This window comes from Notothenia rossii (assembly GCF_949606895.1).
Source record: "Notothenia rossii genome assembly, chromosome: 7".
Classification (NCBI taxonomy): domain Eukaryota; kingdom Metazoa; phylum Chordata; class Actinopteri; order Perciformes; family Nototheniidae; genus Notothenia; species Notothenia rossii.
In genome coordinates, this window is record NC_136905.1 from 50,179,322 (window position 1) to 50,251,031 (window position 71,710).

At 41.5% G+C, this 71,710-nt stretch overlaps 3 protein-coding genes and 1 long non-coding RNA gene across 11 annotated transcripts; 2 read left to right on the forward strand and 2 right to left on the reverse strand.

The window, feature by feature from the left end:
* Nucleotides 1-2,975: 2,975 nt before the first annotated feature.
* On the reverse strand, nucleotides 2,976-5,083 carry LOC307013161. Its single transcript, XR_013800879.1, has 3 exons — nucleotides 4,930-5,083; nucleotides 4,134-4,213; nucleotides 2,976-3,557 (listed from the first exon to the last, which is right to left on the reverse strand). It is a non-coding gene; the product is annotated as an uncharacterized lncRNA (long non-coding RNA).
* Nucleotides 5,084-11,532: 6,449 nt separating this feature from the next.
* galcb (galactosylceramidase b) lies at nucleotides 11,533-39,163 on the reverse strand. Of its 3 annotated transcripts, XM_079693547.1 has the most exons (18): nucleotides 38,928-39,163; nucleotides 38,172-38,240; nucleotides 38,026-38,089; nucleotides 34,190-34,303; nucleotides 25,067-25,206; nucleotides 24,597-24,635; nucleotides 24,295-24,422; nucleotides 23,023-23,190; nucleotides 17,773-17,928; nucleotides 17,115-17,239; nucleotides 15,105-15,232; nucleotides 14,747-14,836; nucleotides 14,573-14,662; nucleotides 14,329-14,473; nucleotides 13,698-13,878; nucleotides 13,433-13,596; nucleotides 12,617-12,693; nucleotides 11,533-11,936 (listed from the first exon to the last, which is right to left on the reverse strand). In XM_079693547.1, the coding sequence occupies exons 1-18, from the start codon at nucleotides 39,057-39,059 to the stop codon at nucleotides 11,793-11,795; spliced, it is 2,154 nt and encodes a 717-aa protein (XP_079549673.1). In that variant the 5' UTR covers nucleotides 39,060-39,163; the 3' UTR covers nucleotides 11,533-11,792. The 3 variants fall into 3 exon arrangements, with proteins under 3 accessions (XP_079549673.1, XP_079549674.1, XP_079549675.1); XM_079693548.1 differs by lacking the exon at nucleotides 24,295-24,422 and having other exon boundaries at nucleotides 23,023-23,153; nucleotides 38,928-39,161; XM_079693549.1 differs by lacking the exon at nucleotides 23,023-23,190 and having other exon boundaries at nucleotides 38,928-39,161.
* Nucleotides 39,164-41,637: 2,474 nt separating this feature from the next.
* LOC307046702 (uncharacterized protein) lies at nucleotides 41,638-53,507 on the forward strand. The gene is made up of 5 exons (XM_079693212.1): nucleotides 41,638-47,998; nucleotides 49,911-50,064; nucleotides 50,249-50,398; nucleotides 50,537-50,732; nucleotides 50,863-53,507. The coding sequence occupies exons 1-5, from the start codon at nucleotides 47,735-47,737 to the stop codon at nucleotides 51,008-51,010; spliced, it is 912 nt and encodes a 303-aa protein (XP_079549338.1). The 5' UTR covers nucleotides 41,638-47,734; the 3' UTR covers nucleotides 51,011-53,507.
* A 6,686-nt stretch (nucleotides 53,508-60,193) lies between these two features.
* LOC307046885 (uncharacterized protein) lies at nucleotides 60,194-68,629 on the forward strand. 6 transcript variants are annotated; one of them, XM_079693554.1, is made up of 5 exons: nucleotides 60,365-61,095; nucleotides 61,200-61,341; nucleotides 61,447-61,519; nucleotides 61,864-64,826; nucleotides 68,495-68,629. In XM_079693554.1, the coding sequence occupies exons 1-4, from the start codon at nucleotides 60,717-60,719 to the stop codon at nucleotides 61,867-61,869; spliced, it is 600 nt and encodes a 199-aa protein (XP_079549680.1). In that variant the 5' UTR covers nucleotides 60,365-60,716; the 3' UTR covers nucleotides 61,870-64,826; nucleotides 68,495-68,629. The 6 variants fall into 6 exon arrangements, 5 of the variants coding, with proteins under 5 accessions (XP_079549676.1, XP_079549680.1, XP_079549679.1 ...); XM_079693550.1 differs by adding an exon at nucleotides 60,194-60,334 and having other exon boundaries at nucleotides 60,707-61,519; XM_079693553.1 differs by having other exon boundaries at nucleotides 60,373-61,341.
* Nucleotides 68,630-71,710: the final 3,081 nt, after the last annotated feature.

Consider the following 71,710-nt stretch of genomic DNA (forward strand, 5'->3'; position numbering starts at 1 on the left):
TACGTTTCTAAGGTAAGCGGACATGAAACTATTCAGCAAAACTATAAATAATAATCTAAGTCAGGGATGGGCAACTGGCGGCCCGCGGGCCGCATGTGGTCACTTTGTGCGGCCCGCGAGTCAATTTACAAAAATATATTGGTTTCACAGTTGTAAACAAACAAATCATTTGAACCAGACCCCACTTGTAATTAATAATATTCACCGCTAGAGGGCGCTCCCCCAAAATTCATGAGGCCTGCAGCCAAGTGTATATTGTCTTCTGTTTACCTCGCGGCTTTCCTCCGTTAGCGGGAAAAGAAACATGAGCGCCCAAAAAAGAAAACTGGACCTAGAAAACCGTCTCTTTCAGCCAAAATGGGAAATAGATTATCTGTTTACAGAATTCAAAGGCAAACCTATGTGTTTGGTGTGTCTTGAAACTAAATCGGCAATGAAGGACTACAATTTAAGTCGCCACTACAACAGCACCCATAAAGACAAATATGAAAAGCACACAGGAGCTGCCAGAGTCGCCATCGTTGCTGACCTAAAAGGGAAAATAGGCCAGCAGCAGAACTTTTTTACCAGAGCCACGACTACACAGCAATCGTCTCTCACGGCGTCTTATGCCGTTTCCCTTGAGCTTGCTAAAGCTAAGAAGCCCCTGTCTGACGGCGAAATGGTGAAGAGTTGTGCAGTCCAGATGGCTAAAGCATTCGGAGATGACAACATGGCTAAAAACTTTGAAACCGTCTCTTTGTCCCGTCGGACAGTGACACGAAGAATATTTGATATACAAAATCATGTCGAACAAAAGGTAAAACAAGTCATGCATGACTGTGCATACTTTTCCTTAGCGTTGGATGAGAGCACTGATGTGACTGATGTGAGCCAGCTTCTCATCTACACACGGGCCATTAACAGTTCCTTTGAAGTGCACGAGGAGTTATTGAAACTGGCTTCTTTGCATGGCACTACCAAAGGACAAGATATTTTCGCCGCTGTTGAAAATGTTGTAAGTGCGCACGGAGGATTTCACAAGCTCTCAGCTGTTGTTACCGATGGTGCGCCAGCAATGCAAGGAAAGCGCACTGGATTCGCCGGCCTCCTCCGCCAGAGTGGCGTTGACTGTCCAATACTGCACTGCATCATACATCAGGTGGGTAACATTATTGTTAGCTATTCTAATGGTTTTGAATTTGGGCATTCTTTGTAAAAAAAAAATCAGGCTAAATCAAATTTCGTTTTGATATTGCAGGAGGCTCTGTGTGCCAAATCAATGAACTTTAGCCATGTCATGGATTTAGTTACCAAGACTACGAATCTCATTCGAGGAGGGAACCGGTCTCTCAATCACAGGAAGTTTATAGCCTTTTTGGATGAAGTGAACGCCGCGTACGGTGATTTACAGATGCACACAGAGATAAGGTGGATGAGCCGTGGAAAATGCTTGGAGAGGTTTTTTGCGCTACGCGCAGAAATCCCTGTGTTCTTGGAGAACACCATCCAATGTGATACAAGTGCGTACTGCGCAAAACTCAGGAATACAGATTTTCTTCTCGACATGGCTTTCCTTGCGGACATTACCTCGCATCTTAATCACCTGAATATGCGGTTACAGGGAAGATGCCAAACCGTGTCGGATCTATATGCGCACATGAACGCATTTGTTACTAAACTGACTCTGTTTAAAGACGGATTTTCAGCCGACCATCCTAATCTGGCGCACTTCCCGTCATGTGAAGAGATGCGCAAAGATGCCCCCGAATGTGAGAAAACATTACCCAAGTACAGAGCCGACATAGAAGCACTGCAGCAGCAGTTTAAGAAGCGCTTTCAAGATTTCCACACCATGCAGCCACGCATCGAGTTATTCACTAACCCCCTCTCGGCTACAATCATCGAGCAGCCCCGAGTTGCAGCTTGAAATGTGCGAACTACAGTCAGACCCCTTTCTAGCAAAGCGCCAGGAGAGGGGAATTTCCTTTTGGAGACTGCTACCCGAGTCCCGCTTTCCACTCCTCAGGGATTTTGCGCTCTCAATGGCCAGCATGTTTGGCAGCACTTACATCTGCAAGAGCAACTTCTCTATGATGAAGCACATCAAGTCAAGGGAGAGAAACAGACTGACAGATGAGACACTGTTCCATCTCATGCAAATCGGATGTACAAATGTTGAGATTGACATTCAGTGTATTGTGCAGCAGCAGGAGAGGCCACAAGTATCTCATTAAGAGTATAGCTTACTGATCCAGCTGTGGGTGAAGTTCAAAAAATGCATGTTCTCGGTTTTATGTATCGAATGTGAGGGAAGCATAGAAACACAATACAAAGATGAATATTCGTTGTTAAACTCAGTGTTGGTGTTTGGTACAATAAACATTTATTGCCTATACATATTTAGTTGTTTTCATTAAATTAGTAGCTAAAGTTGGCTATTTAAATGTTGTGGATATAGTATCCTGCCGATGGAAGTGAATGGTCACGAAGTGGCCCTCTGGTAGTGAGGAACATTTTTTTTGGCCCTCACTATCCTCAAAGTTGCCCATCCCTGATCTAAGTTATTGAGTTTTTAGCATAATACTTCAGAATCTTAAAATCCCTTAATGTTTGTATGCAATTGTGCTAAATTCAACACTGGAATCAAGCAACTATTAATGTTTGCATGACATTAGTTATTTATATTTTGATATCACTTAACTATACGTGCAATACATTTAAGTCAAGCTAAGGAACATGTGATGGTAGCTAGTTAGTGCTCTTACCTGTGATGCCTCCTCCAAACAGCATAATAACCAGACTGTATCATTAACACTAAGTACCAGTTCTAGATCCTTGACTTTAGACAAACAATTCAAAAGACAGAATGTGCTTCTTAACCTGATATATTAGTTATACAGTAATAGTATTGACAATCTAAAAAAACTGAGCAACTCAACCGTAAACTTTATATTTCTTATTGTCTAAAGCATTTATTATTTTATTTTCCCCCTCTCATATTCAGTGTGGACGGATTGAGACAGCGTGGTGTCCAGAGAGCTGCAGAGACTTCAGGGAGAAACCTCCGTGTGATGGACGTCCTGTCTGTTGGTTTGGAGAGGACTGAGGGTCTTTCCTCTGCGAGGAGGACCAGGCCTGATGGAGGAGCCCATGCTGGGCAAAGCTGATACCAACTGCGCAGGCCTAGTCTGTCACGTTATTTGACTAAATGTGTTTACTTATACATTTAATAGGTTTAAACCTTCTGTCCATATGTGCTTTTTATTTAAAACATTTTTGATTCACTTTTGGTTCACATTTCAATAAATTGTATTTGCACTCCTTTCGTCAATTATTCTTACTGAAAATGTTAGATTACACCAGTGGTTCTCAAAGTGGGGGGCGCGCCCCCCCAGGGGGGCGCAGAGGCATGACAGGGGTGACTGGCTAACCCAAACATATCCAGGTTAGGTTGAACCAGCTTCGTAGTACAGGCCTCTGGTCTTAAAATCTCATAACATCAGCTTTTCCACTTGGATGTTCTTCTTGGCCCTCAGAGAAGGAGAAAATGTTGTGTCTTTCAGGCATGTCCTTTCCTAACAAAAATTACAGGAAACATAAAACATATTATTGCAGAACAAGTGTGTTATTTATGAAAGCAGTGTGCTTGTGTGTTTAGGGGCTGTAGATATAATTATTTTGTAATTGTAATGTTTTTATTCGATTTCAACTGAGCTACAAAGACAATCAGGTTATGAATGAACAGTAGGAAGTTAATCAACATTGAAATATAGGTTATTATCAAAATAATATGTAACTGTTATCAAAACGTAGTGCAACTGTAGAAGCTTGCTCTGTTGTCTCACTGAAAGAATAACTTTTACCACGTTTTTTACAGACAATATTGAGAGATAAATATTAGCAGTTGTCACTATGTGTTAAATATCTTTGCCTTCAATACATTAAATTAGAAAGCTGACAGTCATATTGCTTATTAACATCTAAATGTAACTTTTTGCATGGAAAAAACCCTCAACTTCACTGATGTGTAGGTGATCTAGTATTTAATATTGTTTAAAAGAATGTATATCAGTTTATAAAAGTCAATACGTCATTCATTTAAACCAATATTCTTGATTCTTTGTACAGTATGAAAAAAAGAGTCTTTGTACCTGTGCTGAATTTCACTGCTGTGAGGAGTCCAGTTCTGTCTCTCACTCTCTGGTCCAGCCTGTCTGCATCACCCGGACACCTTAAACAAACAGTCACAGATTATGTAAAGTACCATGTGTACAAACAATATAACTGATTCTCTTCTGTTGAACATGTTGGATTGTGTATTATCCGAGTCATGGTCCTTTTTATTTTACTGTAACTTTGGAAGTTGTGTTACCAATGCTTACTGTTTATTTGATACCCATTTGGTAATGCAATTAATAAAAACAACAAGGTTTGGGTTCGTTCTTCAGATATGACTGTGACGTTAAAGTGTAATCTCAATAATGAACTCCAGCTCAACCAACCATATTGTAATATCTAAGTAATCATCTTGAAATATGACATTAATAATTGTAATATCCACACATCTTATTGTGAGGTTGATTTCACATACACTACTTCGACATTAGCTTGCCTACATACTTGAGCATAGCCAATTTAAATTAACCTTAGCGATGCATACAGTTCCTACTTACATAATAAAATATCTCTCTAAGTTACAAGGGTGACCTTATTTTATCAACCTCAAACAGAAGCCGTTTGTTCTACAGTATTATCCCACTTAACGCTTAACACTTGTCTATTTCGTTTTAACCTTTATATATACAGTCTATGATTTTAACTTGGAGGCTACGATTAGCATCGTTAGCACCGATGTAGCTACCACTCGCGTACACGCTAAGCCTTAACATTCATTACGTAGCTGATTAAAATCATTAACACACAAATAAGTACTCGATTTTCACTTACCGCAAAACCGCATTCATGCACCGTCTGTTTCAACCGCAGAGCGAGTCACAATAGTCCGATATATAAGCATGGAGAACAAACAAACACGGTCGGGATCAAGTTGTGTTGCCTGGATGAACTAAGAAGGCAGAGTAGCTTCACGGAGCAGCTAGCAGAGAGACAAGAAGCTAACAGCAGCAGTCACTTCACAGAGCCGTCACTCAATGTGACCACGCCCTAATTTATGCAAAAACGTTAAGACCTAATAGAGAGGCGAAGTCACGCCCATCTACTTCCGGTCCATGGGACCCCGGAAGCGAAAAATTATACATTGAATTTAATGGAGAGAGAAAACGTATCTTTTGATCCCGTTTGAATTGTGCCACGAACTACACATATGATGTTTGTCAATCTTAAACAATCATTTCCATGTCAAAAAAGTCACATTTTGTCGTAAAACTGTTGAAATATAAGACTATGAAAAATACACGACTACAAAGACTACAAATCCCAAATCCCATTCTGGGTCGCGCATGTGATGTCACAGGCGATAATGCTCCAAGTGGTTGCGACTCGTAATTAAAGCGAAGAAGAAGATTTCATAACTGATTTATTCCCTCCAATAAATATAAGAGATTGCTCCAATACATTCACTTTTACAAGATGCCCGTGTGCTTTGTACCATGTTGTAATCACAAAAGTGATCATACCACTTGCTCGTTCTATCGCTTCCCGTCTTAAGAAAGGACCAGGAGTCGCTGGATCAGACATATCAGGTAATATCATACATGTTGTGCATGGAACATAGTCAAGTTAGCTACCTAGCTAGTAGCGACGAGTAGCGAGCACGTTAGTTAGCATTACATTACTTAGCCTTGTCATTTTTAGTAGCCTTACCATGAAGTTATTATTTTATTACATGAAGTACACCAAAATGTTAAACAGTAAGAGTAGTCATCATGGTAAGTATTTCGTGAAACATTTGAAGAGTAGCCTACTGCGCCCTCCACCGGGTGCTAAGGAAACAGTTCAGGGAGAGTCAAAGGAAGGCAGGCAGGCAGGGAGCTTTGCATGACATTCTTCTGGACATGTGTCTGTGAATGGATCTGGCCCTTCCTACATCCAGGACATGGTTAAACCGTACACCCCAGCACGTGCACTCCGCTCTGCATCAGCCAAACAGCTCGCTGCACCCGCACTGCGAGGGGGACCCAAGTTCCCGTCAGCAAAAACACGTGGGTTTGCTATCCTGGCTCCAAAATGGTGGAATGAGCTCCCCATTGAAATCAGGACAGCAGATAGCTTACACATCTTCCGACGCAAACTGAAAACTCATCTCTTTAGACTCCACTTCGAGCGATAGAATTACTAACAAAGCACTTATATACTAATAAAGGGCTGGCTTTCTAAATGCCAGTTGAGTAGCACTTGAAATGTTTGGCTCTATGAAACCTGATGTACTTATATGATTCTGTTTTCTTAAAGGTTGTATCTTCCTGGTCGAATGCACTTATTGTAAGTCGCTTTGGATAAAAGCGTCAGCTAAATGCAATGTAATGTAATGTAATGTGTCATTGTGATGACAGTGAGGGTGAGTCAATCTGTTTGTTGGAAAGACAGTAGTTGAGTGATTACTGAGAGAAAATTATTAAAAGAGATAATTATTCAGTGTTTTTACTTTAGAGTGTTGTTACTGACCTTTTTCTCTTATTTTCTTTACCTCACCTGTAACTGCTGAGACCCTGAGGAACATGCACACTGGACTGACCTGCTCTGGCAACCTGATTTCCACTGTACGTAATAGTATTTGGTTATGGTATATTATTTATATACATCAAAGGCACAATGCACCCCCCAGAGACACACATGTATTGAGTGATATTTTGCATAGGTCATGTGAAATCATCTTTACATACTAGAAAACTGTAGGAGCGGCAACTTGTTTTGAAATTGAATTTTTAATATCCGATAATAAAGTTGATCTGTTTTCTTTATTCTTCTCTCTTCCCAGCTCCATCCATCACCGTTCTCTGTTCCTGCAGGTCCTGCTTGCTAATAAATGCTCATATCTTTTTACACAATTACAAATAAAGTCAATGTATTGTATGACATGAAGTTGTGCTTCATTCTGAGTCAATAATAAATTCATTCTGCCTTCAACTGCAAAATGATTGTGGACTGCACCGACATCCATGTAGCTGCCCCCCAGTAAGATGAACCAAGCAAAGCTGACACTCAACATACAGCTGTGCTCTTAAGTTGACATGAAGAATTTGTGAAATATTGGTAATTATTTGGAAAAAATGACTGACGATGCAGAAAACTTTTTTTATTTAGGAACAGTGGTCAGGTGAAGCATTTATCACTACATATGTGTCACACTTAAAAGGCCAAACACACTGGCCAAACACACCTCGTTTACAACTCCCCAGTTGACAGCCATGACTCCGTCTAAATTGTACCCCCCAAGCACCCTCTTCATGAGGGACGCGCATGGAGTGGATGAAAGTCCCGACCTCAGCACAGCACCAAAATTGCTGGCTGTCAACCTGCCCTGCCTGTGTAACTGCCACTGAGGATTTGTCTGCTGTCCTACGGTGGCTGTCTGGATGGCAGCTTGCTGGTCTCTGCTCAGTCGCATTGAGGCAAGAATTGCCTCAAGCCCCCGACCCCCATGCTCCTTCACCAGCTCCGGCACGTTGAAAATGAGCTGATGTTGAGGCTGCAGCTCTGGCTCAGGTGACAAAAGCCATGCCATGCCACGCTGCGCCCCTCAGTGCAGACCTGAACCAGTCTACTTCCTCAGTGGCGATGTCTCTGGCCAGTGGGTTGTATGTCTCCTCTTGCTGTTGGTAGAGTTGATACACCGGCTGGACTACTTTTGAAGTGCCAGGCTTCCTCCACTGGCACTCAACTTCTGTGGAGCTGATCTGCCACATGGCAAATATTGCCAATGCTGCAGCGTGGCTGCATTTGTACATCCCCCGTGCACAACCACAGACAGCGCTCTGCATCGCGCCATCCTCTCCCATGTAGATCTGTACAAATAAAGTAAGTACCATGTTTGTAAACATGCTATAATAGATTGAATGAGCAATACAAGGATGGTCCAGATCTGGGGGTGGGAGGGTTTATTTTTCCATAGTTTTGTCCTCTTGTCTGATTGTTGTTGTTTGTTTTTTCTGAATTTTTTGTAATTTGTGTTGTATTGGTTGTGATTGTACATTGTATTTTTTTAAATGTGTATTACATTTTTGAAAAACATTTGATCAACAAAAAAGGATTTGGTCAGGATCTAGACTCAGTGTGTAGTTTATGAATTAATCAATGCTCTCTACATTAGGAAAACACATAGGCCTACCAGTGTACCAGAGGGAGTCACACACAGCTGTGCCTAGATAACCAAACAAATTGACAAGATAACCAAAATCCTTGAATCTACACACAGCAAATAAACTCAAATGACACAACGAGATGTAAAAAGGAGATCACACATATAGTCCATATAAAACTGGCCGCTTCAATCTGAAGAGCAACTAAAACAAAACACGGGAGTGTACCTTGTTCTTGTGAACACTAATGTTATCCACAGCATACACACCCGTATACAGTACACCCGTTCTAGGTTCTGATTGGCTCTCTATGTTGGCATTCTAGCTTCTGACTGGCTGTCCAGGTTGTCAATCACAGCCGTGGTTCATATTATGCTAGTCGACTCGTAACATCGCTAAACTTTTTTTCTTGACTGTTTTCTCAGTCAACTAATGCTATTGATAACAGTAACATAAATTAACACAGCCCTGCACAATGCAGTCATTATATGCCGGGTCTGTGGTTCATCATCTTCTTTTTCATTCTCCTCCTTATTGACTGACATTAACGTTAAACATTGCACTCATATTACTCACCGAAACCTTGTAAAGCCGGTCCTGCATGCTGGCTCTTACAGAACCGACTAACTCCCCTTTCGTGTATGTACAGCTCTCAACATGCCCAGACTTGTAGTGATTTTCACCTCCTTTTATACTTTTATTCTCATTCTGAAAGAATGAGGTGAAATGTGCCAATGTGACGGCCATCTTTATGTTGGTGACGCGTATTGTGCGGGACCAGAGACATGTAGTTCACTGAGCGGCTTAACACAACAAAATGTGTTACTTCACAGTTTTACGACACATTTTTATTTTTTTGATTTGCAAAATTTTCTTTTAAATTGACAAACATCATATGTGTAGTTCGTGGCACAATTCAAACGGGATCGAAAGATACGTTTTCTCTCTCCATTGAATTCAATGTATAATTTTCCGCTTCCGGGGTCCCATGAGCTCCCCCGGAAAGGGAGGGACTTCGCCTCTCTATATAAATAAAAGGGTCGTGTTAGAAAACAATTCACTCACAGATCCATAATCATGAAGGTGGAATCTAACTATATTCATACTAACATTTATTGCATCCACGTGTAGAAACATGTTTTTTTATGCTGTAAAGTTGGGCATTTTAACATAGGGGTCTATGGAAATTGGTCCTTTCTGCAGTCAGTCCCTATCGGTCAATATATGAACTGCAATGTGTGGCACTTCCCTATTGGCGTCCCGGCTCTTCCCCAGAGTTTGCCACTTGCAATAAATACATAAAGAAATGTCATCTGTGGAACCCGTGGCGCTGTAAAAAGCACGAACAATCATCTGAGCCTGCCCAGCTAAAATAACTGGATGGCATACCTGCCTGTCAGCCTTCCATCTGTGCACAAACTTATCTCGTGCCCTCATTGGTCATGTGCGCGTCCGTGTGTTGGAGGAGGGGCTCTGTAAGGAAGTCTGAAGGAAGGGGCAGATTTTTAACGGTTGTGTATTTTCAAATTCAAGCGCACTCGAGCTGGCTTCTCCATTCTTACCTACCCTACCATTAACTTCCAAATCAAAAATTATTCATCCAAAATGGCAATTTCTTTCGAAATAATATATTTATATAAGTTATTTATAATTAGTGATGCATTCATGTGTCTATCACATAGTCTATCATTATCATTTCTAAGCTGGTAAATGATAAGAAAACATTGATAACTTGTACTGCCAGGTATCTCCATCCATAACAGTACATCATAGTGCAGTAGTTCTCAACGGACCAGTTTCGAGTGGGACGCGGATGTGTGAGTGAAGAACAAAAAAATAAATAAATAATTGGAATTCTTTTTTTTTTTTGGGGGGGGGGGGGAAAGTCAAAGTTTTATTTTGAAGGCCCGATTTTCTAACGCTGTGCATGCAGTCGGCCACAGAACAATGGGAGCTATCTACCCTTACCCACCATTTTTAAAGTAAGTTCACACAGACTATCTCCTCTTTACTCTTCTCGCAGCAAGATGACAGAACAAAGTGAAAAACAAACAATGGCATAAAATATTATTAATATGTCGGGTAGTAATTTATTTATTTATTTTCTTCTCAGAGTGTACCAGAATGCATAGTTTGTTAGTATTTCTAAAAATCTCCTGGGGGAGAATCCACCCAGACCCCCCTGCTGGGGTTGGGTTTTCAGCATGTGTGCCTTTTTATATAGTTCAGCTTTGATTCCATCATCTCATTAAACCTTTTTTAAAAGCATACTTTAGTTCTGTGAAGGGATATATGCACTGTACTTCACTTGTATTAATATTGTATGCTGAAAAGCGTATATATTACAGCACGTTTTTTTGTTGAATAGATTTGAGTGCTTCAAAATGTTGGTTCGCGATGTATTGACCAAGTAAAAAGTGGGTCCCGAGCCCTGACCAGTTGAGAACCACTGTCATAGTGTATTACTAGATTACATTTTTGTAGTAATGATATAAACCTCCAAATGTAACTGTTACTGAATGTGGTCAAATACATGTAGTGAGTAAAAAGTATAGTATCTGATGCTTAATGTAGTAGAGAAGTAGCCTACAGCATTATGAAATGAAAATACTCAAGTAAATGTACATCTACCTCAAAAATGTAGTCAAGTAGAGTAGGTGAATAAATGTCCGTATTTATTATCCACTACTGCTTTTCAGTGAGGATGACAACACAACAGATGATTACGGTGCAACATGATGCTCTGTATATGAAAACATTGTTTATAGTTATTTGCACAACAGACTGGGGAAGTGATACGTGTGTGGCGATAGAACAAACCACACCAAAGGTTTGGAGCAAAGTAGACATTAAAAAATCTGTTTCTGCCGGGTCTTTATATGGACTTGGTGGTTGAGGTGGATAAACTAAGCGAGACACCATGTAGCCTCAATGTATTAGCAATGCATATATTAAAAAAATAAATAAGCCAGTTTCATAATCACGCTTTAGACTTTACATCCAAAGATTACATAAGAGGATTAGGACCACATCAGAATTTTTTTTTGGGATGTGACCAAAAGTAAAATAAATAATTTGGTCAAAACCCACTTTTTTACTTTTACTTTTGGTCACATCCCAACACATTTTTCTCATGAGGCCCCAATACTCTTCCGTACAACATGCACCAAACATGCCTCAAGTCAAACTTCATATTCAGTCTGAATGCAGAGGACCGGTCACAGGCTGATATGTTAGAGCTTTACTGACTTAAAAACATGTTCAGACTCTCACTAAATGTCTTGTAGCCAGCTCATTATCATTTATTTTATTATTTCAGCCATTTAAATGTAAAAACATTACATTAAAACAAAAATGTAAACATTTAAAAATCATTTATCCCATTATAATACAAATCAGTGCAAATTATTTACAATTATTTCAGATTAAACATTTTAAAAACATTTTAAAAGGAAGAAAAGTCAAGTATATATTAAGCACAATTAAGTGTTAATAAAGGCATTCATCACACTTTCAAAGCATTGTGCAGATCATTGTTCCACTGTTAAATCCTCACTCTGCCAGCACAGCAAAGTTATCAAACTGAGCCAGTTCAAAGGAGTGTGTTCCTAAAGCCGCCCAGCCGTTGGGGGGGGCCAGCACCACAGCATTCTTCCACAGAGGGTAACCATTCAGCAGACCTGACGCATACTGACCCTGCAGAGGATAACACAAGGAGAGGCTTTATTACATACACTAATCGTACATTATGACCATCTCTTTAGACTCCTGCCTACTCATCCTGATGGACAGTCACATGGATGTGACGTAAACAAACATTCAATTCCTACAGAGCCGAGCAGCCAGAAAAACCTCTCTCAATCTTTGTAGAGCAAGGCAAAGCAGGGTATGTATACTCCTTTCAACACAGTGCAATTCAAAGTGCTTTACACAAATAAAAACGCAGCTTCCTCCATAAAAGATTTGACTTTTTTAAGAAATTAAACTAAAAGTGTAACCTGCTCAATAAATCACAGTTACCAGCTCTCTGAATAAACTTAAATATGGATTTGAAGAAAACACTCTAGTGGGTGTACAGCTAATCTCAAAGTCTGTATGAACACTCAAACCCCTTCAGTCAGGCTCATATCCTTTCTGCTCTTCATCTTCATTTATGTATTTGATTGTTCATGATTGTTCTATTGGTTTTTAAATGTGCGGAAGCATGGGGTACTTTTTTATACATTTGCCAGTTGTTTGTGTTGTTTTTAAAATGTGTATCATAATGGATAGTGTCTTTTAATTGCAAACCAAATCCACCTACGAGTACAAATGAGGGAACCTGAAGTTTTGAAAAGGACAAAAACACTTTTCAAACATGAAGGAACTCCACGTACCTCCACAGTGAGAGTTAAGGTGTGCCAGCCGTACGCCCGGGTCCCAGACTGTCCCTCTGCCAGGACAGTCTGTCCAGCTGGGGACAGGAAGAGGAAAACAAACAATAAGAAGCCATGGCACCTGTTTGATCCTCAACAAGGTCGGCTGGACCAACATTTTCAAAAGTATGTTCCTTTAAACCTGTTTGGAGATTACTTATTTTATTTCCATTTTATTTCAAAGGACAATTCTAGAAGTACTACTTTCTTTTCAAGGTTAATGAAGAAGAACTAAACAAAGAATGAGAAGAATTCTGCTATCACTTACAGTAACTGTTAGCAACGTTAAAGCTAGGACAGGCACTAGGACAACGCTGCTATAAAAATAAAGACAAAACAAAAGGACTGTCGACATTCTTAAGTTGAAATGAAAGCTCTGAAATCCTACCAGCTGTTTCTTGACTGGTCACGTGAGGCTGTCTCTTAAAAGACATCTTTAGACCATTAATGCGCCACTGAAAATTGACGATAATAAAAATATATATATATCGCTTGACTTTACTTATAATCAAATGTCTTCAAATAAATCATAGAACTATGGAAGAGGATAAGGGCCACATGAGAAACATTTTTGGGATGTGACCAAAAGTAAAATAAAAAAGTGAGTTCTGACTGTTTTCTTTAATCTCAGAATTCTGACTTTTTTTCCAAGATTTTGGAGATTTAAATAAAAAGTCAGAATTCTGACTTTAATCCCAGAAATCGGAGGGAAAAAAAGTCAGAATTGTTGGTGTCCATAATTAAATGTGTAGGGAAGTGGAAGGTGATGCTACTGACCGAGATCATTGGTCACTTTGTATGTGCCGTCTGCAAACACCCAGAAGAAGACCCCCTGAGCGCTGCGGACGCACTGCCCTCCTTTATCCACCCGCGCTGCTATGAACACTCCCCCGGTCTTCACGCTCTCCATGAACACATCACAGCTGACCGTCACGTTCTGCCTGGAGCACAAGAGCGGTCTAATGTTGGACACAAACCTGGATTTTACACAGTTAAGTTAGCACATGAACACGTTGAGGTACTTGAAGGTAGCACCCCTCACCACTGGTGGTCTCCGATGACGCTGATGGTCTGGTCAGCGTCAGCGGCCCACGTGATGGGTCTCTCAGTCAGAACCTGGCGTAAAGTGAAGCTGTGAGCCCCGGGGTCGGTCAGGTTGAGGTAGTACTCAAACACCCCCGTCTGGTCGGCAAAGTTTGGAGCCTCAGAGAAGGGGGGGTTTCCTAGAAGAGGCCGCACACAGAGATGGAGAAGGTTTTCCTATCAATGGAAGATATCAGGACAGAATTCATGAAGGTATACAAGAATTACAAGGTATTCTTTTTTTTTTAAATGTATAATTTTCTGAAAAAAGAAAATTGAAGCCAGTTCATTACTCAGGAAAATGGATTATACTTAATCTTCCATTAGTTGAAGTCCCTCTCAGCATAATGCTCTGGGTAAACATTTAACCAGTGTATATGTCTGGGGCTTTTATTGTGAAAGGTAAGAATATCAGAGTGGATTTGGTTTGTCGAGGTTGAAAGGAGTGTTTAATAACCCTCAACCCATAACCTCGGATACCTTACTGTAGTCACATTTTGACATGACTGGTTTATGCCTGTATTTTCACAATGATCAACCTTTTCCCTCTACCTCACACTCAGGTTGGGTGGTGTATGTGTCGTACTTACGAACATCAAAGTTGTCCTTGTATTGTCTGGGGAAGCGAGCAGAGGGGGGGGAGCCGGGGTAACTGCCTTTCTGTCCTGAGGTCACTGTGGTTAAAGTGTAAACCTCATCTTCAGCCACGCTCAAGGTGAACGAACCGTCCACAAGCTGAAATGATAGATACACACAAAAATAGAAGTCTGTGTTAGAAATGTTGCTCGGTGACGATACATCTGGTAGGAAGATCTTTTGAATGTGCCTCGTTACCGTCAGAGGAGTTCGTTTCTGGAAGAAGGAGGGCTTTTTCGTTTTGAAGTTAAACTGAGACCGCCATACTTGGAGTTCCTTAATGGAGGCCTGCAGGAAATAAATCATTGAGAATACAACAAAAGCATTGAAACATGATTTAAACAGTGTGGTGAAGATCTCAGCGGAACTTACAAAGGATCCCTTCAGCTGGAAAGTTGCATTCTGGGAGGTCACATTGAAGGGGGGGAGTGGAGGTCTAATGCATACTGAATGATCATGAGTCTGTAAAGGAAAAACAACATTTATTTTCCTTTCCTTTCTAACTTCATCTCATCATTGAAGGCAGGAAACTCCCCGAAGAAATCCTCTTTAAAACTAGAAATAATAATCCAATAAAAGCTGAGTGATCACAGAAAAGCTGAGCCTAAGGCTGTAGCTCTGGTGTTTGAATATTGTGCACAGCTACTCCCTAGAGAATTGAATTACATCATTTAAAATGACTATGTGAAATTACAGAATTGAAAAGTTAAAAAAGGTCAGCCTAACTTGCCATGGTTTCTATGACAACAGTGAGGCTTCCCCTCCCGTCCGTCAGGGCTACATAAGTCCCGCCCTGCGCCAGGTGTCCCACAGTCTGCAGGTAGCTCCACCCTGGCTGGGTGAACTGTGTGGTGTGGGCTGGAGAGAAAAGCAAACTGTTTCAACATTTCATTTGCAACGCTCTATACGTGGGTATGGACCAGGCGCCAATTAGACGCCTGCAGCTAGTGCAGAACACAGCTGTGCAGAACGCAGCTGCACGTCTTCTCACTGGCCACAAAAAGCGTCACCACATCACCCCAATTCTGGCCTCACTGCACTGGCTTCCAATTCGGTTCCGCATTGATTTTAAACTCCTTGTATTTGTTTTTAAAGCCCTAAATGGGCTGGATCCGGCCTATAAAGCAAAACTCCTCCAGCGCTACACCCCGGCCAGAGCATTAAGATCTGCTGACCAGCTGCTGCTGATAGTGCCCAAGACCAGGCTCAAAACCCGAGGGCACCGAGCCTTCGCAGCAGCTGGCCCTAGGCTCTGGAACAGTCTGCCTCTCCATGTGAGGTCGGCCCAGACCCTAGGGGTTTTTAAATCAACACTACAAACTAACTTCTTCTCCCTGGCCTTCTAGTCAGAGCGGAGCACGACTCATGACATTTCCCTGTGTTTGATTTTTATATTTGCTGTTGTCATTTATTGTCTTCTGTTTGCGATCGCAGTAGTGTGTTTATTATTTGCATGAACAGCACTTTGGCTCGACCAAAAATCGTTTTTAAAATGTGCTATATAAATAAAACCTAATTTGATTTGATTTAATTATTAAATTGTTTCAGTTAAAGAATTAAAAAATAACCTATATGATTTCCACCAAAGAAGTTATGCTTTAGGTTCAGTTGGTCAGCAGTAACTACGGCCGCAGCAAAGAGTAGGGCAGGAATGAGTCCTAATACCTGGAAAGGAGTCAGCATTTTAACACTTCTGTCTTCCCTTTTCCAAGTCGACAGTTTTTCTGAATGTGTTTTTGGTTAGATGTCTGAAATAACTATTGTGGTTAAGGACATAAAACATGTCAGTAAATACACCACTGGTGAGTCAACCGTCTGTCATAAAAACAGCTGTTACTAACATGGGACTGAATAAGACAACTAAACATCATCAAACCAAACATTAGCCGCATTTAGCTCAGCGGTAGTGACGTCAAGTCATGTGACCTTGATGTTGTTTGATTATGGCCTAATGTTAGATTTTACTTCAAGAGACTGTATTTGCGCTTTAATATCATAAAGTGCTGTTAGTATGAGGAGACTATCCTGCTAAACAAATCGTGAAAGTATCAGAAATGTCTGTTTGCCAAAGAGATTATTTTATGCAATATTCTAAAATCACATGGAAAAATCCGACAGAAATACATCATCACTGCACCACTCTATTCATTAAACTTGGTGGACGGGTGTAGAATGGGCCAAGAAAGAAGCAATAACATTTTGGAGCAGAAACAATGATGTGTGTATTTGCCCCTCAAATTGTCTGGGTTTGTAGGTGGCACATGCTACACCCTCTAAGTTTGATTTATAATATAAATAATATAATAATAATAATAATATTGGGAGGAATGAAACTCTCTTTAATGGTCACATATGCAGAGCACACAGCACACACAGTGAAATGTGTTCTCTGCTTTAACCCATCCTAGTACCAGGAGTAGTACTAGGAGCAGTGGGCAGCTATTGCACAGCGCCCGGGGAGCAATGGGAGTGGGGGGGAAGGGGGTTGTCCGGTGCCTTGCTCAAGGGAACCACGGCAAGGCAGGAGGTGAACTGGGACCTCTCCAAGTAGCAATCCACACTCCATATTTAGGTCTGGTCGGGGACTTGAACCGGCGACCCTACGGTCCAAGCCCTACTGACTGAGCCAGTGGTTTTAATGCCATCCTGCTGACAGACAGACCCAGCTGAAAACATCACCTCCATGGTGGAAGCAACAAAGATTTGTCTAATTGTAACTTTGTGAATCCATGTGTTGTACCTGTGATCCAGATGGGGGGGGCCACCTCGTAGTGCCCGCTCCACGGCTCCTCGGCCGTCATCAGCCCGTCCCGGCCGAACGGCAGATCCTCGTAGTAGCTGGACACCAGATTCCAGGAGATGGTGCTGAAGGAGACAGTCGTCAACACACAGCTGGACAACGCTATCGGTCCCAACCTCACCAAGGTGTCTGATCTTTAAAATCACTTTTACAACTTAATACAAATATTTTCTATTATGTTTGCTTAAAATTAACTGATGAACTAAGTCTTAAACTTTCTAGTTTATTAACAATGGGTGGACATAGAGTACTGAGAAACTCCACGTGCTAATATTTAAGATGTAACTTTCAGGTTCAAAAGCTTTAATGTCATGTGCACAATATGTACAGTGTGGTGGTTGGCAATGTACATCTAAATTATTTAAAGTCCCACACTCCAACAATGCAAAATACAAAACAATACAATTACAAAAAGACATAAAATAGTCGAAGAGACTAATGCATTTGACCCAATGGTGCAAGTTTAAATGCAGGAGTAAGTAAACTAACCACATGTAGAATAGAATGAGACAAAGAGAAGGTCAAATTAAATTCTGTACAGTGGAAGAACATTATGAGGCTGATAACGAACCACAAAGTGAAGCAAGTATACACTCACGCTGTCATGAATCCATTGACGTAGTTCTGGTTGAGGATGCGGGCCCAGCAGCCCCCACCCACCTCGTCATTCACTGAGCTGTAGTCCTCCGAGGACCAAAGCTTCTTCTGGGTCTGCAGGGCCTCCTTCACTGTGGTGGTGCCTGGGTAGTGGGCCCTGAAGGCCACACGTCACAAGAGGAGAAAACATCACAGGTCTATAAACGTGTGTTTGAAATGCAAGAGAAGACCTGAGCTCAGGGTATCGCTGTAAATGTGAACATCGGATCAAAGCATATGGTCACATGACCTCAGAGCTGTCCTGGATTTAAATGCTGCATTACAGTGAAGGGATGTACTCTTCTGAAATAACTGTTGTAGCTTTTATATTATTTGCCCACTTGGTCATGATATAGATGTACAGTACCAGTCAAAAGTTTGGACACACCTTCAAATTCGAAGTTTTTTATTTATTTAATTGTTTCTACATTGTACTGAAGACATCACAACTCTAAAAGAACACATATAGAATTATCTAGTAAACAAAAAAGTGTTAAAAAAATCCAGCATATGATTTATATTTTGCTGGCTACTGCAGAATGCTGTGGTAGCCATGCTGGTTAAGTGTGCCTTGAATTCTGAATAAATCACCAACAGTGTCACCAGCAAAGCCCCCCACACCATCACACCTCCTCCTCCATGCTTCACGGGGGGAACCACACATGCAGAAACCATCCGCTCACCTTCTCTGCGTCTCACAAAGACACAGAGGTTGGAACCAAAAATCTCAAATTTGGACTCATCGGACCAAAGTACAGATTTCCACTGTCTAATGTCCAAGACTTCCTTTCCCGGGGGGGGGGGCCTCATGAGAGCCAGTTTCATCATAGCGTTTGATGGTTTTTGCGACTGCACTTGAGGAAACATTCAAAGTTCTTGACATTTTGGATCGACTGGCCTTCATTTCTTAAAGTGATGATGGGCGGTCGTTTCTCTTTACTGAGTTGAGTGGTTCTTGCCATAATATGGATTACAACAGTAGTCAAATAGGGCTTTACACTGTGCACTAACTCTACCTCTGCACAACACAACTGATGGTCTCAAACACATTAAGAAGGCAAGTAATTCCACATATTGACTCTTGACAAGGCACACGTGTTAACTGAAAACCATTCTAGGAGACGACCTCATGAAGCTGACTGAGAGAAGCCAAGGGTGTGCAAAGCTGTCATCAAGGCAAAAGAGGGTTACTCTGAAGAATCTAAAATAAAAATCATATTCTGGATTGTTTAACACTTTTTTGTTAACTACTTCCATATGTGTTCTTTTATAGTTTTGATGTCTTCAGTATTAATCTACAAAGTAGAACAAATTAGAATAAATAAAAAACTTCAAATTTGAAGGTGTGTCCAAACTTATGACTGGTAGTGTACATAGGTGATGATTTTTTATTAACAATATTTGTGTGCTAATGCTTTGTGAAAGCACTAAAAGCCAACCCTACAATATCTTAAGTAGTATAATATATTTATACAATACTAGACATTTTTGTGATATTTGATTTTCTCCATACTGCCTAGCCCTTTATCTAACAAACGTATACATATTCCGTGATATATTTTTGACAAATAATTGATATTACTTACATTGCTAGTATAGTAGCTTAAAAAAACACAAGGAGCTTACGCACACATACAAAAAACACAAAGGCTGTGGCCACATGCATATTAGTATTGTTAGTCCAGTACATGCAGATAAAGACTATAACCCTTTAAAGATGAGCACTGCTCAGTAGAGATGTCCCGATCCGATCACGTGATCGGGGATCGGAGCCGATCACATGATTTTCAAAAGATCGGAATCGGGAGAAAAAGATCGGGGATCGGGATTTTCTTTTTTTTTTTATACTTTTTTAAAATGTTGTATTCAATGTTACAAAACAAAAATGACCATGTTCAAGTCTTAAAGTCATCCTGAGGCCTTAGTTTTGGTTTCAAATGACACAACATCATGTATGTGTTGCTTCTTTGGGGCTTGTTTTCATAGACCTGGTTACTTATTTCTCTCAAATCTGGCAACAGAGTGGGCGCAGGGCGCAGTGTCTAATTTTAGCAGTAAGCTAACGATTACTGATAAGCTTTATTTTGTTTTGATCCAATGCTGCACAACTGAACTGATCCAATGCTGCTGTGAAAAAAAGAAACTATATCCATGTTGGATAGAATATCCAATTTAAATAAAAAAATAACCTGAAGGGACAACTTGAATGCTTTTTTTCTTTTTTTTCTCTTAATGCATTGCATAAAGATCGGATCGGTAAAAATCGGTATCGGCAAATTGTCAAAATCAAATGATCGGAATCGGATTGGGAGCAAAAAAAGGTGATCGGGACATCCCTACTGCTCAGTACTCCCATTAGGTTAGAGACTAGGGCTGCACGATTTTTTCCTCCCCTGCGATATATATTGCGCTATGAAAAAATACAGGAATTGAAGAAAATACCGTTTTTTTTCTTTCCGCAAACCATCCTTTCTTGAACTTTAATGCTATACAATAATATTTTTGTAACTATATTTAACCGGATGAAGAATTTTAGTCACGGACGTCTGGATCTTAACTTATCAAAGCAACAAGCTGAGCTAGCTCGGTTAGCAGCGCCAAACTGCCCAGGAGAAACACTTGAAACTACTTTATTCTAGGGATGCACCGAATATTCGGCCACCGAAAATTATCGGCCGAAAATGGTTAAAAAGCACCTTTTTAGCTTTTTATCACCGAAAAAATATCACCGAATGTCAGAGAACAGGGTTACGTTGATCATACTCCGCATATTTGTCCGGGTGTTTTGATTTCAAGTGGTGGAGTAATCCCGAAGTGGTGAAAGTCCTTGCAGTTACACCCCCTCGATAAATGTCAGCTGAACACGTTTTACAAATCGCAATCCTCGCCTCTTTCTCTGATATTTTGAAATATCTCCAAGCGGCAGACATGTTGGCTGTGAGCCAGCCGCGAGCATGGTCGCGCGCCGTGCTTGTCGCCGCGTTTTGATTACGTCATCACAACAACACGTTAGGTTACCAAACTTATAGGTGCATTTGTTGTTGTTGAAGGCCTGGCTGTTACAGTCTTTATTTACACTATTTTGTTGTAGGCCTACTGGCCTAGATGTTTATGCAGTTTTAAAGGACCTTGGCTTTGTTCTGAATGCACTTTGTTGTAGTTATCCTACAGAGTAAAGAAAATGCACTTGACTTGGAATTAATGTACTGTATGCATTCAAAAGTGCTGAATAAATGTTTTATGGACCCATAATAGTGATTATTATTTCAGTTAAGTTTTGCCATAATCATGTCTTTTTCCATAATCAGGTAGCTGAACAACATTGGTAAAAAAATGTATACATTATATATATATTAGGGCCGGGACTTTAACGCGTTAATTAAGATTAATTAATTACACAAACATTAACGCGTTAAAAAAATTCACGCATTTTAATCGCACTTATTTTTGCCCTGCGTAACGTTTCTCACTGGATGAGTTTCAGGTGTACCGATTATACTGGAGCACCAACTAACGTTCATGACTTCAGACAACAACAAACCACAGTGAACAATAGTCAAACATGAACGAAGAAGCTGATGAGACCGCTTTGGTTGGCCCCGTGGATGGGAAATGTTGTTTTAAAAAACGGACGGATGGAAGCGTCGATAAGAGCACGGTTGTATGCAAATTATGCAAAAAGGAATTCGCATATCACCGCAGCACATCAAGCCTCAAGTATCACTTCAATGCAAAACATATAGCAGCTAGCGTGGAAGCTAGCGCGGACGTTAGCCCAACTCCGAGTACAAGGACCCACACCATACTTGCCCTCAGAAATCGGGAGCATTTCAAAATGCAAAATTGGGGGGGGGGGGGGGGGGTTGCTAGTGGATCGCCTGAGCTGTTAGATTAACATTAACATGCTTATTGTAGTTGTAAGTGCACTGCCTTGCGGCCTGTAGCACCGTCCTTGATGGAGCATATGTGTGGACTGGACCTGCATTTTACAGGAAAGGAGTGAGCAGAGAGTAGAGTAGTTGTCGATTCTTGTTCTGTTTTCTGTGAATATCTGCCTCACCCTCTCAGACTTTGAGTTGCGTGCGCTACTAAAGAGACGTGTTACCATGGAAACCAAACAATGGTGTAGCTGTATTAAAGTCCGAATGGAAACAGTCGTGTGTAAATCTGACTTTGTCAGAAATCGGGAGAAATGCGGTAGAAATATGACCCCGGGAGGAAACCGGGAGAGGGCAATGAAATCGGGAGTCTCCCGCGAAAATCGGGAGGGTTGACAAGTATGACCCACACCCAACCCACACTCAACCAGATGACTGGGTTCAGGGCCAGGATAAGTAAGTCCACGTCTGAAAAAATAACCAGCTCACTGGATTGCACTCGACTGTAGACCACTTGGAGTGGTAGAAGATAAGAGGCTGCAAAAGGTACTACAGATTGCATCGTCTGACACAACATATGAGCTGCCATGCAGAAAGACAGTGACAAAAAGAATCCAGCAGCTTTATGACAATGAAAAGGAAGATAAAGAGAATTTATTGGAGAAAGCCGAATGTGTTTCCCTGACTGGGGATCATTGGACCTCGGTAAGCAATTCAAATTACCTCTGTGTGACGGCACACTTTATTGACATCTTCTCACTGTTCTCAGGTCAAATATTTATATGTGATTAAAAATGCGATTAATTTCGATTAATTAATTACAGAACCTCTAATTAAATTAGATTAATTTTTTTAATCGAGTCCCGGCCCTAATAAATATATATATTTCTATTAATCATTTTCGGCCTTTCGGCATTTGGTTTTCGGCCAACTGTTTCCTATTTTTGATATCGGTTTCGGCCAAGAATTTCCCATTCGGTGCACTCAGTGTTTTTACCTTTAATCTCCGGGTCCGTTTGCTTTGGAGATTTGATTGTGGTATGCTGTGCCTGCAGAGCCTGCGTGTCACTCACTCAAGTACCCCTGCCATGAGAGCCGTGCAAGTTTCAATAATTGTAACATGACGTGTTTGAGTTAATTTGCCAACTTAATATCGCAAGTCCTAAAAATAAATAAATAAATAAAAAATCGCACGCCCAGGCGATTTGAATATCGCGGATGCGCATATCGCGATTATCGTCACGACACGATATACCCTGCAGCCCCATTAGAGACAGATTCTCAAAACAAGCTGTTGTTATGGCAACAGGTGGATGCTGAGAGGAGGCTCCTACCCTATCACGTCTACAGCCCCCCCCAGCTCGGGGTCTTGCAGCAGAGACAGGGTGATGGGCTGCCACAGGTTGTCACTGGCTATGATCCGGACCCCCTCCAGACCACTCTTATCCAGAGTGTAGCGCAGTAGCTGCTCAGCCAGCGGCAGAGGAACACAAACAGTGATGCTGCCCCCATGTAGGACTTTGAATAAACAAATGATTTTACAACTGTGTTCATTGATTCTCTTGGGGAAGACAAACAGTTGGAAAACTACTCACATATCCTTTCCCCAATTTATTTTTAATATTGTAAATCCTTTACAACCCTTTGTACAAGTTGCACATTTCTGCTCCACACTACTTGTGTTTCAATCTGCACAGCTCTCCACTTTAAATGTAGTATCTGTACTCAGTTTCTCACATATTTATATTTTTTGTAAATGTTGTCTTTATTTTTTATTTGTTACAAGAGTCTTAAAATAGCTTTTATATAGTGCTATGTTTTGCTATTCTTCTTTCTGTGTCTCTTTATTCACCACATATACCAAAGCAAATTTATCGTATGTGTAAACCTACTTGGTAATAAAACCAATTCTGATGCTGGGCGACTGACACAAGTCCAATATTTACTCACTTTAACTCCTGAGTAAATGATCTGGCTCTTGATCTGCTAAACATTTCCCTTTGTTAACCAGGAGTCTTGATCTGTGTCTGACATTAGGGTCAGGAGTTGGACCCCTAGCCCCAGAATCAAATTATATCGAAGACACTAGGGATAAAAGCATACTAAAACCATGTACCGAAATAAATGTAATGTGTGCAATGAGGGAACTTAAGGGAAATGAACTTAATGAGAATAGAGTTTGTGGTCTGGAAAAACAGAGCAAGGCTTGAACTCTTTGTACAGTGGAAGAGCAACAATTATGGGTGACTATTCATGGGTAACATAAAATGTATGCAGTTTTACAACCACTTTGAAAATACATGATGGCAGCAATACACTGTAAGGTTGATTACATGAAAATGTTTAGTGGTGAAGATTGCACGTATGCAGATTATCAAGTAAATTAATGATTGAACTCTCCCAAACGAAAAAACAGCCACAAACATTCAGAGTGATCCAGCAGAGCACTTCCATTTATAGAGAAGAAGAAATGGCCAGATGAGGAGCAGTGAACATTTCAACAGGTTTAGTCAATCAGTGATCTTTTGGTTGAAAGCCCACTCCCCAAAATGTCCCCGCCGTAAGGTGGAGGGATTCTCCAGAGTGAGACATGGAGCTGTACTCACCCGACGACCTCCACACACTCGCTAAGGTGCGGGTCAGAGTTCAGAGAGTCAGCGATGCTCCAGTCCCCGTCTGCTGCGATGATGCCCACCCCGGTCAGACCCACTTTATCCAGCGTGTTCCGCAGCACCTTGGCAACAAACACATCTCCATCATCTCCACATCTGAGCCCACAAGCAGCTCTGGGACCAGACTCAATGTTTGTGGCTGTTTTTAGACTTTCACAGTTTAGGTTAAGCTTTTTCATAATGCTAAATATTCAGAGAAATCAGTGAGAGAACAAAAAGACAAGAGGTTGGATTACCTTGATGTACTTGCTGTCAAAGTTTCGCTCATTCCAGATCTAAACAGATGAAAGTACGTTTTAGTAACACAGCAGACCAGCCATGTTCATTAAGAACATGATGCATTACATGTTAGAATGATTTTTCTACACTTTGTCTCTAAATTAACCTTAAGTTGTTGAAGAGGTGCACAGAGACATTGTTATCTATTGAACCAACAAAATGAACCCTGCTCCTTACTGCAAGTTCCACAAAAATAATGTTTTCTAACATAATATTTCATCAACCTCATACAACTCACCACACAACTAAGTAGCACAGCTGTACTAACAGAGTGTTCATTGTTGAAGGTTTGGGCGGATCTGATACAAAAAGGCAATTTGGATAAAAGTCTTGTATATCAGACAACCGTCTAACAACCGTCTAACAAGTGACATGTAATGTAATTATGCAAAGTTCGAAAAGGAGTGAAATTAAACAAAAAACACACCCCCACATAGTGGATGTCCAGGTCATGGTACTGCTTGGCACCGAGGATCCATTTCACCACGTATGCTGCAGTGATGTCTGGGAAGTCATAGGGCCAGCTCTTACCCTGACCCACCCACCCAGGAAACGCCCAGGGCAAACCTGCATCAACACACACCAACACACACATGCAGGCTCAAGATGCATTGTGTAACACTAATATAGAATAAATGTCAAACTAACAGCATAAGCAGTGCAAAGGGCTTTAAACCAAAGACAAAGATAAAGACAAAGGCCTACATGGTACATCTAGTCATTTGAGTTTTATTACACAGCCCATGTAAATACTCAATTCTGATTGTTCAAGTTGGACATTTAGCGGTGTTCTCTTTCACTTACAAAAGCAGGTCTATGTGCAGTCATATCTATCCTCAGAAGAAAGGGCTGTCAATTAAATGTCAGCGGACACCATGACATACTTTCTGATTATACATTTGTATATTCGTGAGAGCATACAACTTTGGAATCATGATGACTGAACAGTCCCCAGTAAAGAAAGAAAAAAAGAGAACAAGAAAACAGAGCAAGATAAGGAAAGAGTTCAAAAACTCAAGCGAGCCGGACAAAATAGAAAAAAAACAGACACTAGTAGGAAGTAAACACGAAAGGGAATAGCAGACGAAGACAGACAGGAAGTAAACACTAAAGGGAACAGCAGAAGACAGACAGGAAGTAAACACTAAAGGGAACAGCAGAAGAAGACAGACTGGAAGTAACCACTAAAGGGCACAGCAGAAGAAGACAGACAGGGACTAAAGGGAACAGCAGAAGAAGACAGACAGGGACTAAAGGGAACAGCAGAAGAAGAGAAGACAGGAAGTAAACAGTAAAAGGGAACATGGATGTATAATAGGGATGCATCGGCCAGACATCGGCAGTGGCCGATGTTCGCCATATTTACTGCCATCGGCACATCGGCAAATGAGGGGACATTCACCGATGGCAGTCGCCAATGTTTTTGTATTTTTTCTGTCATAACATCTGTGGCACCCGTAGTTTGTTTATAAATAAAAAAACATTAACTAAAGAAAAGAAGAAAAAAATGTTGGCAGTGTGGGACTATTTCACTATTTGAAGAAAGCAGATAGGAAGTAAACAGTAAAGGGAACACAGCTATCGCTATTGGGTAATCCCCCTAGGCACCCGCGCAGCACTGAAACACTTGTAGTCCACGCCCGCCCGCAAGGTGGGCCCCACCCTTGGGCTCCCTTCGGGTATAAATAGGAAGGAGGCCCGACAATCTGCTCCCATACAAAATAACTTTTCTTCAGCTATTCATGGAGCCAGTGGGGCTCAGCACTTAGAGGGCTATGCCTATACTCATAGAAGCTGGGGTTACAGTAGATAACTTCAGTTCTATTTCGTATATGGCTTCGCCCTCTAAGGCTATCGCTATTGGGTTAAGGGCGAAGCAAGATGTAGTCTGCGCCCCACTGGGTCCGCCCGGTACTAGAAGCACAGACACACCTGCTCAATAACAACCCATGCCTCTTGCGCCATGCGTAATGGCGCATCACCGTCCCTGGAATATAGCATAACATGAATATTCTCCATGAGAGGACGAAGGCTGGGAACAATACATACCTACCGCTGTGAAAAATCAGAGACGAAGGTCATACTTTACCCAGTGACAAAAAGAGGGGGAACAGCAGCTCTCTGCGTGCAGACAGGCAGGAGAGCGCACAGCTGGATTCCTGATATCACTCACTCTGACAAGACACTCCGTACCAAAAATGTGTCAGAGAGGAATGAGAGACATCCCTCAAATAAAATGTAATAAATTAACAGGGGGAAGACCAAGATGCAGCAGTGCAAATGTCTTCCACTGACGTTCCTCCGTCCAAAGCCGTGGAGGAGGACATTCCTCTGGTGGAGTGCGCATTGATGTTCTCCGGGGGATCCACCCCAGAGGAGACATATGCCTGTGACACAGCTTCACACAGCCAGTGTGACAGCCGTTGTGCAGATAGAGGCTGCCCTAACTAGCGCTCTCTATAATGCACAAACAGGCGCTGAGAACAGCGCAAGGCAGCCGTGCGCGCCACATAGCAGGACAGCGCGTGCACAGGACAGAGGAGATGAGACGTGGCTTCTTCCTCCGACCTGTGAGGAGGGGGGAATAAGCCGGCCAGGGTGATCACTCTTGACCTAAAAGAGTTGTGATGACCTTTGGCATGAAGCCGAGTTAGGGCGTAAAACAGCTGAACTGCCATCTCCTTGGATCCGGAGACATGACGGAGCCACAGAGAGAGCAGACAAATCACTCACCCTTTTCGCTGCTATTAGAGCCAAAAGTAATAGCCTACTTTGGCTGACAACAGTTTAAGGGGAACCTGGTCCAAAGGTTCCAATGGGGCTTTGCTTTAGTGCGCGTAACACCAAAGCCAAATCCCACTGAGGCGCCAGTGCGCGTGACACAGGTCTGAGTCTCCATACTCCTCGCATAAAAACGGCTGCTGCGTTCTGCGAGCCCCTCTGTTCAATTCGCCGGGAATATACATTGCTCTGATGGAGAACAACGTGTGTGCGGCCTCAGAAGCTGCGCAGATCGTACTCCTCCCTGGCAAATCAACACATGTCTGATTGTACAGCAACAGGGCGAAGTGCTGGAATACTTCCCAAACCGGAGGACAGCTCCAGCACATTTACCTCTGACGCACGAGGTCGATGCGCGGGCGAATGAACCACCTCTGGAGACTCCTCCTATGGGGGAGTCCCAGGGGGATCCCCACGTGACCAGCTGAAGTCATGCTGAGCAGCTGTATCACGGAGAGGGCCTGCGGGATGTGACACGCCGGAGAGGGAGCTGTCAGTTCCTCCACTCGCTGCAGCGAGAGCCGCGCTCTGCTGGCTGAGTTTAATTCCACTCCCAGATAAATGAATATCTGAGAGGGAAGAGGATAGCTCTTCTTCAAATTCATTATGAAAACCCAGGCTTTGACAGATGCGATACGAGATGTAACGTCTGTAAAGCGACTTCCTCCCTGGAGCGAGCCAGCAATCAGGTTCAGGTTTTAGGTGATTTATTTGTACCCGTAGGTAGATTCTGTTTGCAGAGAAAAATACACAAGGGTTCCATCCTGACACTAAAAACAAACACAAACAACAGACACATCTCTAATAAAGGAAAAAAAACATTTTAAGAAGGAAAACACTAGTACAAACATGGACATTCAAAATTCACAATTAAATAAATAAATAAAAATAGGCATCTGTGTGACGCTCCTATGATGTGTTAATTTGAGCAATAGCTGCTGGGATAAAACTGTTTTTATACTGCTTCGTTCTACTCCTTGGGACGAGTAACCTCCGGCCCGAAGGAAGAAGCTTGAATTCTGAGTGCAGAGGGTGGGAGTCATCGTCTAATATGGAGCTGGATAACCGCTGTAACTGCCTGAGGTACAGGGTCTCACCAATCAGTCTGCTGGACCACTTTATGAGAGATTCTGCTCTTTAAAGTCAGGTTACCAAACCATGACATTAGTGAAAAACACAGAATTGACTCGATAAAAGCACGATAAAACATAATCATCATGTTTTGTCAATGTTAAAATAGGACAATTTCTTAAGACAGTACAAACGCTGGTGCCCCCTTTTGCACACAGCTTCACAGTTTGGATCAAAGCTCAATTTTGAGTCAATAATTGTCCCGAGATATTTGTATGATTGCACAAATTCTACTTTCTGATTCTGGATTGTTAAGACTTCATGTATGTGGGGATGTCTTCGAAAATCAATGATCATGTCCTTGGTTTTGCTTATGTTCAGTTGTAGATAGGACTCCTCACACCACCTGATAAAGTCATCAATGACAGGGCCGTGGCTGGTCTCATTGTCCTGGAGCCTACTAACAATTACAGAGTCATCTGCATACTTTAAAATAGTCCTATTTTCCCACCTACTTTGACACATATTGGTATAAAGTATAAATAATATTGGTGAAAGGACACATCCTTGTGGGGAGCCAGTGGAGGAACTGACTTGATCAGATAAGGTCCCATTCACCCTCACTCTTTGTGTCCTATTGGTTAAAAAATCCAGAATCCAGCCCATAAGATTATTGCTTATTTCAAATTGTTCTAAAAGTCTGCCAATTAGAATATGAGGTTGAAATGTGTTAAAAGCAGAGGAAAAATCAACAAATAAAAGTCTAGCATGAGATCCAATTCCCCCCAAGTGTTTAAAAAGTAAGTCAGATAAGGTGACCGTGGCATCCTCCACTCCTCTGTGTGGCCTGTAAGCAAACTGCATGGGATCGAGTGCATGCTCAGTCTTCTTTAAGATTTCTGCTCTGACTAGTTTTTCCAATGTCTTCATTAGAATTGATGTAAGTGCAACTGGTCTAAAATCATTAAGAGTTTTGGGGCCTCTGGATTTGGGAACAGGGACTACCACAGCATCCTTCCATCCTTTGGCACATGCTGTGTCTGTAAAGACATATTAAAAATGTAGTGGAACACAGGGCTCAGTTATTTTGCGCAAAGTTTAAGTAAACGACCGCAGATGTTGTCAGGCCCATGACTCTTATTTATTTTTACTAAATGAAAGGCCTTTTCCACTTCCATCTGATCTATGTTAAAATGCTTATGTTCTTCGAGTTTAAGCTGCAGTTCAGATATATTATTACTGAAATCAAATGTGTCAAATCGAGAAAAAAAGTGATTTAGGGCATTTGCAAACTCAACATCTGAATTAAAGCCATCCAAAGTCACATGACAGCTATTCTTTGTTTCCCGGAGGCCTGTTATGGTTTTCATGCTACTCCAGACTGAGCCAAGGTTGTTTGCAGCCATTTTGTTTTGTAGTTCAGATTTAAAATTTTGTTTAGCTTTCAGAATTTCTATTTTAAGTTCCCTATTAGCATCATGCAGATCAGAGGCACTTCCCTGTTTAAAAGCTTGTTTCTTTTTCTGAATGCTGGACTTAACCGCAATAGCAGGTCGTCCAGATAAAACCACATCCTGGTGAACACATTCCATGGAACACTGACAGATCAAGGATGGGTCTCACTCCCCCGTTTTTTTCCCGCGATTTAGAAAATAATGGGAGTAAAAAACCCTGATTTTCCTCCCTTTTGGAAAAAATGCCTTTTTCAACAGGAGTTCCTGCAGCGCTGAATAGAGCGCAAGACACTGTTCCTGGGATGACAGGAGTGTTTCTTGTATCCCATCTGCGGGGGGGAGAGGCTTCTCTGAGATATGCTGTAATGGTCGTCATGGTGACGAGCCACGCCCTCGCGCTTCTTGAGGCGAAAGGGCTGCGAGGGAATCTCCACACGCTGCATTTCACTCTGGCTCTCATCATGAGGCACGTACACGCCCAGGGGATGAGAAATGGTGTGTGCAGTGCTGTCCACACAAGGCGTTATAACGGTGCTCGTGGATTTATTATGAACGTGTGTAGGAGGCATATCTGGGACAGAGGAATGCCGCGAGCTTTGCAGTTTATAAACCAATAGGTTAAAACGGCAGGCTTCTGCAGCGAATGAATCACCTCTGGAGACTCCACCTCTGGGGGAGACCCAGGGGGATCCCCACGTGACCAGCTGACGCCAACGCCGAGCAGCTACGTCACGGAGAGGGCTGTGCGGGTTTGTGACAGGCCAGAGGAGAGCCGTCAGTTTCTCCACTCGCTGCCGCAAGAGCCGCGCTCTGCTGGCTGAATTTAATTCCACTATCAGATAAACGATTGTCTGAGAGGGAAGAGGACAGCTCTTCTTCAAATTCATTATGAAACCCAGGCTTTGACAGATGTGATACGAAATGTAACGTCTGTAAAGCGACTTCTTCCCTGGAGCGAGCCAGCAAATAGCAGGTCGTCCAGAGAAAACCACACTCTCATCCCTCCTCTGTGTAGTGGCTCCAGCCTTCTATACACAAAAATGCGAGGAGCCAGGATATATCCGAACGGCAGACTATTGTCTGGTCTGGAATCCCCTGAAATGAGAAACGCAGGAATTTCCTGTGTTTTGGGATAATGGGTACGATGGTATGGTATGATGGGTATGCATCCTTCAGGTGGAAGTGAACCAGTCGTCCTGGCGAAAGGGCTGTGCGGGGACCTTCACACGCTGCGTCTCACTCCGACTCTCATCATGAGGCGCGTACACGCTCAGGGGATGGATGGAGGTGTGTGCACGTACTTCTTACTTCCTACCCTTTTCCCTCAACCTATCCTAAGGGAGTGCATGTATGTAGACACGTTAGTTTAGCTGCTATAGGCTTGGACTGTTGGGGGGGGGCACCTTACTCTGTCTTTCTGTCTGTTTGTACCTGTGTACTCTCATGTTCCCATTAACCCAGTTTCCCCCAAATCTCTTTTGTGTCCATATACAGTATACGCCGGGATCCTGAGTCGAGGCTAATCCTGTTGCTGTGGTCGTGTGTCCTGGATCCTGAGTTCTGGATCTGAGTCCTGGACTTCGAGTCGTGGCTGAACCTGTCTCTGCGGTCCTGCCTGACTCTCACCATACTACTTCCCTGATGGCTCCCACAGGATTGCTGACATCCTTGTGGAATCATGTTCTTATTATAGAAGACACATGCATTTCCAAACATTTGGTCTACCTATGTTGTAAATGTATTATCTTTTCGATTTACACACGGCATCTATTGCACGTCTGTCCGTCCTGGGAGAGGGATCTCTCCTCTGTTGCTCTCCCTGAGGTTTCTCCCATTTTTCCCTTTAAACTGTGGGTTTTCTCCCTTGTACGATGTGAGGGTCTAAGGACAGAGGGTGTCGTGTTGTCATACTGATATTCTGTACAAACTGTGAAGTCCACTGAGACAAATGTAACATTTGTGATATTGGGCTATATAAATAAACATTGATTGATTGATTGATTGCAGTGCTGCCCACATGAGGCGTGATAACGGCGCTCATGGGTTTATTATGGTCGTGTGTACGAGGCGTATCTCGGACAGAGGAATGCCGCGAGCTCTGTAGTTTATTAACCAACAGGTTATAGACAGCTGGTTTACACAGGGTGCGAGACATGTGAGAACCACTTGATACTGATGACTCAGACAAAAAGTTGGAAAATAAACCACTTTTATTCTCCTCACAATCCCCCCCCAAAACGTCACAAACGGCTCTGCTTCCTTGGTGGCTCTCGTGGAGAAGACCAGGAGCGGGGATGCCTCACTCCCCTTCTACTCACCGCCGGAAGACCCTGTCTCTGGGGTGGCGGGGGAGCGGAGACATGGGACGGAGCCCCTGCTGTACGAGGCGTATCTCGGACAGAGGAATGCAGCGAGCTCTGTAGTTTATTAACCAACAGGTTAAAACCAGGCTTCTGCAGCGAGCCCTGCTGTCTACTAATCAACAGATTGGTGACAGCCGGCTTAGTTAGCGAGCTCTGCAGTTTATCAACCGATAGGTTAAAACCAGCATGCTTCTGGAGCGAGCCCTGCTAATGACAGGTTAGTGACAGCTGGCTTAATTAGCGAGCTCTGCAGTTTACTAACTGACAGGTCACAACCAGCAGGCTTCTGTTGCGAGCCCTGACGCTGCGGACGCTGCCGCTGGGGGCGCTGCCGCTGGGGGCGCTCAGCCTGGAATACTGACAGATCAAGGATGGGTCTCATTCCCCCGTTTTGGCTTCTCTGTGATGTGCTGTATTGGTCGTCATGGTGACGAGCGACGCCATTGCCCTCGCCACCGCTGCCCGTGAGGTGAAAGGGCTGCGAGGGAGCCTCCACACAATGCGTTTCACTCCGGCTCTCATCATGAGTCGTGTACACGCTCAGGGGATGAGTGGAGGTGTGTGCAGTGCTGTTCACATGAGGCGTTATAACGGCGCTCATGGGTTTATTATGACCGTGTGTAGGAGGCGTATCTCGGACAGAGGAATGCCGCGAGCTCTGCAGGTTATTAACCAAGGTTAAAACCTGCAGGCTTTTGCAACGAGCCCTGCTGGCCGTTATAGGCAGCTGGCTTACGCAGGGGGGATATGTGAGAAACATTTGTTACTGATGACTCAGTACAAAAAGTTGGAAAATGAACACACTTTATTTTACTCACCACCCCCAGAACGTCAGAAACGGCTCTGTTTCCTCGGAGGCTCTCGTGGAGCAGACCAGGAGCGGGGGAGCCTCACTCCCCTTTGACTCGACGCCGGGAGACGCTGTCTCTGGGGTGGCGGGGGAGCGGAGACGTGGGACAGAGCCCCTGCAGCCGCCGAAGGGCGAGCTCAGCAGGCTGGAGCCAGCTGACGTGCTGGCGACTTGAAAGGCACACTGGTGCACCCGGTCGGCCGAAATACTGGTCTCTGGGGGCGCTCAACGTAGGGCGCTCAACGGGGGAGCCGTCCGGCGATTATGTTGGGCTGTCTTACCCCAACAAACGCCGTAAGGCTCGGCTCCAGAGAAGGGGCGACTGGAAAACCAGCATCTGTGAACCCCTCCACCTTGGTGAAGGGAACAAATGTGGCCACCGGAGCCTTCAGGGTCCTCGTTTTCGCCGCCGCCCCCTCCTGGAACCTCCTGATGGCCGGGAAGCGTGGCCAGATCGGGTCACTCCTAACCGTCTGCACCCGCGAAAAGTCAGTATGAACCCAGAGCCACATGAGGGACAATCTCTCACACAATTGTTACTCATGTTTACTCTGCAATTGAAGTGTCTCTTGTGCTTCAGTAACGGGGTGCTGAAGAAAAGAGGGAGCAGATTGTGGGGCCTCCTTCCTATTTATACCGGAAGGGAGCCCAAGGGTGGGGCCCACCTTGCGGGCGGGCGTGGACTACAAGTGTTTTTTAGTGCTGCGAAGAGGGATTACCCAATAGCGGTAGCCTTAGAGGGCGAAGCCATATACGAAATAGAACAGACTGTGAAAGTTACAGAAAACCTTGATCAGTGCTTCTGTCGTTTTAAGGTATGTTGCTGTCGCTGCAGTGAAGCCATAGCAATATTTTGTTGCAAATTACAGATTGTTTTAGTAACAAGTTGTGTAATAGGCGGGGTAATATGCAGCTAGCTGCTCATTATAGCGATAGGAACCCCTCACGGTGATTCCAAACCACCTATGTTGGGTTCCTGATCCTGGGTCGGCTGTTTGACTTTCATGGAATGGAAGAAATGGCCGTGTTACCTATCAGTGTGATGTTTGCGTTCCTCTTCTTGGCCTCTCTCATTAGCCACCACTCATACCCTCGGAAGTAGTTCTCATCATTCTCATAGTGCATGTGTGACGGCTCCGTTCCATCTGGAAATAGATAATAATCCAATGAAATGTCATTTAGACGTTGCATGAAGCCTGTTTTCATGTTGTCATCTACAGATCCAAAGTTTATCAATGACTTGGTTTCTAGGGAATCTAAACAGTCACAATACACTAAATCTTGGAGTTCTGTTCGTAGCGAGAATGAGTTAGTTAGTTTTTTCTCCATAACTGATCTATCCATCCCTGTAAAAAACGTGTGAAATGAATTGTCTTTCCATGTGTGCTGACATCATCCCACATGGTTTACATTTTATTACTAAACTTTATACATTTTAAGTAGGGCTGTCAAACGATTAACATTTTTAATTAGATTAATCACCATTCGAACTATGTCCAAAATATGCCATTTCTTTATGTACATTGTTGTGGGAATGGAAAGATAAATGATTTGTATCTGTTCTAAATGTTCCTTAGAGGGATATTTTTCAAGTTTTTAATACTCTTATCACCATATGAGTGGACAAATATGCTTTATGCAAATGTTTGTTTATTATCATTTGAACAATGACAAATCTCATGAATATTAAACATAACAACCTCTGAACATTACAAATATCCGCCTCAATTCAACCTGGAACCTCTCTCATACAATATTACTGTGTGTGTGTGTGTGTGTGTGTGTGTGTGTGTGTGTGTGTGTGTGTGTGTGTGTGTGTGTGTGTGTGTGTGTGTGTGTGTGTGTGTGTGTGTGTGTGTGTGTGTGTGTGTGTGTGTGTGTGTGTGTGTGTGTGTGTGTGTGTGTGCGTGTGCGTGTGCGTGTGCGTGTGCGTGTGCGTGTGCGTGTGCGTGTGCGTGTGCGTGTTAGGCATGGGCGCTATAATTTTTTTCATACCGTCTTACCTTGCTGACATTATACCGTGGTATACGGTATATGACGGTATCAGTCCCAATTTAAGGGGTAATTTCTCCCCCAAACATTTTTTTTACTCACTATATCAACAGCCCCACCAAAAATATTTTCCACCAGCCGCCACTGACGGTATGACTTGGGTCGACTTGAGTGAGGTGGCGTTCGGGGCAAATAGATGTTTCGAACAGTATATTATATGTTCGGTGTAAAATGCAGCCCGAGCCTGTCGACGCTCGCAAAGTGCCGCGACGTGCGCGTAGGTGCAAAACAAGGGCTGCATACATGACAAATTGTGCAAATGGCACATTTTGAGATCGGATATAGGACGCGTTTGTAGATGTCCGACGTTGTTTCCATAGTGAGCTAAGTTAACAATATATCATCATACATAAACATTTTCCGGGAGTAAATACTTGACTTATTGAATAAAGTTTGCTATATTCACTAACTAGTTTGGCAATATTATTCCGTGCATGTGTTAAAAACCTTATTTCCATTTGATTCATTGGATTACTCGCGTGAATGTTTAGCACGTAAATGCTTTCGTTTTTAAAACCGTCCGACCTCGACTACAAAACCATCAACCAGTTGCATAGGATTAAAAAATGTCAACACTCACCCCGTCTTAAACATTCCCAAAGAAGTGCCTCTGTCTCTCGTTGTGCTGGATGAAGTCACTGGCGACGAGTAAACCCAAAATAGTCCCAAACAGGCGCAGAGGCATTTTTCTTTTTTACTAGTTGTCCGAGTTCGGGGCCGGCAAATGCTGCCGCCATCTTGCTCAGCTCAGCTCTGTGCTGAGCTCTGAGAGCGGGAAAGACGGACTGCCCTCCCCTGCCCTCTGCTGGCGCGTGCTGTGCATTACAACCAATGTCGTCCCTGTCAAAACTCCGTGTCAGTGTAATAGAATGAAACGCATCTGTGATTTGGCGCACAGTCTGTGACGTCACGGTATTGAAAATCATACCGACGGTATTTCGAAATACCCTGGTATACCGTAATACCGTCATACCGCCCAAGCCTAATGATAATACAATAATACGATGTTATCAGGGTTGGGAGGGTTACTTGTAAAAATGTAATCCATTACAATTACTAGTTACCTTTAAAAATAAATTGTAATCAGTAACATAATCCGAGTATCAAAATATAAAAGTAATGTAACCTGATTACTTTGTTACTTTTGGATTACCTCAACATCAAATCCAGTGCAAATAAACAAGAGAAAGAAATATAAATAAGATGTTTTTCACCGAAGTGTATTATGTAAGACAACTAGGGAAAGGGGTTCCCTATATTTTTTATTTGTCTTTTCTTTTTGTATTATTGTCTATATAATGTGTATCTGTGTATAGGGTCAGCTGGAGCTCATTTGCATTAAAGCTACGTCACAAAATCAGCCCCCTGCAAAAACACAGGGCTGGAAAGAGCAAATAGAGCGAAATGAGGCATGGCTAAAATGCAGGACCTGTTTGGTATTTTGAAAAAAAAACTATATTTATATAGGAATGGCCCTACAATATATTTTTCAAATATAGCATGATAGGTCCACTTTAAAATTTCCGCACTCGCGCGGGAATATCTCTGCAATGGAGCGAGCTTAAGTTTCAAATTGAATGCATGATATAGCCCTGCGCAACACCTTCGTCACATGTTTGTACCATTCTCAGGCGATTTGTAATCTGTTCTAGAAAACCGATGTGTTTTATTTCAAGAAGCGTATGAAACAAACATTGGATGTATTTTATGAACATTTATCCATGCTGAAAAGTAGATTTAGATGTGTTAGGAGTTAGATAGAGATTATTATCTAATATATGCATCTGATGAAGCATTGCATGAAGCCTGTTGATGATCAGAGGCTGTTGTTGGGGCTGCATAAACGTTTTTTTATTTTTGTTTTGTAGGAAGACCATGCAGGCCAGCCTGATGGTCACCAAGGTTCATGTTTTAATAGCATTTGTACAAAAAAATCCCACTCGAGCATAACATGTGAAAAAATGGCTTGGACCTCAGAGTTAAACTTGTGCCTGCGACCATAGTTTTACTGTATTTTGTTTTGAAAATCCACAGCGGAGGTTTGTGTCGTACTACATGCGGTGTATTTTGCATATCTCTCAGTAGCCAACGATCTGTGAGTCTGTTGGACATAAACTCCGTCATAAATGTACTCTACATTTCATAATAAGAGGTGTAAAACCTGAGAGCATTTTAAATCGCATTTGAACTAAATGCTTATATAATCTGTAGTTGTATTTGTATTGTTGATTTAATGTGTGAACGAGGCGATATGGAGAAGGTTAAGTTGTTATATACTGTTGGAGTGGTAAGCAGGCCTATTGTTTTTGGATATGTGGGGAGTCAGGTGGTCCGCAAGTGTTTTTTTATTGGTTAAGTGTCCTTGGTATGAAAAAGTTTGAGAAACACTGTCCTAGAAAATAGTAGTGCTTTCAAAAAGTATTTATTAAAAGCAAACTGTATTTTTGTTTCGATACATTGTTCCACCTATTGCATTCAAAAAAGATATTTAAAAATAGAAGAATGAAAGTAGCCTGGATGATAACCAAAATGAAAATTCAGGCAGTACGTCTACCTATAATATAGCATTATTTATTGATTCATTGTAATCCTGCAAGTAATCTGTAGCACTTTCAGTTTTGTTTACGCAAATGAAAAGTGCACTTATAAATAAAATGGATTATTTATTTTTTAAATGTAACAGTAATCTGATTAAGTTTTATCTTAATGTCACTGTCAGGGAATACAGTTAGATTTTGTTGGTATCCTGACATAATCCCATTATGTAATCCGTTACTCCCCCAACCTGGTCTCTGTGTTACTGAATATCACTGACCAGTAGTCTGAGCGTCTCCTCCGATCTCCACCTTCAGTATGTGCAAGGAAGCTCCAAAGTTCGGCTGAAGGCAAACAAATGAAAGGCGTGCATTAGTGTCCGAAAACGTTCAACTAAACTGTACGAATAGCTTTATCATTTCATACCTTAAACAGGAAGTCTAATATCTGGCTGCGGTAGGGCTCGGCATAATTCACCAGTAACCGAGACGTCGCCTGGGAACAAGTAGACAAATGTGAATGAGAATCAGAGGTGTAAAGTAGTACATTTACTAAAGTACTGTACTAAAGTACAATTTTGAGGTACTTGTACTTTACTTGAGTATTTCAATTTTGTGCTACTTTGTGCTTCTACTCCACTACAGTTCAGAGGTAAATAAGAATCAGAAGAATCAGAATCAGTTTTATTACCAAGTAGGTTTACACATACGAGGAATATGCTTTGGTATATATGTGGTGCATACAGAGACACAGAAAGAAGAATAGGTAACCAAAATAAAAAAATAGTACTGTCGGGAGTTATTCTAAAAACTATTTTAAGACTATTCTAACAAATTGAAATATAGTGCACTCAACTAAATTTATTTAATACCTTTAGTTACTACAGATTTGGATTAATGATCTGAAATATGATCAATTCTTAAATCAGACTTTAGTTACACCTTCTGTATTTTACTTGAGTAAGACTTTTACTTGTAACAGACTAGTATTCCTGCTCTCTGGTACTTCTACTTTTACTTTAGTAGAAGATCTGAGTACTTCTACTTTTACTTTAGTAGAAGGTCTGACTACTTCTCTGCTGAGATAAACAGACAGACTCATCATCTGAGGTTCTTTCTCTCGCTCCCTCTGTGGACAGCTCGTCGCTGTACCGGAAGTAGATTGAAGCGTTGCTAAACTCACCCCTCCGCCGCTCAGACCTCCTATCCCGTCGAAGCCTCTACCCAGGCCCGCTGAGTCGCTCAGAACCACGGTCTGACAGCAGCAGGCCCCCAGACACAGCCCGAGGAACACCGCGACCCGCAGCAGCTCCATGACTCTCTGTCGGATACCGCTGTTTGCACGCTCACGCTCTGTGCGTCACGTGACAGTGCTGTTGAGCAGTCACATGATCCCAAAGCAGTGACGGAGGCCCATTCCCAAACCGCCCCCTACACCGGTTATGGCTAGAAAGGATCCGTCTTGTGTAAAACTCTTGCGAGAGTTTGGCTGAATGTTTACGTTTGGCAGGCAGCCTTTCAGTTACGATCGTTAACATCAGTTGCCCACAGCAAATGATGGTGAGAAGCTAAACTATCTATTAATTATGTCAATGACAGGGAGTGTGATTGTTGAAATAGGGTGTTAGCGGTCTTGTTGGTGTTCAAAGAAGAATGACAACACTGTAGATCACCAACACTATGGTTTATTTTTTTTTCACAGGCAAGTCAACGTTGTCCCAGTAAAAGTCCCAAGATAGCTCCTGGTGCAATAAAATGTTCCCTTGCAGTGTTTTACTATTAAGTCTGATGTTTCTCTATTAATATTGCTGCTGCATTAATGTGTATGTTGCATCCTGTTACTGCTGTAGATGTGTTTCCGAGCCGCTCCGATTACAACGAGAGTTACAACGAGAACGTGACGTCATAATTACACTAGACGGATCCTTTCTAGCCATAACCCTGTTTGAGGGCTTGATAGCCCACTCCCTCTCCACACCGCTCCACACTCGTTGGTTTGGAACAGCCCTCAATATGGTGGACCCTCCGCGTGAACGCGCAAACGGAGGGGTAGGGTGTAGGGGTCGTTCTTATTATACATCCATGGTAGGGGTAGGGTGTAGGGGGTTATGGCTAGAAAGGATCCGTCTAGTGTAAAACTCTCGCGATAGTTTGCAAGTCACGTGGCTGAATGTTTACGTTTGGCAGGCAGCCTTTCAGTTACGATCGCTAACATCAGTGGGCCACAGCAAATGATGGTGAGAAGCTAAACCATCTATTAATGATTTCAATGACAGGGAGTGTGATTGTTGAAATAGGGTGTTAGCGGTCTTGCTGTTCAAAGAAGAATGACAACACTGTAGATCACCAACACTACGGTTTATTTTTTATTCACAGGCAAGTCAACGTTGTCGCAGTAAAAGTCCCTAGATAGCTCCTGGTGCAATACAATGTTCCCTTTCAGTGTTTTACTATTATGTCTGATCAGTGGCGGTTCTACGGGGTGGCACGGGGTGGCAGCTGCCACCTCAGAAAAATGCCTTGCCACCCCAGCTGCCACCCCATTTGGCAGCTTTGTTTTGAAAGAAAAGTTGTGGCTCATTGGACATTTATGAGAGAAAGTCTCTAATGTCCGAGTGCAAGTGAATGCAGCACAAGGCGCGAGCCTTGTAACCCCTCCCCCCCCCCCCCCCCCCCCCCCCCCCCCCCCCCCGGCGATTTCATTTGAACGGGAGGACAGCGCAAAACGAGAAGCATTTCGGATACAACTAGACAGAAGGAATTAGGTATTTGCGGTCAGGGTATGGCTGGGGTAGGCTACAGCCATACCAATAAATGGCTTAGCCCCACCATGAAAAATGATGTTAAAGTAAGCAAAATAAAGTCTGCCAACTCGCGCTGAGTAAATTGCACAGACAGCAGTTAGTAAGATTTATTTCAGTAGCCACTTGTCTGGAAATACCGAAGACTAGAAACGGTTTTGAACACTTTTGTCACGTAGTGATCGTCTTCTCAATAGAACATCTTTGATAATGTCTTCTGGCCAATCAGAATCACGATAACGGCGTGGTGTTGTTGCAGGAAGTCCCAACGGAGAATACTTTTGCTGTAGTACATCGGTACAACTATAAGACCCCACGGTTTGATGATTGATAGGTGTGTGGGCTGTCTTTCATTTTGACACACAGAACAATGGGGGCTATCCACCCTTATCCACAATCTAAAGTCATTCACACAGCCTCTTCCCTCTCCTCTCTGTGAGGAGCAGCAGGTTCAGCTTTCAGAGCAAAGTAACAAAAAACTAAAATGGCATTCATTTTTTTGAATACGTCGTGTAGTAATATATATTTATTTATTTTTCTTTTCAAGAGAGCACCAGAATGTGTATTTGATGTTAGTATTTCAACCCTCCACGGGTTGGGTTTTCAACTCTTTCACCTGTAAATACTGACTTGAGCCCCACCACTGTATGGGTTAGCCCCCTACCATAGATTAACCCAACACAAATATTCTGGCGCCGCAACTGTTTGCGGTCTACTATGACAGAGAACAGCCTGTCAAGTTTGGCTGTACTCAGCATTGAATCAAAACGCACCATAGCTTTAAATCTTCGTGTGGCGTTTTGCTGATCAAGATGGTAATCGCCACATTCAGCTGTTATAGACATGCCAACTTGATGCTCTGCTCACGGATGAGTCGATGAGAATAATAAACTGTTTAAGAAGATGACCTTACATGTGTAAATATATGTTTCTTCTTTGTGGGGTTCTGCCCCCAAAAAACTGTTTCAAGTCCTGAGAAAGTCAAATAAGACGATGTGTAAAACTTCACTGCACAGCCAGAAAAAAGTAACCACTTTGATTAACTAGGCCAGTAGATAAGGGCTTTCCACTGGATAATAACTGCATCGATGTATGTTTTAGCTGAATACACGTTTTGTAACCCTAACTGATGCAGTTAGTCACTTCTTCAATTGTTCTTTCTGATGTAAAGTCAAGGTTGTAACTGTTTGCAATGAAGTTGTGGGGCGCTAAACTGTTCCTTTGATTCTTTTGAATTATGATAGTAATTACTGGTCTTTCAAATTTGAAGGAGGGTGAGCAAGCATCTTGAGGAACATTCATCATTAACTCCTCCAAAAAATATAGTTTATTTAATAATAACACTGAATATGTGAATCATAACAGTGATTGACAGCTGATAGGAATAATATGATGGTTAATATGATCATATTCATACAGACACACATCGATGAGACAGTTAATGTACTTATAGCAGCAGTCTGCATATTTGGTACCCCTGCTGGTCTAAGAGTTAAACCAACTCATTCAGTTAAAATTCATTAAATTACGTGTGCCACCTTATATATTTATATTTAAGGCTTTACTGATGTGCCACAATAATGTCACCTAATGTTATTGAGTTAAAATATCAATATTGTGGCTTTCCAAGTTAACATTGATTGATATGACTGTGATTAAATCAGCATATAGGCCTACTTCTGCCAGGGGATGCCACCCCTGAAATCCTCCTGCCACCCTCTTGCCACCCCATGAATATTTGTCTAGATCCGCCCCTGTGTCTGATGTTTCTCTATTAATATTACTGCTGCATTAATGTGTATGTTGCATGTTACTGCTGTTGGTGTGTTTCCGAGCCGCTCCAACGAGAGTTACAACGAGAACGTGACGTCATATTCACACAAGACGGATCCTTTCTAGCCATAACCCTTAAACAGCGAGTCTGCAGCGGTGCTGAATTGAGACCGGTCTCTACCTGACCGGAGTCACGCTGTGTGGGTCCGTCAGGAAACACGCTGTTTACAAGTAGTTCCACCAAACATCCACTGATAATGAACATGAACCTCATGATAACCTCATGTTTTTAACTTAGGATCACACCTGTGTTTAGTCTAGAACAAGGTAAATGTGTGTATTTTATGATAAAGTTGTGTATATTTACAGACTGTTGCAAAAACTAAGAAGCTTATAAACATCAGGTTTAAAACTAAAAGAGCTTTACAAAAAAGTAACACAATTAAAGATGTTTGGAGTTTTATTTGAGTTATTAATTTTTTTTCAAAGAGATGCTGATTTGAAACCGTTGTTACATACAGTTACGGCATTTCCTGTTTCTGCCGGAGAGAGGGGAGGCCGTCCCAAAGCTTGCTGCTGTATTTACTCCCTCCACCTTAAGGCCCAGATACACCGGCCAGTCACCTGAGAAGTCGCCGACGCCGACACCGACACCAACTGTCGCGTCGCCGGACTTTTCCGACTTCGCGCACTGGAACAAACCGCAAATCCGAGCCGAGCACGTATGAACTGCGCATGCGTGAGTGGCAATAACTCTCCTTACCAGCATGCGGCGGTAGTGTGTATTCATCATTCAAAAGAGGCAACAACCGGAACAACCGGAAGACAGAGAAGAAGAACAGACTCCGTGATATAAACAAACAACAAATAGCGTTTTTCTTTATTTTTCAATCTCGTCCATTCAAAACATGAACAAACAGGAGCTCTATAAACCGATGAGGTGAAATAGCCGTCCGTGTGTGTTCCATCTTCCATTTTAAATCATTTGTTTACCTCCCTCACTTCCGTTAACGCTTCTCATGCACTGATTCGCTAGCTGAACAGCCAATCACTGTTATCCCTTTGTCCGACTTCCGGTGGTGTTCCCGACGCCGATTCAACATGTTGAATCGGCAAGAAAAGGCGTCAGGTCGGCAGAAAAGACCCGACGGTGCGGCGCACACCACTCCGAATAGGGCGTGCCCACGCTCATGTTCGGCCCGACTCCCATTTACTGCCGATTTTGGGCCGGTGTATCTGGGCCTTTACAGGAGGGAGCCTCGTTGAGCTGCGAGTGTGGCTACAGACGGAGTTCACTCCGTCACGGAGGGGTAGGGTCGAGGGAGTGGTTTGGGATTGGGCCGTAGTCCCAAAAGCAGTAGGCTTGTTTGAGACGAGATTTGGGCCGTTTCTCAATCGCGAGGATACTGGCTTGGTTGTCGCATACTTCGAAGTCACTTCCTTCAGAAACAAAGCAAGTATACTTCCAAGCCACGGCTTCGGAAAACAAAGAAGAATGGAACAGGCTAACAAGTGGGCCACTCTCTCTACGGTTTCAACATAAACTGTACCGAAAATAAATACCTCACGATGTCTATCTAATTATGAAACACATATGTTTGAAGGACGCGAAGTCTACCCATGTGCAGCCTCGAAATAGTGGAGTATGAAGCCCTCTGTATCGCAAATGTCAACGGGGGGGGGGTGCTAGTGGAGTGCACGCGTCTCAAACAAGCCTAGTCTGTTTACAAAATTGCAGCACAACTTGTTGGGCGGTACCCTGGAAAGAAATCTCTGCGTGAGAAATACAAGGTGTGGCGTGTGAGCGTGTGAATGGATTGAAATGCGAGAGACTTGAGAGCTCTGCATATGTGTTCGGGGTCCGTCTCTTACCAATGACGTCAAGACGTCAATGACGTCACGCACACCAATTTCCCCGCAGGCTAGGCAGTATTCTAATTAGCTTCGGCTTGATGTGGAGATGTGATTTGATGTGTCGTTTGTCCCCAAACTCCTCTCCAAAGTTGAGATATGTAATAAAATACTCAGGGGAGTTTCCTGAATGTTTATGCCAAAAGCCAAGCACTAGGCCCTGGGTAAATTAAGAGGCTGATCTGGGGCACTTTTGTCCACTTTCCCTGGTGCTAGAAACTCAAGTCAGGCATCCCTGGAATCGTCTCAGAGATGATGATCAGATGATCAGTGGGGCCTTGTTTTTACTGAAACATGATGTTTCGATGTATATTTCCATTGAAAATGCTAACCGCTAGCCGCAAAGCTAGCATCACAGCCACTGCTCCGTTTTGCACACGTTTTTCACAAACATTTTACATTGTTTTTGTTACTTTCGTACGTTGCAGTGTCTTAAATGTAATTTAGGTTAACTTCCTGTTTGAAGTTGTTGCTATGGAGACAACATGACGGAGAAAAAAGTAATATCTTCTACATATAATAACGGACAAAGTAAAGAAGGAAGTGTAGGCTATGTTTAAATGTTCGGAATTTCACCGTGTATGATGGTCCTCTTGAGTTGCCGTACAGCCAATGGCGTACAGCCATTGCTCCGTTTTCATGTTTTTTTTACATGTTTTTCACAAACATTTTCACACGCTAGGAGTATAGGAATACTTCAATTCGGTCATGATCTGTAGATGTGATTTGCCCCCGAGCACCCTTGGGTAAATTACCGTACAGCCAATCACAGTGCGTACAATGCGTGACGTCATTGGTAAGAGACGGCCCCCGAACACATATGGTACCTCGAACACATATTTTTTTTTTTAATAAATATTTTATTGAAAATTTTTAAAACATACAAAAGCTCGGTGAGGATATCATCAACTTATCAACATAAGTGCAAGACATTCATTCACAATAAGACAAAAAAACATAAATAATACATCCAATAAGAGCCAGAGGGAGAGAAAAAAGCATAAAGGCACAAAAACATTTAAGGCACAAAAACATTTAAGAGGCATTAAGCTTACTTAAAATAATAACCATTTGGAAATGTCATTGCAAATCTTTATAGACATGTTACAAGATTGTATTTTCCTAAGGGACAGAAAAAAGGACTTGAACTCATTTATGAAACAGGGAAAGGAGGGCTTGCCTCCTCTCCATTTACTACAATGTAAATGGTATTTACCCAAAATAATAATTATATTTACCAAATCAGATATGGGAGAGTCCAATTTATCAATATAATAAAAATGTTGATATATTTTGAAGGCCGGGATATTTGTTAATTTAAGTAACAACCAATGTCTCACATTCGACCAAAACAATTCAGAAAAAGGGCATGAGAAAAATAAATGTTCCAAGAATTCATCAGATAAATTACAAAAGGAACATGGTTCCACTTCAAATTTAAATCTTGAATTTAAAAAAGTAGAAACCGGGTAGATTTTATGAACAATTTTAAAATGAGTTTCTTTTGCTTTAGGAGAAATAGGCCATTTTATAAAATAAAATAGAGATTTTTCCATTACAGATAAAGTATCTAAATTAGTCCCTTGTGGAAATAAGCCTCTGTTGAAATTGTGAAAAATGTGGGATTTCAGAGATTAATAGATTTGTTATTCTTAAGAGTATCGCCAATAAATTCCAAATTAGGTAAAACTGATACAACATTTGAGTACAGTAAAGTATTATGAATCATTTCAATGAGTGGTACAGGAATTGCTTTACATATTTTGTTATAATCTTTAGCAGTACACGTTATATTGTATTTCGTTGAAAAATCCAAAACCTCTAATAGTTTACCATTGCAATATAGTAAACCACAAACAAACAAAATACCCCTCTCATGCCAATCACTCCTAAACAAGGATTTTCTGTTTATAATAATCACTCTATTGTTCCATAAAGTAGATCCATGAGGAGAAAGATTGTGGGTAAATATCATTTTCCAATAATGAAGTATCTGCTTATGAAAATTTGACAATTTGGTCGGAATCTTATTAACGTCAAAATCACATTTTAAAAGAAAATCAAACCCTCCTAGACGTTTAAATATGGCCTTTGGAATATGGAACCACATGGATTCTGGCTGGGAAAAAAAAGCTTTCAATCATTTTATTTTAATTGTTCCAATCATCGATTCAAAGTCTAAAGCTTTAATTCCGCCTTTATCATATTCTTTAACAAGCTGTGACTTTTGAATGTAGTGAGTTTTATTTCTCCACAAGAATTGGAAAATAATTGAGTTGGGTTTTTTAATATTAGCCGAAGAGACAAAACATGAGTGGCATGGATAAATAAGTTTAGATATACCTTCTGCTTTAGTAAGAAGAACTAGTAAGATCTCTAGTTAACAAACGACTGAGAGATTTCTTCATATCTGTGATACGGTTACAAATATTACAAACAAGATCTTCTCTCCTGATATAATTTTTAGATAATGTTATTCCTAAATATTTCACTTCAGGTACCACTCTAATAGAGTCAATAATGGAATCATCACATGAATGGATAGGGAGTAATTCACATTTTGAAAGATTAAGAGATAACCCTGATGCTTTTGAAAAAATTGAAATTGTGTTAAGAGTTTCCTTTACCATGGATTTATTCTTATATGGTACTCACAGCGGCTCTATGGAAGCAAACAAGAGACAGAAGTATTTGAATTGTATTATACACCGAATTTATTGAAAATAATTACTTTGAAAATCATGTATCTTAATTTTTTTTGCTCCGAATTTACCTATGTGAAATAAAAATGTAAAAATTCAAGTGAAAATGAGTATTCAAATTCAGATCCCAAAAATTAAAGTGAAAAAAATTAGACGTCAAAAAATTCGGTGTATAAAATTCAATGTCCAAAATTGCGATGCAGCATCATCCGGGCTACTCAGACAGGATAAGCAATCGAGCCCTAATGCAATCAAACCAACTTCTGGCCTATCAGAGCACGGCTTTGTCAGTCATGTGATCACAACAACCCGGGAGGAAAAAATGACGGACAACAGCGGGGCTCGGGTAAGTAGTCAGTTTGTGCTCTTTATTTTACAAGCAGTGAGGGCTCGACAGCATTTGTATCTTACATTAGCTAGCTAAATGAGTCTTGTGCCTTTCTGTCAGTAAGCTCCGTAGTTATCATTCAAATGAATAGCGATGTTACCGTGTCCTCGTTTGTGTGTGTGTGAGGGGGGGGGGGGGGGGTGAATGATTTTCTTAGTCTAGATATCATAGTAATAATAAGTGTCTTGTCCAGGTTTTAAAGGTTGCATTACAGTTAAATTATGTAATTTCTGAACTCAGCAGATTGTTCTAGCTGTTCTATTATTACCCTCATAGTCATTATATCCACATTACTGATGATTATTCATCAAACTTCTCATTGTGTAAATATGTTGTGAACGCACCAATAGTCCACACTAAAATTTCGTCGCAATATCTTTATGAAGGTATTAGGTAAAAAATATTGTGATATTTGATGTTCTATGTACACATAATTATTTATTTATTTATTATTTTCCACAGATCCTTTCCAGGTATGTTCACTAAGGGAAGAGGGAAGAGGCGTTTTCCTGCAGCCACTCTTGTTCCTGCCAAGAGACCCAAACCCATGGAAGTTGCTTTCCACCTCTTACCAAAGACGTATGAAAAAACTCCAACAGGGCCAGAGCAACTAGTGCACTTGCAGGCGGGGCTAGGCTGCAGGACTGCTAACTTAGATGAGAGCACAACACACAATGAGGTAAGCAGATGCTATAGATGAGTTATAGTTGTTGCTATAGTTCAGGGGTCGGCAACCCGCGGCCCTCGAGCGGCATGCGGCCCTTTAAGCCCTCTGCTCTGGCTCCCTTGAGCTTAGACACAAATAAGAAGGAAATAAAATAAAAGTATTTGTAGGACTATTTATATTTTGTTGCATGGTTGAAAATGTTTCGTATCTTGTATTTTGAGGTGATACTGTGACACATAAATAAAAAACAAAACGGTTTTAATTAGGTCAACTAAAATATGCGTCACATCCTGCTACGGTCCCGCGCCAGCGCCTTTTCCTGCGGGTGAATAACCTGACCCCCGGCTCGATGAGCGAACTATGGATAAATCAAAGAAAAGTACCTGAGGAACACAGGATTTAATTCTGCGTGGACAGAGTTAGATGCTTTCACAGCAAACGATGCTGGTTCACCGGTATGTTTGATATGTAGAGAGAAGTATCGAGGAACAACACGGTAGAGGAAGGCAGCTGACGATCTTCAGTCAAAATTCAATGGGTTATGTAATTTATTTCAGAAAACACTTTTTGTTATATTCCATGGAATGCTCTTAACATCCCGATAGCAATGAATATATTAAATGCTTTGACAATAAATACATACACAAATTAATCTCTGGAAGCCGTAGCGCTGTAAAAAGCACGATCAATCATCTGAGCCGGCCCGGCTAAAATAACTGGATTGCCTACCTGCCGAGATGGGTCTGGATGCAGACCGCAGGCAGGGGGCGGATCCTATAGGGGGCGTTTCCTATAGGGGGCGTTTCCTATAAGGGGAGGATCCTATGAATAATGACACTCAGCAGAAATACATACTGTAGGTGGCAGTAATGCAACTTAAGGGATTCCAGCTGCTTTTACAAATCCTCGCAGAGGAAGTCATTCGTTCTTTCAAGATGGCCGAACAACACTTTGAAACAGCGGTAATAGTATTTTCCAGAGATGCATGTTTATATTTATTGTAATGTCATTTTTCTTAACACACAATTGTCTCGTTATCAAAGTACAACATTGACTGTCCAACCTCGTTAAGCGTTAATAAATTAAATAATAGTTGTATGTGGTAAAAATGTTTGTGGTATTAAATGCTAACTTAGCATGATGCTATAAACACGTGGCCTATAGTCCCGTTTGCAACCGGGCCTACTCTACTGTTGTAATAACGTTAAGCTTAGATAGGTCAATAGATTATCAGGCTCGGTAACAATACTGATTTGTGTTACCAAAGCTGATCATCTAATTGACCTAAGGTTAGCGTATATGCTGTGATGCTAACCAGCACTTAGCATGATGCTAGTGTACTGTTGTGTACTGTTGTATTATCTTGGAAATATAAGTAGGCCTGCCCTACATACTGTAACTTAATCAAATAATATGGTATGGATTCGGATAGACAACATGGCTAGCTTGGTTGGTTGAATTGAGTAATAAGATGTGTGGTACTGATTAAGGTTGTAACTGTAACAGTTTGTAACTACTGGTTGTAATGAACCAGACGAGAGACAGACGCATCCTTTCAGTAAATGTCGGCTGCTAATCAATATGTAAAAATAACACTTCGGATTTTTCTTCTATAATTATGTAACATTAGTTATGGCATCATCAGAAATGTGGTAAAGTAATATGATTAGAGAAGAGTCACTGGTCATCTAAAACATGCTTAATAGCTCACCTAACACTATTAAAGACAGGTTAAAGAATGTAACATAATAAAAACTACCTAATATCGATAAGCAAAAACACTAGTTATATTATACAAATTATGTGACCCCTTGAGCTGCATAAACTAATAAGCAATCCAATTGAAATATAAATATCAAAGCTCATTCAAAAACTAATAAATAAAAACAGTTTGAATAGTAAACAATTCCTCATTTTCTTCCAGATTCACCCAACTGTTTACAAGGGGGATGCCCCTCTAACACCCCTTTGTGAAGGCCCTAATACATACAAGTGCACATTCTGCAGCAAGGTGGGGGACTATGGCCATAGTGTGGCACATCTGCAGACCCATAGAAGAACGGCTGTTAAACATGGAGGTATTTCTTAATCTAAATAAATGTTGCAGATCTTCCAAAATGTACAAATAGTTGACTAATTTTAGTTAGTCTAACCAATTAACTATTACTAACTAATATTATTCTAACGTGAATTTGAATACAGTTTACATTTTTATATTGCCTTAAGAATGAAGTCATTTGTAAACTGGATTTCTCTTTGTAGGATTCACAATGTACAGGTGCAATGGTGTGTGTTGCAAAACCTTGCATCTCCACTGCTGCTACTGTGGGGAGATCAGAACCCAGCCCACTATTCTGAAACATGTTCAGAAGTTCGCAGGGGCAGCCTGCAGCGTTGGATCGCTTCGCCAGAGTAAGTGATGCACATGAACTCACCAGAAGCAGTGGTCATAACCTTATTCTCCCTAAAGACAACTTAAACAAAACATGGGGAAAATGTATTATACAACTATACTGCTATAATGTAATCTATTCACTGTCTCCTCCTCAGCCTCCACGGTAGCCGCCTTCTTCTTCCTCCACAGCCGCCACGGTAGCCCCCTCCACAGCCGCCACGGTAGCCTCCTCCACAGCCTCCACGGTAGCCTCCTCCACAGCCTCCACGGTAGCCTCCTCTGTCTCCTATGTCTCCCCAGCAGACTACACCGTTGGCCCAGCAGCCTGCAGCATTGGATCGCTTCGCCAGAGTAAGTGATGCACATGAACACACCAGAAGCAGTGGTCATAACCATATTCCCCCTAAAGACAACTTAAACAAAAGATGGGAAAAATGTATTATACTGCTATAATGTAATCTATCCACTGTCTCCCCACCAGCCTCCACGGTGGCCTCCTCAGCCTACCCTGTCACCTCTGCAACCTCCCAAATTGCCACAACATCTGTAGCCTCCACTCCACTCCAAGCCATCAGTCGCAGCAAAGTAGTCCAGTCAAGGGCCAAAAGGACAACATGCCCTTTGTGTAAAACTGAACTGTATATGAAAAACCTCAAGACCCACATGGATCGACGTCACTCATCATCTGTTCCTGATATTACTTCTAGTCACCATCTTCCATCCCAATGCTTAGACCTCAAAAAGGGCATTTTTGCTGTTGGAAGAACATTTTCTGGGCTGAGAAACGCCATTCATGTACAGAAGTTCACCTGGGGAAACAGCCACCAAGTTGTTTGTGAGCTTGAAAATTGTAAGCAGGCATCAGAATTTTCCAGAAGAAGTAAATTATTAGGGTTTCAGTGTATTCATGTTAGGTCTCTGATATACTGTGCTACTTCATCCAAACCAGACGTCACACTGAAGGAGGAAGTTCTGTCAGATATGGTTGGGAAGAAATTGATTTCTGACAACACAAAAAGAATGTGTCTAGTCAGAAAGGAGAAAGCTGAGTCTGAAAACAACCCACTGAGTAAAGAGGTGACATTTTGCAGTGGCGCATCAAGAGTTTATGTATCAGTACTTGAAACATGCACCTCATATTATTCACGGTTAGGGAGAGTGTCTGTATGTTATGACATAAAAAGAAATACTTGGCAGTGTCCATGCTCAAAGCCAAAGAATTCCTGTGCTCATAAGTCCATAGCAAAATGGCACTTGAATCAGACCCGACCTGAACTCTTCCTAAAGGTCCGAAGTACAGACAGTGATGTGTTTGAGACCTTTGTTGAATCTGATCCTGAAGGCCACAGTACTGAGCACATTCTCTATCCACCTGAGGGAGCCGCTTTGACATCACTTGTTCTTTACTTGTTGGACCACAAGAAATTGCCAGCTGTTCTGTCAACGGATGCGTGTTCACCGCAGAACATGGAGACACTGCCAAAGCGCCTCATACCTCTTGAACTTTTGCACTGTTTGCCCAGGAAAAATTCCTCTGTCGGATCCTATGCCGATAACTCATAAAGCCAACATAGTGACATTCACTGGCATAGTAAAGGGTATGTTTAGTTTATGAATATATTAGTTCACGTGTGGGAACTCGCTTCCCTCATGGGGACAAATTGGGGTCCCGTTCCAGATCTCCAGCTGCAGAGTGCCGCAACCTGTACAAGGACTCGGAAGGCTACAGGGGACATGGGCGCAGAGGAGAACTCTTGGGGATGTACTCAGAAGATGATCTGGCAGGATTCTGCAGCATTGACTGTTTTTATGATGCTGGAGGCACCTTCCATGAAAATGGCTGATGGGGTTAGGCTTCCATTAGGCAAACATCTCTTGTTCTATTGTCTCTCAATAAAATGTTTATGTTCAATAAAATGTTTATGTTTAATGAAGACTTTCCTCTTTGTTTGTACTGTATATATTTTCCTTTGTACAAGGTATTGGTATGTGCTAGACATTTCATGTTTAGTATTTGATGTGTATTGTAATGTTTCAAAAATAACAAATACGTTAATTTAATTAATCTTACCACCAGACACAACATGAACAAATGAATGATACATATCAGGACAGTAACTTCAACTTCAGTATTTTAGGTGTACAGAAACCTCTACTCATGTTGTTAAATGATATACAGCAATATCTTCCATAAAATGTAGTTGATTGATTTGAATAATAATTACTACCACTGCACAAACAGTAAAAAATGATATGCCTACAATTTATGAGTTTAATGTATCCTATGTTATAAACTATCAAATTGACTCTGTATTCATTATGATCTGTCAATAGGTCAATTAATTTGTCTTCTCTGTGGGTTTTATACTGTTCATTCTTTATGCAAATTAATTATAATTATTATTTTTCAAAGTTCGTTTATGATTCATTCAAAGCATTAAAATAAATGAGAAACAGAGCGTCATATACCTTTAAGAAATACGTGGGGGGCGGGGCTCATAACCCTTTAGGATCCGCCCCCTATAGGAAACGCCCCCTATAGGATCCGCCCCCTTGCTGTGGTCTGCAAACAGACTCTATAGGGAACCGCAGTGACGCGTCGTAAAACCCTGAAGTAAACTTCTTCCGGTTCCTTCATGAAAAAACCAATGCAAATTCTCCATAGGATTTGGGAAAATAGCTCGAAATAAGGTCTGTGGTTGACACACATTTAAGAGAGGGATCACGTTTTGTTCAGCCGGATAATCTCCACATGTCAACCCTACTTTTATAATTTTTGAATCATAAATCTAGTCGCCAAAAGCGAAATGCTAACGTTATGCTATAAACTAACTACAAGCCAGTGCAGCAGCAGGGTCGCACGACTTCAACGTCACGCCAACTTAAGATCGTTTCAACTGACTTGCACTGAAACTGCACTTTGAACACTTTAAATATATTAACATTTTAAACTGTATACCCCGGTTATCTAGGCCCTTTTTCTTTTGTTTAATGTATACCACGTTTATCTAGGCCCTTTTTGTTTTGTTTTATGTATACATGTCACACTGTGGGAAACTATATTTCGATATTTCTGGATGTATAACACATGTAGAATTTTTGACAATAAAGCTGAATTTGACTTTCGCGTGCTTGCATATTTTAACAAAGCTTTTCATTTTAGCCACACTGAATTTAACTAGAAGTCATGGCTGTGTCAATTACCAGTCTGATATCGTTTTACAAAGATGACAAGAAGAGTGTAGACAGAGGAGAGAACCACTACAAGTCAGGACACGTAACAGTGCAGCCTAGAGGAAGGTGTGCTTACCGGTGTTGTCTGGGCTAGCATGAGGGACAAGTTTTATAGTGTCGGTGAGTAGTGATAGCAAGAGTACCGTTAACCTAGAGTTAATTTATTCACATTGATTCCCATCAACAAATCAATTGTATGTGTCATATGAAATCTTTATTAGGCAAGGCAAGGCAAGTTTATTTATATAGCACTTTTCAACACAAGGCAATTCAAAGTGCTTTACAAAAAATGAAAGACATTAAGAAAATGGCATTTAAAATCAGTCATTAAAAAGAAAAGCTCATAAAATAAACATTAAAAGAAAAAATACATGGATAAAAGTTACAGTGCAGTCTAAGATATGAATAGTTCAATTAAAAGCAGCGACAAAAAGAAAAGTCTTCAGCCTGGATTTAAAAGTAGTAAGAGTTGCAGCGGACCTGCAGGTTTCTGGGAGTTTGTTCCAGATATTTGGAGCATAATAACTGAACGCTGCTTTACCATGTTTAGTTCTGACTCTGGGGACAGAAAGCTGACCAGTCCCTGAAGACCTGAGAGATCTGGATGGTTCATCATTTAGCAGGAGGTCAGAAATACATTTTGGTCCTAAACCATTAAGTGCTTTATAAACAGCAGCAGTATTTTGAAATCTATTCTTTGACACACAGGAAGCCATTGTAAAGACTTCAGAACTGGAGCGATGTGATCCACTTTCTTAGTGTTAGTGAGGACTCGAGCAGCGGTGTTCTGAATCAGCTGCAGCTTTCTAATAGATTTTTTAGTGAGACCTGTGAAGACACCATTGCAGTAGTCCAGTCTACTAAAGATAAAGGCATGGACACGTTTTTCCAAATCCTGCTGTGACATTAGGTCAAGGTCAGCTTCACCTCACTGCAAGGAAGAAGAAATAAAAAAATTGTGAATTGTTTTTAATTTACATTTACTCGCCTTTGCAATGTTGTGGTTGTTAGAGTGTTAGGTTTCCTGTCAGCTCGTCTGTTGGGAAGATATAAAATATTAGTTTCATGGAAGTCACACCGTCACATATACTGTAAGAGCATTAAGACATACAGTACATAGGCTAAAACAAAACATCTAAAGATATAACCTTGCACTTTGATAAGTCTCGTGAACATTTTCACTATTTTGACATTTTTATAGATGAAAATTGAACTAAAAAAATAAATGGTAGATTAATCCATATTGAAAATAGGTGTCAGCTGCTACACTAATTATAATAGTTATATTTCTTAATTAATTAAGATAAGATATTACTGTATTGATCCCAATTTGCGAAATGTTTGTGTTGCAGCAGCATAACAAGAAAAACAAAATATAAGTTATTATATACAAAAGTATGTGAGGGATGGAATAATAAATTGAATATAAATGTAAAATGTACATGTGATTTTACGTCCAAGAGAAGCTATGGAGCCGAGAGTTCTCTGCCAGCCAGAGGTGATTTGTTATTAGTTCAATATGTCAAACTGATTTCCCTGACTACAATCTTTAGTTACATGGTGAAACGTTATGCTGCTTGTACTAATTAGACTTATCATATAAGCCACACAGGTTTTAATAGGATGTATTCATTATCTTTACTTATGTTGCGGTCTTTTCAGCAGCGCCATCTCTAAAACGGCGATACAGTCACTACCCATCATTTACATTTCATCGTGACATGGACAAAAATGTAACGTCAGCTTACCTCATGGCACGAATCCAGACTCTCCTTTGGAAAACATTGGCCGGGAAACGATAAAACAAGCACGTTTCATGCGAAGACCTGTGGCTGCAACCCGGAGCAAAGCAACAAACCATTGCGTAGCTAACTAGTAACGCTAGCTTTAGCTGACGTTAGCTAACGAAACAAACTGCCGAGTAAAATTGGAAAACACTGGTAATGAATTATTCTATAATTTGTAAAACTACTGTGTTAAAAACGACAATTTCAAAATTCAGATTCTAATGGTCAGATATAGATATACAGATACTAAAGATAGGCAGGTACTTGCTTTCAAGTAGAACACAGGGGGAAACAAACTTAGCGGGAGTGTTTACGTGTTCTGCGTAATGACGTACAATGGCCTCGACAATTTCTGTAGTCCTATTCAGCCACTCTGTAACAACCATCGTTTTTCAGACACGTAAACTCTTCAAAAATCCCCAGTGGGGTCACTGCTGACGTATTTAATGTCGTAGAACAAAACGTGACTTATCTCTTAAATTTGTGTCAACCACAGACCTTATTTCGAGCTATTTTCCAAAACCCTATGAAAAAAATGCATTGCTTTTTGAGGAAGGAACCGGAAGTGCTAAAAATGCTAACTTACTTCCGGGTTTTACGACGCGTCACTGCGGTTCTCTATAGAGAGGCGAAGTCCCTCCCTTTCCGGGGGAGCTCATGGGACCCCGGAAGCGGAATATTGTACTTTGAATTCAATGGAAAGAGAAAACGTATCTTTTGATCCCGTTTGAATTGTGCCACGAACAACACATATGATGTTTGTCAATTTAAAAGAACATTTTGCAAGTCAAAAAAATAAAAATGTGTCGTAAAACTGTGAAGTAACACATTTTTTTCTGTTAAGCCGCTCAGTGAACTACATGTCTCTGGTCCCGCACAATACGCGTCACCAACACAAAGATGGCCGTCACGTTGGTACATTTCACCTCATTCTTTCAGAATGAGAATAAAGTATAAAACGAGGTGAAAATCACTACAAGTCTGGGCATGTTGAGAGCTGTACATACACGAAAGGGGAGTTAGTCGGTTCTGTAAGAGCCAGCATGCGGGACCGCCTTTACAAGGTTTCGGTGAGTAACATGAGTGCAATGTTTAACGTTAATGTCAGTCAATAAGGAGGAGAATGAAAAAGAAGATGATGAACCACAGACCCGGCATATAATGACTGCAGTGTGTAGGACTGTGTTAATTTATGTTACTGTTATCAATAGCATTAGTTGACTGAGAAAACCGTCAAGAAAAAAAGTTTAGCGATGTTACGAGTCGACTAGTATAATATGCCCACGGCTGTGATTGACAACCTGGACAGCCAGTCAGAAGCTAGAATGCCAACCTAGAGAGCCAATCAGAACCTAGAACGGGTGTACTGTATACGGGTGTGCTATGGATAACATTAGTGTTCACAAAAACAAGGTACACTCCCGTGTTTTGTTTTAATTGCTCTTCAGATTTAAGCGGCCAGTTTTATATCGACTATATGTGTGATCTCCTTTTTACATCTCGTTGTGTCATTTGAGTTTATTTGCTGTGTGTAGATTCAAGGATTTTGGTTATCTTGTCAATTTGTTTGGTTATCTAGGCACAGCTGTGTGTGACTCCCTCTGGTACACTGGTATGTGTTTTCCTAATGTAGAGAGCATTGATTAATTCATAAACTACACACTCAGTCTAGATCCTGACCAAATTCTTTTTTTTTTACCAAATGTTTTTCAAAAATGTAATACACATTTAAAAAAATACAATGTACAATCACAACCAATACAACACAAATTACAAAAAATACAGAAAAAACAAACAATAACAACAATCAGACAAGAGGACAAAACTATGGAAAAATAAACCCTCCCACCCCCAGATCCGGACCATCCTTGTATTGCTCATTCAATCTATTATAGCATGTTAACAAACATGGTACTTACTTTATTTGTACAGATCTACATGGGAGAGGATGGCGCGATGCAGAGCGCTGTCTGTGGTTGTGCACGGGGGATGTACAAATGCAGCCACGCAGCAGCATTGGCAATATTTGCCATGTGGCAGATCAGCTCCACAGAAGTTGAGTGCCAGTGGAGGAAGCCTGGCACTTCAAAAGTAGTCCAGCCGGTGTCTCAACTCTACCAACAGCAAGAGGAGACATACAACCCACTGGCCAGAGACACTGAGGAAGTAGACTGGTTCAGGTCTGCACTGAGGGGCGCAGCGTGGCATGGCATGGCTTTTGTCAACTGAGCCAGAGCTGCAGCCTCAACATCAGGCCATTTTCAACGTGCCGGAGCTGGTGAAGGAGCATGGGGGTCGGGGGCTTGAGGCAATTCTTGCCTCAATGCGACTGAGCAGAGACCAGCAAGCTGCCATCCAGACAGCCACCGTAGGACAGCGGACAAATCCTCAGTGGCAGTTACACAGGCAGGGCAGGTTGACAGCCAGCAATTTTGGTGCTGTGCTGAGGTCGGGACTTTCATCCACTCCATGCGCGTCCCTCATGAAGAGGATGCTTGGGGGGTACAATTTAGACGGAGTCATGGCTGTCAACTGGGGAGTTGTAAACGAGGTGTGTTTGGCCAGTGTGTTTGGCCTTTTAAGTGTGCCACATATGTAGTGATAAATGCTTCACTTGACCACTGTTCCTAAATAAAAAAAGTTTTCTGCATCGTCAGTCATTTTTTCCAAATAATTACCAATATTTCACAAATTCTTCATGTCAACTTAAGAGCACAGCTGTATGTTGAGTGTCAGCTTTGCTTGGTTCATCTTACTGGGGGCAGCTACATGGATGTTGGTGCAGTCCACAATAATTTTGCAGTTGAAGGCAGAATGAATTTATTATTGACTCAGAATGAAGCACAACTTCATGTCATACAATACATTGACTTTATTTGTGATTGTGTAAAAAAATAAAGCATTGATTAGCAAGCAGGACCTGCAGGAACAGAGAACGGTGATGGATGGAGCTGGGAAGAGAGAAGAATAAAGAAAACAGATCAACTTTATTATCGGATATTAAAAATTCAATTTCAAAACAAGTTGCCGCCCCTACAGTTTTCTAGTATGTAAAGATGATTTCACATGACCTATGCAAAATATCACACTCAATACATGTGTGTCTCTGGGGGGTGCATTGTGCCTTTGATGTATATAAATAATATACCATAACCAAATACTATTACGTACAGTGGAAATCAGGTTGCCAGAGCAGGTCAGTGTGCATGTTCCTCAGGGTCTCAGCAGTTACAGGTGAGGTAAAGACAATAAAAGAGAAAAAGGTCAGTAACAACACTTTAAAGTAACAACACTGAATAATTATCTCTTTTAATAATTTTCTCTTAGTAATCACTCAACTACTGTCTTTCCAACAAACAGATTGACTCACCCTCACTGTCATCACAATGACACATGTCCAGAAGAATGTCATGCAAAGCTCCCTGCCTGCCTGCCTGCCTTCCTTCGACTCTCCCTGAACTGCTTCCTTAGCACCCGGTGGAGGGCGCAGTAGGCTACTCTTCAAATGTTTCACGAAATACTTACCATGATGACTACTCTTACTGTTTAACATTTTGGTGTACTTCATGTAATAAAATAATAACTTCATGGTAAGGCTACTAAAAATGACAAGGCTAAGTAATGTAATGCTAACTAACGTGCTCGCTACTCGTCGCTACCAGTGTTGGGTGTAACGCGTTACAAAAGTAACGGAGTTACAGTAATATATTACTTTTTGCTGTAACGAAGTAATGTAACGCATTACTAATGAAATGTGGGTAATATATTACCCGTTACAATGCTCAGTAACGCAGTTACAACACATTTTAACCCGAAATTAAATGGTGTTTTGTTTTTTAAGAATGTACTAACATAGCGAGAAATTCCGACACCGGACAAATTGTGCGGGTAGATTAGTAAACCTGGTGTTTACCCTTCAGGCTTCGCGTCGAGATCTTCGGGGAAGTTGAACGTTATGCAACCATTCAAAAAAGAGAACGTAGCGAAAAATACTGACAACAAATTGTGTCAGGTGCGCGTGACCTGCTCCGCTGCGCGTGCATCATTTCCAAAGTGCTTCCACAGCAGTGACACACATCTGATCTGTGGATAATCATTTATACGAAAATGGTTAAAGCAACCATCACTAAACGCCAGCAACACTGCATCTACTGCAGACAGTAGCAACAGGTCAGATGTGGACATCACGTTACCCTCCGTTGTGGACACTAGCTTACTCCCGCCTGACTCGCCGGCCCCGGAGCAGCAGTCTTCGTCGCCCGAAACTACGCCGCCCCTCTGCGGCCCGCAGGTGCCAGGTATATCTAAACAACTACCCGCCTCGGTACAGTGGGGTAAGGCGGTCATTTTGCAGCTTGTGGTATAAAAATAGACAATGGCTAAAATATTCATGTGAAAATAGTACCATATTCTGACATGCCTTTAGAAATGTTGGGTCAAAAATAATGCATACAATAGCACAGATGCCTTCACCACGAATGGCTAAAAAAATATCTCATATCCCAAGCTTATTATCAACGAGCTGATGTTGCAGCTGAAATGTTCTCCAGGTCACAAATTCAACCTCACATGATGATGTGATACCAGTTTTCAAGCACAGTAAATATTCTCTTCCCAGCGTATATGATGGGACCAAGGTGATGATGTAGTAGGCTACATGATTTTAAAAATACTTTTGCCTTTCAATGTTTGCCATTTCAAACCATGAGCATGGTTTAAATAATATTTGCCTTGATTTACAATATGTTAACCTTCATTATAGTCCTTGACAGCGGTCTGTAGGGGAGAGCGGGGTAATGTGGGACACCGGGTAATGTGAGACACCCGCTGTAACTAGGCAAAGAAACAAATTTGCGGTCATGTGACCATAATGTTTTCAACCCCTTCCCACCCCCCACTTGTCATGAAGGAGAAGTTGGTGCTGGTTCTGTGGTAAGTATTTTTTTTCACAAAAATGTGTTTGTTGCATGTAAAAGTAAGTAAGTTTCTTACTGCGAACGTAATCAACTGTAGTATCAAAGCAAATTGATTCAGGTTGAAAAACTTATATCATACATGTTGATGAACTTCCAACATATAAAACCATGTGATTGATGCTAGTTAAAGATTAGCCTGAATTGCCTAGAGATGTTGTTTTTTCTAAAATGGTGGCTGTGGGGTAAAGTGAGACAGATGCTGTGGGGTAAAGTGAGACGCTGACTCACTTTACCCCGACATGAAGCACAAGTTAAGTTTAGTCTTATATATATTTTAGTCTAATATTACAATACATATGTTTTAATTTTAATGTCATAAACATTGTAGAAAAGTCATCATGCCAAGACGATACATCAGGACGACATCTTGGGGCCAAACACCCCTCACAGAGATGGAGAGTGCAGCTGCAGAGGTCATGCAAGGAAAGAAGTCCTTAAGACAAGCAGGAAAGGAACGAAATATCGACAAGACAACCCTCCAAAGATTCATTAAGAAAATAGAGAAAGGGAGAGTTAAATCAGTAGCCTGGGGTGCAGTAGCTGAGGCAAAAAGAATACTGACAGATGAGATGGAGGAGGAGCTTGCCCAACATTTAAAACAACTGGCTGACCAGTTCCATGGCCTTGCTCCAGTTAAGTGCCGTGAACTGGCATTTGAATATGCAGACAAAAACCATATCCCTGTCCCTGCCAATTGGATGGAGAAACAATGTGCAGGTAGGCTAGGGTGCGCAAGAGATCACATGATTCTGTAGGTCAACTTAGGCCAACTGATCTTGCCACAAAGCTTATCTTATAATAACGAATTGTCCACTCTTTAGGAGTAGAGCGGTTTGGCAGCTTTCTAGCCCGTCGCCATCTCTCTGTCCGAACTCCGGAGGCAACATCCCTGGGAAGGGCTATAGCCTTCAATAAGACTACAGTGGGGGAGTTCTTTACAAATCTGGCTGTAGTGATGGACAGGTGACAGAATTAATTCTTTAGTTGCAAATGTTTTATGGAGGCTTTACCTGTAAGATTTGGTTTTGATTCTGATAAGGTTCTTCCCTTGCCTCTCTTCTTTAACAGACACACATTTCCTCCACACATGATTTACAATGTGGATGAAACAGGCGTCTTTACAGTACAAAAGCCACGGCAGGTAAGCTACTAGAGAGCAGCAGACTGATACTGAGTGGCTTGTGATAATGACCAGCTAGCTATTGGCAGAATGCTGAAACTAATGCTATTAGTAATGTTGTGAGCCTGTGAACTAGAAAAAAATGAATGGACTGCAACAAAATAAAATGTACCTTTAGACCAATAGTAGCCTACTGATTGCACATGCCATTGATTCTAAACTTTCTACTTGATTCAGGTTGTGACAGAGAAAGGGAAAAAGCAAGTTGGTTCTATCACATCAGCTGAGAGAGGAGAACTGGTTACTGTGGTGTGTGCAGTGAATGCTGCTGGGAATGCCATACCTCCCATGTTTGTCTTCCCCAGAGTTAGGTTTAAGGACGACTTCATGATAGGAGCACCTCCAGGAGCCAAAGGTGCCTCCACCAGAACAGGATGGATGAACGAAGACACCTGGCCTGAGTTCCTCGATCACTTGATAAAGCACACTAAGTGCACTCCTGACCATCCCATGCTGCTAATCCTGGATAATCTGAGAGCTCACATCTCACTCAAGGCAGTGGAGAAAGCAAAGAGTAATGGTATTGTTCTGCTCACCCTCCCACCCCACACATCCCATCGCTTGCAGCCTCTCGACGTGACGGTGTATGGCCCGTTCAAGACCCTATACAGCCGAGCTCTTGATGGGTGGATGAGATCTAACCCTGGCAAAACAGTCTCCATCTATCAGATTGCAGGATTTGTGAACGAGGCCTTCTTGTCAGCAGTGACACACGCAATATCACCTCTGGCTTCAAGTCCACTGGGATCTTCCCATAATATAACAGAGATATTTTCCCTGAGGAGGCGTTTGCACCATCCATGGTGTCAGACCGGCCAAACCCTGAGCTGCGGCCTGCATCCACTGGTCCATCCACTTCAGATGATCCGGATGGTCCACGGCCTGCAGATTATCCACCCCCTGCAGATGAACCACCTGCTGCAGATGCTATTCCACTCGCTGATGCTATTCCATCCACTTTGCATGGTCCACATGGATGTGCCTCGCCAGCTGTCTCACGATCTGGATATGTGTCTCCTCAGGAAATCATACCACTTCCAAAATGTCCCCCCAGAGGACAAACAAAACGAAAGTGTGTGAAGACAGCCATCTTAACAGATACTCCAGAGAAGCAAATCATAGAACAGGCTTATGAAGAGAGACAAAAGAAACTTGCAGGGAAAAAGCAAAATAGCAAAGAAAAGGGAAAACCGAAAAAGAAGGCACCCAAGAAGAAAATCATAGATAGCAGCTCGGAGGAGAGTGATGACCCTGTCCCATTTGAGGATGATTTTGAGAGCTCTGAAGATGAGAGGAGTGACCCCGGAAACAAAGATCTGTCCGTGGGTGACTTCGTCCTCATTAACTTTGCCACAAAACACCGAAGTATCCGTTATGTTGGCATGGTTGAGAAGGTTGAGGGGGACGAAATACTAACCCAATTCCTCAGAAAAACCCAGGGAAACAACAGAGAGTGGGAGAGACCCACGTTTGCTATGAAAGAAAAGGATGTGGCACATGTTCCTAAAGGTGATGTGGTGAAGAAGCTGCCTCAACCTAATAGGCCTGGAGGAACAACACGGAGAGAGCAACTCTTCACCTTTCCCTGTAACCTGCAGGGCTGGAATGTAGAGTAGGCCTTGTTTAAATATGCGGCTGATGTTCATATCATATCGTGTTCTAATCTAACTGGTTAAATGAATGTTTATTAAAGCACTTTGAAATATATTATGTTGTATTTGACTTTGTTTGGAGTTACTTTGTTTAAAAAATGTGCTAAATTGACCAATCCCCATGATTATGTTGCGCATCCGACATTAGTTTTGGAATGTGTGGTTGTCAATCTATCTGTCAGGATTCTAACTGTTACAACATGTGTTGTTTTGGTAGTTTAAAAGTGGAAAAGGTAAGTGGTTCACTTTACCCCCTTGATTTCTCTAGTCTGTCTCAGTTCACCCCTTAGCTGGGGTAAAGTGAGACACAAGACCACTTTTTAAAAAACAATCATATTTTCACTGCCCTTTGTCCTGAAGACATTCTGATCATTTCCAGTGCTAGGAAACATCCTGAATTAATGGGAAATGTGTACATTTTACTGATGTATCATTTTAGCTCGCCTACAGGAGAGCAAATGTAAAAAATGTCTCACATTACCCCGCTCTCCCCTACTGCTGTATTAACAACGTGTCACATGTTAAGAATTTACAATCAGAATCGAGTATTCAACTAAGCCCTGTAATACAAGTTGTTAGTAGCCTTAAGGGCCTACACAGTTGTTATGCTATACCACATTGCCCTTCACTGGATGCATAATGAGCTGCACTAAACTACATTTTAGCATTTAAAATACCTAGCTATTCTTTTGCGGTTATTTTGGTGAAAGTAACTAAAAAGTAACTAAAGTAGTGTAACTCATTACATTTCAGAGACAGTAATATTGTAATGTAACTTATTACTTTCAAAAGAGAGTAATAAGTCATATGTAATATATTACATTTTGGAAGTAACTTGCCCAACACTGGTCGCTACTAGCTAGGTAGCTAACTTGACTATGTTCCATGCACAACATGTATATTACCTATGATATTACCTGATATGTCTGATCCAGCGACTCCTGGTCCTTTCATCAGACGGGAAGCGATAGAACGAGCAAGTGGTATGATCACTTTGGTGATTAGCCTACAACATGGTACAAAGCACACAGGCATCTTGTAAAAGTGAATTTATTGGAGCAATCTCTTATATTTATTGGAGGGAATAAATCAGTTATGAAATCTTCTTCTTCGCTTTAATTACGAGTCTCAACCACTTGGAGCATTATCGCCTGTGACATCACATACGCGACCCAGAATGGGATTTGGGATTTGTAATCTTTGTAGTCGCGTATTTTTCATAGTCTTATATTTCAACAGTTTTACGACAAAATGTGACTTTTTTGACATGGAGATGATTGTTTAAGATTGACAAACATCATATGTGTAGTTCGTGGCACAATTCAAACGGGATCAAAAGATACGTTTTCTCTCTCCATTGAATTCAATGTATAATTTTTCGCTTCCGGGGTCCCATGGACCGGAAGTAGATGGGCGTGACTTCGCCTCTCTATTGTACCTGCCTGTCAGCGCCGTATAGACTGAGAGTTACGTCATCTCCGTTCATTCCAATGGACCACTTTTTTACAGCAATGGCGGATCGTGGAGCCTCTCAATCGTTCCCCGGAAGTTAGCGCCAAGGCTAGCAGAGCTGTAGAGTTGCAGCATAAAAGACCGTTCGTGACGAACTTTTAAAGGTAAGAAGAAGTTTAAAGATTTATATTGGGGATATTATCAGTACATCTGATTCAAATTAACATGTGTATTAAAGGATGTCAGTGGATTATCCCTAAATTAGTAGATTTAGGGAATGTTTACAGATAACAGATAAAGCTAGGATACCGGATCAAGTTAGCGACACACGTTGAACAGCCTTTTAATTGTAAATTCTATTCTCTTAATGTCATTTCGTCCAACGTTGTTGAATTAGAAAAGAGGGGCTTATAAACGGGATTGTATGCGGGGGTGGAGGGAGTTAAATATTAGATACAGGGTTCTTACACCTTTTCCAAAGTCAAATTCAAGCACTTTTCAAGCATTTTCAAGGTGCATTTTCAAGCTTTTCAAGCAGCGTACAGCTGTTGTAAATTACATATTTATATGCACATACTTATACTCAAATTATTATTTCCCTACCTCACATTAAATCAGATGTTCTTTATGCTATAAACAACCAAATGTGTGTTTCGTAATAGCATTCTACATAAGGATGAAAAATTAAAGATAAGAAAACAAAGTTTAATATTGTAAAATGAGTGACCCATATCATATATAGTAGACTGGGCATCCCATATAACCTGGCTGAGCCAATATAAAACAATCAGCCAACTAACTTTTCAATAAATTCTTTATTAACATTTTTAAAATTTTTGAGGTCCTTTTAGGGTGGCAGTAAACATACGGCTCTCCAAGGCTAGGACAAAACCATTGAAACACAAAGCTGATATAAAAAAAAGCGTGTGCAGAGATCCTCTTTCTGTGTAAGAGTTTTGGAGGTTTCCAGGGAATTTTTTTCAGAATCTGAAACTTTTATTGCCAAAATCTCCCGATAAATACATGTTTGAAGCTTGTAAAGGGAAGATGACAGCTCTCCCTCGCACTAATGCTTTTACGTAGCAATGCTCCCCCCTCCCTCCCGCTGACATTATGAATGTATGGCGTATAGTAATCATAGATAACACGGCAGGGTCCGTTACAGTTTGTTTTCATCTGATTTCAAATAAACAAAGTCTTGGCTTTCAGAATATTAAATATTAAATTAAATATGATAAATACAACTTTGAAGCTTGTAACGGCATAATTACAAGCGGAGAACGGAGTAACTTTACGTCAAAACAGGAATAACAACAGCCGGTGTTTCTCGTGAGTGTTTTCCCCGGGAAACTAACACAATACACACAAACGCAAAAATACACAAACACACACACACACAGGGTATACGCAGGAATCCTGAGGTCAAATTTAATACCTTTTAAGACCTTTTTTAAGACCCTTTCCATACATTTTAAGACCTCATCGCAACTTTGAGTTCTAACCGGTTACATTGGCTACACACTTTACCTCACATTTACTATATTGATTGTAAGATAGCACAACTAAACAGAGTGCAGACAGACTACTGAAGCCTCCTCTCCACATGAACTTCAACCTCTCTGTGAAGGTCAGGTTTAATGCAGTATGCTGCTTTGTTGCTTCTGTAGACTCTGTGCTCTTTCATTCCAGTAAAACTCCTCAGAAACCATTAGAAACCAGTATTTGACCAATAAACAAAACAATTGACAAAACTTTGAACTATGAAATATGTTAAACTTTGGTGAGCTTCAGCGGGGTAATGCCATATAGGAGCTCCCTCTCAAATACCCAGGGGTTAAATTGGGCTGGGGCTGTCCGGGGCTAAGCCCTGGCACATAGGACGATACTCTGATGTCATCACCCTCACACATTTCTCATATGTTTACAAAAGACAATAGCAGATCTCTGTGACCGGATATAGTTTGGCTTAGACCCCGGCCCCACGAGGACGCATACGGTAAAACGCATACGCAAACGCAAAAAAGTTTTCCGTTCACACGCATTCGATTCATTAATGTGTCCGTTCACACTAGACCGCTGGAAATGCTGGAAACGCTGTAGTACATATGTCAGGCCTGTAAGTGGCGCTGCTGCCGCCACAAAATACACCAAAAGCAGCGAAGAAGACCCCGGAGCATGGTTGCCATGGTTGCCCTTCTGTTTATTCTCCGCGGTGGACAGCGTGTTCTCCTGCTGTATATCTCTCAGGTAGTCCACCAGCAGATGAAAAACACCCACCTCTCGGCCTCTTCCAAGGGACGAGGGAACCGTGCGGCAGAGTTTCCGTTAAAAAAAATGTTCCGCCGGTCAACATGTCAGTTAAAGTTTAAATCTTCCGTATAAAATTAGAAAAGTGCCGATCTGAGGTCTTCTTTGTTATTTATTGAGCTTTAAAACAAATTGATAACGACTCTGTTCTCTGTATAATAATATTTAATACACGGTGCCTGCCTCTCTTTTCCTCCCCCTCTTCTGACAGCCCAGCAGCAGCAGGAGACGTGGGGAGAGGGAGGCGGGCTATTTCATCGTTATCAGAAAATGATCATATAGGGCTTACACATGGAGCCGTTGGACCCCAGAGCGTTGCGTATGCCGGTCTACCCACCTTGGGACCCCCCCCACAGATCGGAGCAAGGCAACGAAACTTAAAATAAGAAGCAGCATTTTTACGGCGCGCTATGCATGGGGCCGGCTTGAGGGGGTTTCCCGACATGTCGTTTCAGTAAATTAAAGGGTGTTTCATGTTGTCGTTGCTGTGGGACTTCTTAATACCTTGGAAAATGCCGTTTAATACTTTTTAATAGCCTTAATTTTCGCTAAATTGATTTATCAACTTTTAATACTTTTTAGACCCCGCAAACACCCTGGCACACTCGCGAGCTTCCCCCAGACCAGTTATACAAACAAAAATATGTTTCCTCCGTTAGAAAGCTAGGAATATCCTCTTTCCAACAGTGTATAACTCAAAATGTGTCTTCGGGTCAATGTGACTGATTTCGATGGAGCAAGTTTAGGCACGAAAAATACTACCAGTAGAAATACATTGCTTTTATGTGCTTCATCCTCTGAAAACCACAGGATGGCGACTGTCGCACATACTGACATAGGTACGCTCCTTTTTATTATTATCACCTGTATAAGTAATTATCCCACATCGAGTTCGCTAACGTTACTAGCTTAAACAAACGTAACATGCAACGTTAGCCTAATCCAAAATGCTCTACTACGGTTTACCTTTCATATGGCTCGTCAGCGCAGACTCTCCCATCGCGAATAATTGAAATTCTTTGTGGCAAACTGTGCAGAAGGCGAATCGTTGGGTTGATCCTCGTTTTAGCCACAGCTTGTATTTCTTTTCGGATAGCCAACGCTCGTTAAAACGGCAACCTCCTGGCATACTGTCATTCTCTCATTAGAATGCCCAGGTCACACAAGATAAAACACTTGCAGGTCGCGCGCATAGCGCGGGAAGGCCTGAGCGGAGCTGTTTTATGTAGAAGCGAAGCAACTAAGCTCCCTCCGACTTCTTTATTTTCTTTTAATCTAAAAAGCGAACTATTCAGTCAGACAGCAATTTATTGTTAAAGTAAAGCATTTACAATTTCAAGCACTTTATCTCAAATCCAAGCACCATTCCCAAAATTCAAGCACTTTTCAAGTCATGAAAACACCTCGTAAAATTCAAGCATTTTCAAGGATTTCAAGCACCCGTACGAACCCTGTAGATAAATATAACTTTTTTTTTGGTGATTCCTTCTTGGCTCTTTAATTTTCTCTTTAATTTTTTTAATAGATCTGTTTGACTGGCTGCTGGTTCCCTCGTATGCTGACTGGCTGCTGGTTCCCTTGTATGCTGACTGGCTGCTGGTTCCCTTGTATGCTGAATGGCTGCTGGTTCCCTTGTATGCTGACTGGCTGCTGGTTCCCTCGTATGCTGACTGGCTGCTGGTTCCCTCGTATGCTGACTGGCTGCTGGTTCCCTCGTATGCTGACTGGCTGCTGGCTGAGTGGGTGGTGTCCACTCTCCCTGTCTCTCCTCACTAGCCATGTCCTCTCTTTCTTCACCCTCACTTTCCTTTATCTCAGTCTCCTCATCCCTTCTTCCCTCAATCTTTGAGACTAATGTAAGTAGAAGACATGGCACTGTAGATTTTTGAACATTTAAAATATTATACCACTTAAAAATAAGAAATATTACTTTTGTTACTAAGAGTTCATACTTATTATACCTGTGTCACCTTTCACACTATAGCTGTGATCATGAGCTATGGGCTTTGTAGATACAGGTCCCGGGGTGAATCGTGTTGCAGGGGCCCTTCTCTTTTTGACCACAGGGCGATGCACGAAGATGGTGGGTATAGCCTCTGCTCTCAGCCTAGTCTTGCCCTTTGTTGTCTTGACAAATTGGTCTGCATCAAAATGTGCCTGCGGAGTGACTTGAGGTTACTTCACACACAGAACAACTCAGTTTTGTCTGCACACATACATATTACATAGTGGTTGAATACACAGTATTAGGAAACACTTTATACTTACTGGACATGTTGTACTCATTACATACTGTATATAAAATACGACCAAGAATGTGAGACAACTTTATAGAAATTCATATCACATCTGTTACTGATGCCATTTGTCATACTTTGTTAAACTCACAAATAATAAAGTTCCATAACTTCAGTTGGGAACAAAGACCACACCTTATCTCCCCAAGGCAATTTCCCATCCAATAGGTGTGCTATATAGGTGTGTATAACCCTTTCTCCTGTCTGTTACTCCCTCTTTCAGCACAAGAACCAGAGGGGGATTCAATGGAGCCTGAATACCTGCATTGAGACCCTCACCCTGCACCCTGAGTCTCAACTCTGTGTTTTTCAAGGCTTTCACTGTTTTTTTGTATTAAACAAAACATTAAGCTTTCCCAATGGTGTGGTTTTCGTTTTGTGAAAAAGTGCAAATGCAGTGTTTGTATATTAATTACCTCACATATGTTTTTGCTGTTGGTCGTGAAATTGCTCCTGCTGACTTGAGCCAGACATTTTTTCCTGCGCTCTGTGTCAGTGGGGAAGCCGTACATTCGTACTCCTTTCTCTGAGCGATTTGAGCATCCCCAGGCAGCACAGCAAACCATGGTGGCGACTAGGAGGCAGCACAGCAAACCAGGACAACACGGAGGAAAAGGCACAGACAAACTGCATGATATGCTATTCAATGTTTATTGAAGTCCATGTATTTGCAATGGATGTTCCTAAAACAACACATTTAACATCATCATCATCATGCTGCTGCTGCTGCTGCTTGTCCTTTGATAGTCACCTGTCAGTCTCCTGTCCTTTCTGAAAGCCATAAAGATGACATTAGTCATTTAGATAACTTGTGTCCTCAATTACCATGGGATTACTGAAACTACCATGAATTTAAGAAAATGGTAGAAATTAATCTAATCTGAATTTTGAAGCATTCCTTTAGATCCCCTCGCTCTAAATATATCAATAAACATTAGAAAGTGATGCTCCTGACTACCATACAAGTTTAAGAAGATAATATTGGTTTTAAAGAATTCAAAGCTATAAACAGCAACAGGCTCTTTAACCAAGGCACTGTTAGCCTAACATGTAAACTAGTTGTTCACACTAATCCTAATATTATCACTTAATATTAGCAAATTCTATTTTATTTTTTAAAACATATTGATGTAAATACATACACATATCGATTTGTTGTATAAATATTGCAAATCAAAACCTTTATTTACTAATAATTACTAAAAATCGTAGTTCTATCTCCTGTTATAAATGCATTCACATTGCCCGCCATGAACTTCCGGGGAACGATCCTCGTCTGCATGAACCACGTGACGATAACCGTTTTTGGACTTCCGCTGTCGTAACTCTTCTATATGGCGCTGCTGCCTGTCAGCCTTCCATCTGTGCACAAACGTATCTCGTGCCCTCATTGGTCATGTGCGCGTTCGCGTGTGTTGGAGGAGGGGCTCTGTAAGGAAGTCTGAAGGAAGAGGCAGATTTTTTCCGGTTGTGTATTTTCAAATGCTAGAGCACTCGAGCTGGTTTCTCCATTCTTACCTACCCCACCGTTAACTCTTTTTAGGGTGCAGCTATATGTTTTATTTATTTCAAATTGGGCACATTTTAATTATATATTTGTTTCCTTCAAATGTGCAGAGGGCTCCCCAAGTGCTGTGTTTAATTTTAAAGTAGGCCTGTGTATTATTTTTAATTCTCCTTATAGGAGTTCTTTGTTTCTTATTAGAGGTTAACAGTTTTATATAACGTAATAAATAGCCTAATAAATGCAAAAAAAAATGTAGTTTTTGTCTGATATAACAATAAATACAACTTTATTAGCTATCAAGCTATTAAATATGTTTTGGGGCTCCAGACAATTTTTTTTTGGAAAAAGGAGCAAAATGGCTCTTTTGGTCAAAAAGGTTGCAGACCCCTGCTATAGTTGTACGTAACATATGAATAATTCTGTTAATTAGTCCTACACCACTCCTATTTGAGATGGGGCACCTAAGACTGCCAATATTTAGTGCAATTGACTGGAAAAAACCTACTCTGGCAGTGAGCCATCTCATCTGAGTTTACACTGGCATGACGATGAAAAGATAATGACTGAATCTTAAATATTGGATGACCTATGCCTTTAACATATTCTGCTTGAATGTATTTGGAAAGTTTTTGGCCTGGGCTTTAATTCTCCAACCAAGCTAACTCATTTGAAATTATTACGCTTTAATGCATTAAAGCAAGACTGACATGCTAGTACAATGAGCTTTCATCTCAGCAGCTTTCAGAAGGAATTCATGTTTATTAATCGTGAACGGTTGGCTTTTTTAACTAAAACTGTTTTGTGTTACTGTTTTTCTTACAGTTATGTCATACACTCAAAGTTGTATTTCCAAAACTGGAGAAAATAACTGGTGGTTGGCTGCTTTACAAACCAGCAGGTTTGCAAAACTTTGTGATCATTTTTTAAATGCTCCCCA

What these genes read in the sequence shown, in the direction of transcription:
- galcb (XM_079693547.1), bottom strand. Translation starts at nt 39,059, where the DNA reads ATGGAGCTGCTGCGGGTCGCGGTGTTCCTCGGGCTGTGTCTGGGGGCC. An exon ending in GTCAATGGATTCATGACAGC is followed by an intron (nt 17,240 to 17,772) that starts GTGAGTGTATAC and finishes TGTCTCCTTCAG; the next exon opens with CACCATCTCCTGGAATCTGG. An exon ending in CAAAGTGACCAATGATCTCG is followed by an intron (nt 12,694 to 13,432) that starts GTCAGTAGCATC and finishes TCCTGTCCCCAG; the next exon opens with CTGGACAGACTGTCCTGGCA.
- LOC307046702 (XM_079693212.1), top strand. Translation starts at nt 47,735, where the DNA reads ATGTTCTATGTACACATAATTATTTATTTATTTATTATTTTCCACAGA. An exon ending in AACGGCTGTTAAACATGGAG is followed by an intron (nt 50,065 to 50,248) that starts GTATTTCTTAAT and finishes TTCTCTTTGTAG; the next exon opens with GATTCACAATGTACAGGTGC. An exon ending in CGTTGGATCGCTTCGCCAGA is followed by an intron (nt 50,399 to 50,536) that starts GTAAGTGATGCA and finishes TCTCCTCCTCAG; the next exon opens with CCTCCACGGTAGCCGCCTTC.
- LOC307046885 (XM_079693550.1), top strand. Translation starts at nt 61,476, where the DNA reads ATGTGGATGAAACAGGCGTCTTTACAGTACAAAAGCCACGGCAG. An exon ending in CAGTACAAAAGCCACGGCAG is followed by an intron (nt 61,520 to 61,863) that starts GTAAGCTACTAG and finishes TGTCTTCCCCAG; the next exon opens with AGTTAGGTTTAAGGACGACT.